Genomic DNA, 72,089 nt, shown 5'->3' with positions numbered 1-72,089 from the left:
TCTTTTCCCTCTGCCAATTATTTTCTTTGATGTTTAGAAGCTTTTTACATTGATGTAATCTGATTTGTCAAATTTTAATTTTGTTTCCTGCATGTGAGGAGTCAAATTTTTAAAAAAATCATTACTCAGACCAGTGTCTTATAGTTTCTCCTCTTCTATTTTCTTCCAGCCGTCTTACAGATTCAGATCCTGTGTTTAAGCATTTAATCAGTTTTTAGTTTATTTTTATAAATATTGTGAGATAGGGCCCAATTTCATTACTCTGTTGAGGGGTACCTAGTTTTTCCAGTACCATTTGTTAAAGAAACTGTCCTTTGCCCAATGTGTGTACTCAGCATCTTTATGGAAAATCAATGATTCTCTTTATTTTTTTGGTCAGTTTAGCTCAAGGTTGGTCCATTTTGTTTATGTTTTCAGCAAACAATTCTTACTTTCTTTGATATTTTGTGTTATTTATAGTCTCTATTTCATTCATTACTATCCTGATTTCTGTTATTTTGTTTCTTCTGCTGTTATTGGGCTTAGAGGTTTATTGCTCTAAAATTTCCTCTTGGAATTGTTTTTGTGGCATCCCACAAGTTTTAGTATGTTGTGTTTCTACTTTTTTTGTTGTTGAAAGATATATTTTTACTTCCTTTCTCTTTTAATTTATTCATTAATCCATTAGATGTTCAGAGGCATGCTTAATTTCCACATACTTTTGAATTTTCCAAACTTTCTCTTGTCATTGATTTTTAGATTCATACCACTGAGGTCAGAAAAAAAAAAAAAAAACTTGATATAATGTCAGTCTTCTTGAATTTTATAAGCTGTGTTTTATAGCCTAACATTGATCTATTGTGGAGAATTTTCTAGATGTGCTTGAGAAGAATTTGTATTCATTTGCCATTGAATGAAATAGTTTGTTTTTGATCTAAGGTGTTTTTCAAATCAAATATTTCTTTTTTTTTTTTTTTTTTGAGATGGAGTCTCGCTCTGTCGCCCAGGCTGGAGTGCAGTGGCACGATCTCGGCTCACTGCAAGCTCTGCCTCCTGGGTTCACGCCATTCTCCTGCCTCAGCCTCCAGAGTAGCTGGGACTACAGGCGCCCACCACCATGCCTGGCTAATTTTTTGTATTTTTTAGTAGAGACGGGGTTTCACCGTGTTAGCCAGGATTGTCTCGATCTCCTGACCTCGTGATCCGCCCACCTCAGCCTCAATATTTCATTATTAATTTTCGGTCTAGATAATCTGTCCATTGCTAAAAGTGAGGCACTAAAGTTTCTGACTATTCTTGTGTTGCATCATTCTTTTCAGATTATTTAATATTTATTTTATATATTTAGGTGCTCCAATTGTGGATCCATATATATTTAGAATTATTATATTCACTTCATAAGTTTACCCTTTTATGATTATATAATGTCCTTCTTTGTCTCTTTTTACATTTTTATAGTTTTTGACCTAAAATCTGTTTAGTCTGATATACATATAGGTACCTTGGCTTTTTTCCATTTCTATTTGCATGAAGCATCTTTTTCTATCTCTTCATTTATATTTGCTTTTAAAGATGAGATGAGGCTGTTGTAGGCAGCATACCGTTGAGTATTTTTTTGTAATCCATGCATTCACTCTGTCTTTTTTATGGATAATTTAATCCATTTTCATTTACAGTAATTATTGATAGATTAGGACCTACTACTGTTATTTTGTTTATTGTTTTCTGGGTTTTGTTTGTTTGTTTTGCTTTAAAGGTGAGATGAGGCTCTTATAGGCAGCATACCATTGAGTATTTTTTGTAATCCATGCATTCACTTTGTCTTTTTTATGGATAATTTAATCCATTTTCATTTACAGTGTTATCTCTGACCATAATGGATTAAAGCTAGAAATCAATAACAGAAGTACAACAGCAAAAACTTCTAAACAAGTATAAATGAAACAAAACATTTTTCAGCCATTTATTGGTAAAAAAGGAAGCAATAAAAAAGAAATAAAGTGTACATGTAATGGAGTGATTTAAAAAATATTCAAATATTTTGATACAGGTAGAGTGATAACGAGAAAAATTAGTAGCAGTAAATGCTTACATTATAATTAACAATAGATCTCAAATGAGTAACTGAAGATCATACCTCAATGAACTAAAAAGTAAGAATAAAAAATACAAAGCAAGCAGAAGGAATCAAATAATAGTAATAGGAACATAAATCAATGAACTGAAAATAAAACAGAAAATTATTAAAGCTAAAAGCTGAAACTTTGAAAGAGTATCAATAAACTTAATAAAACTCTAGTAAGGCAGCAATAAACAAGAAAAGAGAGACAGACAAAATACCAATCACCGATATCAAGATTGAAATAAACGATAATGCTACAAATCTTGAAGCCACCAAAAAGAAACACATTAATGCTAGGAACAACTTTTTATTAATTTGGCAACTCAGAAGTTACCATTCTTAGAGAATATCTAATAGATTCTTAGAAAATTACAAACTACCAAAGAAAATCAAGATAAAATAGACAACTTGAATAGTCTTATATCAATAACAAAATTGAATTGACAACTTGAGAAAAAGATTTCCAGACCCAGAATAAGTTAGAGAATTCTACCAAATATTTAAAGAATAATTAATATCAATTTTATATAATCTTTTCTAGAAAAGTAGAAAAAGAGGAAACACTTCTTACTTCATTTTACAAAATCCATGTTACCCTGATACCAAAAGAATTAATACAGAACAGAAAAGAAAATGACAGTTCAATATCTCTCATAAATTTAGATGCAACATTTTCTGAAAATGAGTAAATCTAATAATACAATGTATAAAAAGAATTATACACTGTTACCAAAGTAAAATTTTTACAGGAATTTATTTTTTATCATACTTTAAGTTCTGGGATACATGTCCAGAATGTGCAGGTTTGTTACACAGGTATTCACGTGCCATGGTGTTTTGCTGCATCCATCAACCCATCATCTACATTAGGTATTTCTCCTAATGCTATCTCTCCCCTAGCCCCCCACCCCCTGACAGGTCCCGCTGTGTGATGTTCCCCTCCCTGTGTCCATGTGTTCTCATTGTTCAACTCCCACTTATGAGTGAGAACATGCAGTGTTTGGTTTTCTGTTCCTGTGTTAGTTTGCTGAGAAGAATGGTTTCCAGCTTCATCCATGTCCCTGCAAAGGATAAAAGGACATGAACTCATCCTTCTTTATGGGAGCATAGTATTCTGTGGTGTATATGTGTCACATTTTCTTTATCCAGTCTATCATTGATGGGCACTTTGGTTGGCTCCAAGTCTGCCATTCTGAATAGTGCTGCAATAAACGTATGTGTGCATGTGTCTTTATAAGAGAATGACTTATAATCCTTTGGGTACATACCATGTAATGGGATTGCTGGGTCAAATGATAATTCTAATTCTAGATACTTCAGGAATTGCCACACTGTCTTCCACAATGGTTGAACTAATTTACACTCCCAACAGTGTAAAAGTGTTCCTATTTCTCCACATCCTCTCTAGCATCTGTTGTTTCCTGACTTTTTAATGATTGCCATTCTAACTGGCGTGAGATGGTAGCTCATTGTGGTTTTGATTTGCATTTCTTTAATGACTACTGATTATTAGCTTTTTTCATATGTTTGTTGGCCACATAAATGTCTTCTTTTGAGAAGTGTCTGTTCATATCCTTTGCCCACTTTTTTTATTTTTTTCTTGTAAATTTGTTTAAGTTCCTTGTGGAATATGGATATTAGCCCTTTTTCAGATGGATAGATTGCAAAAATGTTCTCCCATTCTGTAGGTTGCTTGTTCACTCTGATGATAATTTATTTTGCTGTGCAGAAGCTCTTTAGTTTAATTAGGTCTCATTTGTCAATTTTCGCTCTTGTTGCCTTTGCTTTTGGTGTTTTAGTCATGAATTTAAATCTAATTCACCATTCGAAAACTAAAGAATGCCATGAACTATATCAACAGGCTAGAGAAGACAAATTATATGAGCGTATCAAATGATGCAGAAAACACAGTTGACAAAAATTTAACATCAACTCATGATTCAGAAAATAATGAGACCTCAAAAAGGAACTATCAAAGCTTAATAATGGGTTCTAACTATGGAGTCCTTCTCAGGCCTTCTAGTTTGCTTTACCAATTCCCCCTTTTTGGTCATTTTCTCAATTTTTGAGAGAGATTTACCAAAACTTTAGTCATTGATGTCACTATCAACATAGTAAATGTGCTTATTTGGTCGTGAAACCCACTGGGAGTCAGTAGAACAATGAGTTTTGTAAAGGTAGGAACAAACACTGAGTAGAGGGAACTTCCCCTTATGCTAGAATGCCCTGTTTACAGGAGAAAAACAAAACCTGGTCTGTTCTGGTCTAAGATCTTTGTGTTTCCTTAAAGTTTTAGTTTGATTATGTCACTTTTAGCATGAGTGACTCCAGTTTTGTTTGGTTTGGTCTGTTGAGGTGTAGTGCATGAGCTGAATTCAAAACAATGGTCTCCTATAATTTTGTTTAAAAAAGTTCCCTCTGTTCGGTCAGGTGCTCACTTAGGTGAGAGTGTGACCAAAACTTAGGGCCTTAGTGCCATTCTCTGTTACCATCATTTTGTGTCTGCTCTGAGCATGTCATTTATAGGTTACAGTGTCCTCATGGTCCCACATTTCTTTTAGCTCTTGTCATTCCAGTTGAAGAGAGACCAATTTGATGTTCTAGAGATGGCTGCATGCAAACATTTAAAACCTTTGAGAGAATACAACACACCAGGGAGACTATTATTTTGACTATTGGAGGATAATACCGAGAGTTTGGAATATGCTCCTTACCCAGGATCCCCATAAACCAAACCATGTAAACTCAAATAGATCAAAGAATGAGCTAGATAAGGAGTTTATTCTCTTGACTAAGTGGTCTTTTTGTTAATCCCCTTCAACTGAATCTCTATAGTACCCTAAGTTTTTTCCATAGGACATAGGTGCCAGCAGCTGCACAGATACTTCTCTGTCTAGTGACTTTTACTATTTAGCATAACATTTAAAAGAGAATTTAAAGTCTGTTGTGTAACCATAGCCTTTACAGTAGAATCTTCTATATAGCCATTATGAGGGATACATTTCTAACCATTGCCTCTTTTACTCCCAACCATGGAAAAAGAACCTAACAAATGATGCCCTTCCAGAAGAGTGAAGGACTCTGGCAATGTTCTGTTTAGTCCGTAATGTGGGTTGAGAGGAGTGTATCAATGTTCTGTTTCTGACTGATTAGGAGGCAACATATGTACCATTAAAGTTTCTCATTTACATTGGGACTTCATCTTTTATATATCAAAGTATGATGATCCATGTATAAGTATGGCTGCAAAATCCTTCACAAACAAGTATATTCTATAAGCGCATACAACAGACCCCTTTTCCACTTCTATTTTTTATAGAACCATAAGCAAGATAAAAATACTCAAAGATAAGAGTCTCATAATAGTAGAGAAATCTTGATCCATGATTTTGGGAAAAGCTGTTCACATCAAGAATGCCATTTTCTTCTGGGGAGAAACTTTCCTAGTTATCTTTACTTTAAGGGTTCCAACGGGTATACTGTTTCAAGAGTGTGAAGGGACCCTTATCAGCTGTGAGATTATAAACCCAAAATTTAAGGTTCCATAGTTTTGTTGCAGTGTGTATGGCAAGGGCAGTTTCTCTCTGATGTTTTTAGAAGATCCAGTCTTCACGTTTTAGATTGTGAAGGGGATGATTGTCCTTAGTGAGCCATAAAAACTTTTCTTAACCAGATGAATATACACTGTGGCACAACAACTTAGTGATATAACATCAGCCCTCTGGCATGGGAAAGCTTTTATACAACCAAAAAACCATGCATTGAAAATGATAATTGAATGAAATCCCTTTATAAATGTTTAAATTACCTAACAGGTAGCCAAATGTACCTGAAGCTTTGATTGTATTCCCAGTAATGTAGCACCAAACACTGGTTATAAGCTATTTTCACGATTTTTAAGTCACACCACATCAATATATTTAATCAGAATCATTTTATCTTTTCTATGATGAGTCATGGAATGCACAAGTTTTAATAATAAAAGCTTTGAGGATTCAGGAAGGACAAGGTGGCTGTCCTGGTTCTCCATGAGTCTATGCTTAACATTGGATTTATGTCCTCTTAAATACCAGTTGTTTCTCCAAATTAGGTGCATAGCACAGTTAACTGATGTGTCATCATAGGTAATTTGACTTAGACTATGGATTTCATTCAAATTGCATATCTAAACAGTTTCAGCATTGGCTGATTTAGCATGAAAATATGGCAAAGTGTTTCCTTGGTATTCAATTAATTTTTGTTCTACTGGGGTTAGCAGTTTTATAACCCAGTAAGTCTTTTCATTAAAGTTCCAGAAATTTTTACCCAATTCAAGAGATATGATTCTAAAGTTATTAGAAACCTGTATTCAAGAGTGCTTTTCAGGGTCCTTTCCATCCTTTCATGAACCTCCTAAAAGATACTACCATGCTTTTAAAGTTTTCAGAAACTGCAATTAACTGTGGAAATGACTTTAAATAGTTATAGTTAAAAACACAATTAACCAGGAAATTTGGTTATTGCTATGGCCTACAATAACATAATAGCCATAATTATGATTGATAGCATATACTCGGACCCCTTATTAGAATTTTAGAAATCCCATACAATTTAGGAACATGTATTAATATAATTTACTAAAATATAACTTGAAAATTAAACATTATTTTTATTTTAACAATGCTTCCCTTATACTTTAACATGTCACATAATCCTGTTTACCCCTCTTTTGGATGTTTCAGGGGCCCTCTGTAGCATCCCAAAGTTAGAGGTCAGAAAAGACAATTTTGAAGTTGAAATTTGATTTTGAGAATCCTATAAAATATGTTAAAGGTTTAAAACACTTAATATTATTAAATAGAATTCTAGGTTACCATAAGTCATTCATCTGGCCAACATGATGACTCAAAAATGTTAAAAAAAAAAAAAAAAGGCAAAATACTTTACTCATCAGTAGAGGGAAGACTTAGCTTTCCAAACAATGTATCTCTTGTTTTTCCCATCTTTTTCAGTAGTTCATTCAAAAGGCAAACAAAAACTTTCATTATCTTTTAATATTACATAAAAATATTTTTCAAGAGAGAAAGCCAAATTCATCCTTGCATTAGTCTACTATTTATATCAACCCCAATTTTTAATAAACCTTATAGACAAATCTATTCAATCTTAATCAGTTAGACAATAAGGTGAAATTCTCATAAACCTTTTATCAGTCTTTACAATTTTTGTAAAAGAGCAGATTAGTGCTTTAAGAAAACCCTGTTGTGTTTTTATCCAATGTTTAATTTATGGAAAAACTGAATAATTCCTCTTTAAATTTAGCCAATGTGTTCACACACTGAATTTCTTTTACAATATTAAATTTTTATAACCACTCCACAACTAGTTTAAACCCTTAGCTTTATCTTATCTAATTTAAAACATCCTTTAACCCTTTAAACTAGACAAAATTTACATTTCTGTGCTCTCTTATAATCTTTTACCAGAAACACATTTCACTGTCTTCACATACCTTGCGCATAAACCTACTTTATTCAGTAGTCTCAATTACATGTTATAGTGGTAATTCTTGCAACTTTCACTTTTGGTGCATACATTTCCTTTCATAACTTACATAGATCATCTACAACATGCTTGGATTTCCTGACTTGTCCTAAACATCCCTCTTTTTAAACAGCAAGTCATTTTACTTTAGGATAAGAATTTACCATATAATATCCTTTCTTATAAAAAATCTTTTTTCTTTATAATGTTCTTTGCATAGCTAGTGGCCATAGCTAATTCCACGTCCCCAGGCCTTAAAAGTCAACTCAGTTTATGACTTTAAAGCATTTAGCAAACGAAGTATCTGACCTGCATCATTTAGACCAAATGTCTTTATTTTTGCCAATAATCTTTAAAATGTTTTATTTCCCAAAGATTACTAAAATCATATGAACCAAAAGGCATTATAGTTATTGTTTTTCTTTTAAAATATTTTATTTAAATGCTTATTTTTCTTTAAGCCAATTAATTAGAGCTCTTTTATATAAACATTACACACACAACACATATATAACTGCACAGACAGGTAGAAAGAAGACTATTACAGTAGTTGTAAGTGTTCATTTACCAGTTTCTAAGTTTCTTAATTAAATGACTGGCTTTAGGGTGGAGTCCTTGGAAGAACAGGGCCAAGAAAGGGTCTCTGGTGCCTCCTCTTTTCCAAAGGAGTCCCAGGCTGTTAGAGCTTGAATATCTACTTTTAATTAAGCTGACTTTTAACCATAGCACTCTTTAATAAAAGTTCTTTTAGATTGCTTATTACATAACTTTAGCCAGGCCAAACAGCTGTTATTATTGTACTTATAAAAGGAAAATTGAAGATGGTTCATGGAGGGGAAGGGAATTTAAAAATGGCAAAGGTAACACAAATATCAATCAGAAAGTACTCATTCCCTATACTGGCAATTGAACCATGAACCCAGCAGCCATTGTGATGCTGGAGACTGAGAAATACTGCCATGTGGGTTACAAGGTCAAGCTCCCAAGGACGTACAGTACAAGATGGAGACCTCAACAATTTTTTTATTGACCAGCTTGCTGGGCCATCTTGAACAGTGAGCTCATGTGGTTTTAGGCATGCATTTTATCCTAACCCCTATTTATAACAGAACAGTACAGAAAGACACACAAAGCCAACCAGATTTATTGTAGCTTAAGACCAGCTTCAGAATTTTTTTTCATATTAATTAAAACTTTACAGAGGAGATAAACAGTGATTTTTACCATTCATTTAACAAGTTTGCATAGAGAAAAAGAGGCCAGAAATCTGACTGGTAAGAAATTCTTATCCTTTTGCCAGCATGTCAGATTTCTGGGTTCCCTTTCATTGAGCAGCCCTAGCAACCTGGCTGGCTGCACCACATCCCTGGGACCAAGCCACAACACAAAGAAAAATTATCTGTTTCCATTCTGGCCAGAGCAAAATATGTTGACAAAACATAGACATTAGCCCTCAGCTTAGCACCCAATATCAAACTGGCGAGGCCCAAATGTGCCCCCAGATAGGTCTCGTTCTCGTCATCTCTAATTTTTTAAAGAAGCTTCTGCATATTAATAGGCATCCCTAGATTAGACTAATTTGGGAACCCTCATTTTTAGATGCATTTCTGCATGTTGTTGTTCATTTGGAATGTACCACTGTAAGTTATCTTTAGTAAGATTTTTCCTTTTCTGTGAGACTTCATTGCCTCCTGGGCCTAACATATAAGCCAGAAGGAACTCGGTTTTCCAGAAATTAAGGATCCCATTTTTACCTAAAATATTGGCTTTACTCTCAGGTGCCTTTGATTAACTTAGCCAATGATTTTTTTTTTCTACCTAAGTGTGCAAGAAAATTAAACAAAGGGGTGGAACTCAAAAATCCCTGTGAATTTTCAAAAGCCATATTTTATAACCCCTGCAATATTACCATTTGCTACCAGTTTCTTTCTGACCCAGTCAGATGTAAGAGGCCTCTAACTGGATCCAAACCAGTTAATTCCCAGATCAAATCCATTCCTGGACCCATTCCATTTTCTATCACGACTTTGAAACCCAGTTTGGATCAGAAACTTGCTCAAAGAAACTCAGATAGCTCAAAACAAAAATCTGTGGAGCTCTGAAATCCAAGAGAGAAGTTATCATGATCCCCAGCTGCTCTGAGAGAGATCAAGGGACACAAGTGGGTCCTGCAGGTACCTTGCTTGTTCACTCAGTGCTCCTGGGGGTCATTAGAAGCTCTACTTTGAATCCTGCTTCTGACACCATTTGATAAAAGAAAAATTTCAGCTGAATTAAACTTAAAAGAGTTTAAACACTGTCGTATGTGAGTTTTTAAAGATTTTTTATCTTAATTGGGTCATATTATGAATGTGTGTGTGTGTCTGTGTATGTCTGTAATTTGGTAAATTCTTTTGTACATGTCAAAGCATCTTCAGATGCCAATAGGTACCAATCAACGCTATTGTTTTAAGGGCTGCATAGCATTCCAATGTATAGAAAAACAAAGTTTTTTGATTGAAATACAAATTGATGTTAAATTACTGTTATAAATAATACAGCAAGAAACATTCTTGTACATGCATTTTCACCACCTATTTCAATATTTCCTAGTGAAAAATATGAAGAAATAGAATTATTGGGCCAAGTAAATTTTTTTGTCTATTAATACATATTGCCTATTTGACCCCAAAAAAGACAGCAGTTCTTAACCCAATCAGAAGTACATGAGAACTCTCACTTCTTTCTTTTCATCCTAATGCTGGATACTATCAATATTTGAACTGTGCCAATTAGATGAGGAAAATGTTTTTTAATATTAAACGCTACATTGAGATTATTTAACACATACAGGCACATATTCATGCAGACATTTTCTCCAAAAACTTTTAAGTAAACCTGTACTTCTGGTTAGTATGTTTTGTTTAACTTTTTAATAGTTTCCTTTAATATAAATTTATTTTTCCGTATGTCTTGATGTAAAACTGAATTTAGTTTGTTCAGGTTGTTAATTATGGGCTCTAGTGTTATTTATTCAAAAATTATTTTCTCTCAACTAATGTGAAATGGTATTATTCTCATAACTCTCCCATAAGAGATTAGCCTACCCTTCTTAAATCTATACTCAGTTACAGTGACTTCTCTATTTCTGTATAAGTTAAGAAATGTAAAAATTTCAATAACCCAGGGAATTAATTGGTTTAACTTTTCTCACATTTTACTTTATATACAAATGTCCTTTATGCAAATTAAATGTATATTGCATTTATTCACATAAAAAAGTAGGGCTTTAAAATAATGTAATCTTTCAAAGTGGATATAATTTCTAATTTTATAATATCTGAGAAAATAACTTTAGCCCAGATAACTTATTCAATTTAATTTTTAAAATATAAATTCCTAGACTAGAAGGCACTTAAGTATTGGTACTAGCAATGATAGCAGAAGTGATAATTGGAAATAGTAAATAAAAATTAATGAAATTAAATTAGGCAAGATTATTTAAAAACTATTATAATATCTATAAGTATACAAATTACATAATAATTGTGAGCTAAGATAGTTTCCTAAAAAGAACAGAATTAATACACTATAAGAAAAGTCTCATTTAAATTTTGACAATGCCTGGGATATAGAGAAAAATAATATGATGTGGGTTATGAGTCCTTAGAAGCACAGTATTTCTCTCTTGACTGATACTATTATGACTGTAGTCAATGTAGTGATTAAACAAAGTCTGACATCAGGGCAAGAGAGCCTTTTCTGGGTACAGAAAACTTTGATGTGACATTGACTAGCATTACAGAGAAGAGCCTCTCACTAGATCCAACCTATAAAGACCTGATGGGATCTGCAGGAGGTGGGAAGTTTTTTTCCTGTCAGCTTTTTATGTTCAGGAAATAGAAGAACATAAAATATATACAAGTTGTGAATACACAGAGCCCACTAAGAAACGTACCCTGGAGTGTGCGTGAAAAGTATAACACACAGATTAACATGCCTCTGCCATCTTATAAATGAATGGACAAATATCTCCCCATGACTTAAATTTTCACCAGGCCTTTATGTTGACTTGTCATTACTCAATAAGTAATACATTTCTTAAAGTTCTAAGAAATGGAATACTATTTCTGCATATTTGTTTCTGAAAGATGATTAAATCTAGTGGCATGCTAGACAGCTGACATGGACTAATGAGAATAGACTATTAAATATTCAAGAATTCTGCAAATCAGTGGTTAAACCATTGGTTGTTGAAAATCAGCCATTGTAGAAGTATTTATACCAGAAATATCAGCAGATACTACAAACAAGCACCCCACTTCCACTAGTTAATTTACTAGAACACAACTAACAATTATGTTCTATTGGCCTACGATATGCTTTCTTTTAAAGTTATCTTATTTTTAGGCTTTAATTCAACACATAAGAGAGAAGACTAATTTGCCTGTGTAGAGAATACATTGTGTGGAATTGATGCTATGTTCTAGCTCAGTGTCTTCCAAATGTGTATATGCTGGTCTGAGTCTGTCTGTGAATAAGACAATGAGATAATGAAGAAATAAGAAAACTGAATACGGAGGAAGTTGGACATTCTCCAGGCAAGTTATGGCTAACAGACCTCCACGTGTTTAAAATATAACCTCTTGTCTATTCCGAACAGTAGCCAACTATGTTAGGAGTACAATTCTGGTCTTGTAGTAAATTTTCTTAAAGTCTCTTTGAAGCTATGTACTAAACTTTTATTACATGTCATGAGAATAAGTAAATATGAATTCGCATCAAAGTTCTAGAAAGTATTGGAGAGATTACAGATTCGGAAGTAAAAATGCTGTTAAAAGTGGAGGAAGAAGGCTGGGTGTGGTGGCTCAAGCCTGTAAACCCAGCACTTTGGGAGGCCGAGGCAGGCGGATCACGAGGTCAGAAGATTGAGATCATCCTGGCCAAAATGGTGAAACCCCGTCTCTACCAAAAATAGAAAAATTACCTGGGCGTGGTGGCGCGTGCCTGTAATCTCAGCTACTCAGGAGGCTGAGGCAGGAGAATCGCTTGAACCGGGGAGTCGGAAGCTGTAGTGAGCCGACATCGCGCCACTGCATTCCAGCTTGGCGACAGAAGTCTCAAAAAAAAAAAAAAAAGGGAAGAAGAACAAGGACATCCTTAGTGATTTGCCTAATTCTTAATGCAACTGTTCTTTAGCATGCATGAAAATCACCAGGGTGCCTTGTTAAGAAAAAGTTTCTGATTCAATAGTCAGGAATGGAGCCTGGGTTATTTGCATTTCTAACAACTTTATACATTATGCTGGTGCTGCTCGTTAAGATACAATACTTTGAGAACCACTGCCCTAAGGAGAGAAGCTGTTTCTTTCTAATCTTGTATTCTTATCTATCCTAATTAATTAACAAATGTTTGTTGAATTGGGTTTCTCATCTAAGCCAGGGAATAGAGAAGCTAATGTACTGTACTGAATAAGAAAAAAAAACAGGAACAAAAAATAGAATATGCTTAGTTTTTATTGTACAAACGATCAATTACATGTTAGCATATAAATTATCCCAGAACACATTAATATCGGTATTTTCATATCCCATAAATATATGACATAAATATCTTCATATGAAATATAGAATATGTGGTTTTTGCATTTAAGGCTATCAACTGATGAAATATTTAGAATCCAAAGAATGATTCTAATGTATAAGCTGAAAAAGAGACAGATATTTCTACTCAGGAGGCTGAGGCAGGAGAATCACTTGAACTCGGAAGATGGAAGTTGCAGCAGTGAGACGAGATCACGCTACTGCACTCCAGTCTAGGTGACAGAGCAAGACTCCATCTCAAAAAAAAAAAAAAATCTTATTTACAGAATGATAAATTAAATATTTAATAAAATAAATACTTGTAAAGTTGTATAATAAATGAGGGTAATGTTAACATGAAAATTCTTTAAAAGGAATGATATAAGAATGCTCAGAGAAAATACTACTAAGGCATCAACATCAAAAATAAGAAAAGATGAAAGGGAAAAGAGGCCAAGAAAAGTGAGATTAATATTTTACAGTAAATTATACCTATATCTGTTGCAATTTTTATTTTTTAAATTTTTAAAGTAATTTTGGGTTTACAGAAGAGTTGTAAGAATAATTCATTGTTATATGTTTCACTAGCTTCCCTTAATGTTAATATTTTACATAATCATAATACAGTTATCGAAACTAAGCAATTACTATAGATACAACACTATTAACTAAGCAGCAAATTTACTCAAATATCATCAGTTTTTTTGTTAATGACCTTTTTTGTTGTTGTTCCAAAATCCAATCCAGGTTTTCAACACTGTCATACCTCATTAGTTTTCCTCAGTCTGTGACAATTTCTCTGTGTTTTCTGTTTCATTACCTTGATACCTTAGAAGCATACTAGTAACTAATTTTTAGAATGCCCCTCATTATGGACTTGTTTGATACTTTCTCACATTATACTGAGGTTATATATCTTAGGGAAGAATAACTTAGAAGAGATGGTGTGTTTCTTAGCACATTATTTTGGGGATTCATAATCTCAGTATGTGTTATTACTGGTGATTGTAACATTGATCAATTGATTAAAGTGATGACTGCCAAGTTTCTTCACTAGAAAGCTTTTATTCTTCCCTTAGTATTTTTTAAATTATTGCAGGAGTTATTTTTAGACCATGTAATATCCAATTTTTCTTAAACTTTTGACCATTAATTTTAAAACTATCTATCTGTGGATCTTGCCTTTAGCAAATATTACTGTGGTCTTCTAATGATGATTTCCTATTTCTCTCACTTCTGTCATACTTATGAATTTGAAATCTTTCTGTTGGAAAGAATTACGCCCTCATTTACTTATTCAGTCATTAACTTATATAAGTATGGGCTCAGGCGTATTGTTTTATTTGGGGGGTGGTTTATAATTTAACACTGTAATTATGTATTTTGTTGTTCAAGTTGTTCCAGTTTTGGCCCTTAGGAGTTCTTCTGAGTGAGCACTGATATTCTTTCTTCATGCACCTATTTTTTGTTTGTTTGTTTTGTTTTTAATTGACAACTTCTTCAATGAGGCATGTTTTGTTTTGTCCTTGATCCAGCTCTGGATCAACCACTTCTCTAAGGGTTTCTGGATCCTTTTATTAAAAAACTAAGGTCTTTAGAAGCTGACATCTGGGTCCTAGATATGCTCATTGCTTCTGGCATGACACAACTGACAGAGTTAGGAAACATACACATATATGTATCCTCATACATGTATGAAGAGATAATCTATATTGATTTTTGCATCTCTCTGTATGTATATATAAATAAGTTCATACTGAAACCTGCAACATCAAAAGTCCAAGGTTCATTCTAGACTCATCCTTTTGCTCACTTGTAATTTCTTCCTCCAGAAACTTAGCTCTCATTATCTATTACGTATTGTCGTGTTCTTCAACCCTAACATATATACATATATCAACTAGTTATAGAACTGCTATCCCATATTGCTGTGGAAAAATTTACTCATTGCTAAATAACAAATGGGATAAAGAAACATAAAAAATGTTTTTTAAAATTGAAGTGAATAAAGTGTAACATACAACATAAAATTTGTGGGATGTGCTAAAGGGATGCTTAACATTTTAGCACTAACTGTTTATGTTAGAAAAGAACAAAGGTATAAAATCAATAATCTGGCCAGGTGTGGTGGCTCACACCTGTAAGCCCAGCACTTTGAGAGGCCGAGGCAGGCGGATCACCTGAGATCAGGAGTTTGAGACCAGCCTGACCAACATGGAGAAACCCTATCTCTAATAAAAATACAAAATTAGCTGAGCATGGTGACATATGCCTGTAATCCCACCTACTCAGGAGGCTTAGGCAGGAAAATCACTTGAACCTGGGAGACAGAGGTTGTGGTGAGCCAAAATCACACCATTGCACTCCAACCTGGGCAACAAGAGCAAACATTTCAGGAAAAAAAAAAATCAGTAATTTAAGCTTAAGAAACTAGTAAAAGGGAAGAAAATGAAAAGCAAAGCAAATAGTAAAAATAAATAAAACCAATTCAATTTCAGTGATTTTTATATAACCATCTTCAAGATCACCAATATTTTCCTTGTATGCATCTTATCTATTGATAATCTGTCTGTATCACAGTTCTCTAAAAACAAAACAAAACAAAAACCCAGAATCAATAGGATATGCATATTGCTATATAGACAGATATTTCTTATAAGGGATTGGCTGAAGTGATTATGGATGCTGAGAAGTCCCACAGTCTTCAGTCTGCAAGCTGGAGGTCCAGGAAAATTGTTGGAGTAGTTTTAGTCCAAATCTAAGGACCAGAGGAGCCAATTATGTAAGTCCTTGTCAAAGTCCAGAAGCCGGAGAACCAAAAGCAGCAAGGTCCACAGTCAAGCACACGGCAAATTTCTCCTTCCTCTTTCTCTTTTTTTTTTCAGTTCAGATGATCAATGGTTTGAATGACGCCTACTCACATTAGTAAGGTTAATCTTCTTTACTCAGTCTACCAATTCAAATACTAATCTCTTGGATGTAGCTTTAGAGACACACCCAGAAATAATGTTTTACCCGCTATCTGGGTATCCTTTAGTTCAATCAAGTTCAATTTAGTTCAATCACAAATTATATGTGTCAGGTTGACACATATAATTGACCATAATGCTGTCCAAGACATTCTTCATTTCTACAACTATGTTTTTTCTTTGTAGCATTTCCACTAGGTTATTTTTTATAGATGAAAACTATAACTTTGCTCAAATTACTCATCTGGTCTTGCATGCTGTCTGCCTTTTCTACTTGAGCATTTTAAATATTTGGTATGCTTTAAAAACAAAGCAAAAACCTGTCATATATTTCTGTCATGCCTAAGCCTATTTCTCACAATTGTTTTTTCTTGAGGGGCTGATTTATCTTTCCTTTTCATATACTTTATAATGTTTTGGTTGAAAACCAGATGTGTGCAAGGCTGAAGAGACTGAGATAAATAGCTTGCACATGAATACATTATTTTTTCTAATGTTAGTTCTTTAGTGAGAGGTTCTGAGTTATTACAATTAGGAGTTGGGTTGGTCTTGGGGTTTTGTTTGTCTGTATGTTATTGTTACCCTTAGCACATCACATGCTTCAAATTCTATTAGCAAAATATTGTATTTATAATGGAAGCTGGTTTGCCAGAGTTGTTTTGTTTGTTTTTAAATACTTCAGTGTTTGACACCCTGTCACTTTTAGTGCTCTTTTTGCACTATGTCACAGAGATGCTTTGTCTCTTGCAATTAACTGTCTACACAATTCTTATTAACCTTGGTTTTTAACTGGCTGGTAGTTGGTCTGTTGATACGAATGGGAGTAGGAGATATTGTCTTTTATTTTATTAAGCCTCACTATCTGGCAGGCAGAGTGTCTCTGGATCTAAGAAATGTGGCCTTTTCAACGTTCTAGCCCTTCCCAGGGTGGTAGCCTGAGTCCAGGATAAATTCTCTCTCTCTCTCTCTCTTTTTTTTTATTATTATACTTTAAGTTCTGGGATACATGTGCAAAATGTTCAGGTTTGTTACATAGCTATACACGTGTCATGATGGTTTGCTGCATCCATCAACCCATCATCTACAATTAGGTATTTCTCCTAATGCTATCCCTACCCTAGCCCCATAACCCCCATCAGGCCCCAGTGTGTGATGTTTCCCTCCCTGTGTCAATGTGTTCTCATTGTTCAACTTCCATTTATCAGTGAGAAAATGTGGTGTTTGGCTTTCTGTTCTTATGTTAGTTTGCTGAGAATGATGGTTTCCAACTTCATCCATGTCCCTGCAAAGGACAAGAACTCATCCTTCTTTATGGCTGCATAGTATTCCATGGTGTATATGTGCCACATTTCCTTTATCCAGTCTATGATTGATGGGCATTTGGGTTGGTTCCAAGTTTTTGCTATTGTGAACAGTGCTGCAGTAAACATATGTGTGCATGTGTCTTTATAGTAGAATGATTTATAATCCTTTGGGTACATACCCAGTAATGGGATTGCTGGGTCAAATAGTATTTCTGGTTCTAGATCCTTGAGGAATCACCACACTGTTTTCCACAATGGTTGAACTAATTTACACTCCCACCAACAGTGTAAAAGCATTCCTGTTTCTCCACATCCTTTCCAGCATCTGTGGCTTCCTGACTTTTGAATGATTGCCATTCTAATTGGCATGAGATTGTCTCTCATTGTGGTTTTGATTTGCATTTCTCTAATAACCAGTGATGATGAGCTTTTTTTTCATATGTTTGTTGGCTGCATAAAAGTCTTATTTTTAGAAGTGTAGGTTCATATCTTTTGCCCAATTATTGATAGGGTAGTTTGTTTTTTTCTTGTTAATTTCTTTAAGTTCTTTGTAAATTCTGGGTATTAGCCCTTTGTCAGTTGGATAGATTGCACAAGTTTTCTTCCATTCTGTAGGTTGCCTGTTCACTCTGATTATAGTTCCTTTTGCTGTGCAGAAAGAAGCCCATTAGTTTAATTAGATCCCATTTGTCAATTTTGGCTTCTGTTGCCACTGCTTTTGGTATTTTAGTTATGAAGTATTTGCCCATGCCTATGTCCTGAATGATATTGCCTAGGTTTGCTTCCAGGGTTTTTATGGTTTTAGGTCTTATGCATTCTTATTTCTCCCTCAAAATCAGACTTTTCTGTTTGTTTATATGATCCCTTACTCTAGCTAAAATAGATACTTATTAGTGCACTAAGTATGACAGTGTTTATTGCCTTTCTTTCCACAGATTAGAGCTTTTCTTTATTAAGAAAACAATCAGTTTGTCAATATCTAAATAAGAGCTTATGAGATAGTAACTGGAATTCCTTTGAATCTATAGATCAACTGAGAAAGAACTGACATGTAAAAAATCTTGAATCTTCCAATTCATGAATGCTAAATATCTATTCATTTATTTACATGTTTGATTTATTTCATCAGAGTTTTGTGTTTTTCTGCATATAGATTCTAAATACATTTTGATAGACTTTTACTTAAGTTTTTTTCGGTACTAATGTAAACCCTATTTTTTAAATTTAAAATTTCAATTGTTCATTACTGGTATATAGGAATGCATTTGACATTTGGATATCACATTAACACTTTATCCTGGGATGTTGCTATACTCATTTATTAGTTCCCAACATTTTTTTGGAAATTCTTTAGGATTTTCTACATAGATAATAATGTCATCTGTAAAGAAGAACATTTATTTCTTACTCTCTAATTTGTATACTTTTTTATTAGTCTTTCTTGTCTTATTGCACTAGATATGACTTCTAGTGTGGTGATTAATAGAAAATAGTGACAGAAAACATTTTTTCCTTGCTTTCTAAAGGGAGAAGTTACCAATTTTCTCCCTATTAAACGTAATGTTAGATGAAGAGTTTTTTCTAGATGTTCTTTTTCTATTTTAAATGTTTATACTTAATTTCCATGAAATTTTTGTTATAAATGAGTGTTGGATTTTGTCAAATGCCTTTGACATCATTTAACATGATCATAATTTTTTTTTTCCTTAGCCTACTGATTTGATGGATTACATTGCTTTATTTTTAAATGTTGAACTAGACTTGTTTATCTGAAATTAATCCTACTTGGCCATCATGTTTACTTCATTTTAGACACTGTCAGATTTTATTTACTAACATTTTGTTGCAGAATTTTGCATCTGTGTTGATGAGCAATATTCATCTCTGGTTTCCTTTCTTGCAATATCCTTATGGATTTTGGTATTAGGGGAATTCTGGTTTCACAAATGGAATTAGACATTCTTTACTCTGCTGCTATTTTCTGAAAAATATTGTGGAGAAGATATTTTCATTCCTTAAATGTTTGGTAAAACTCATGAGTCAATGCATTCAGGCCATGTGCTTCCTTTTTTTCTTGAAAGTTATTAATAATTGATTTAATATCTTTAATAGGTGTAAGCCTATTGAATCTATCTATTTCTCCTCATGTATATTTTGCCAGCTTGTGTCTTTCAAGAAATAGATCCATTTTATCTAAGTTTTCAAATGAGTGGGAAGATATTTTTTGTAGTATACTTTATGATACTTATATTATCAGTAATAGTAGTAGCTATCATCTCTGTATCACAAAAGATTTTGTTTTCTTCTCCTTTATTTTTTTTTTTGTTGCTCAGCCTGGCTAGATATTAATCAATTGTGATGATCTTTTAAAGAACCGACTTTTAGTTTTGCTGAATTTTAAATTTTTTATTTTCATTTTTCTTGACTTTTGCTAAAATTTTTCATACTCTTCTTTTTACTTTATGCTTGTATCACTCTTCTTTCCCTAGTTTCCTAAGGTGAAATCTTAAGATTGTTGTTTTAGATCTTTCTGGTTATTCATAATTGTTTTTAATGCTCTACGTTTTCCTCTGAGCACTGTTTTTACTATCAACTCTCAAATTTTGATATTTTATTTTGATGTTTATTTAGTTCAAAATATTTTAAAATTTATCTTGAGAGTTTATCTTTGTGTGTTATTTGGGGATATGTTGTTTAATCATCTTCAAATATTTGAGTATTTTCTATTTTTCTCTTATTGATTTAAAGTTTAGTTCCATTGTGTTTTGAAAATATACTGTCTAATTTCTATTATTTTGAATTTAAGATCTGTTTTGTTTTGTCTAAACTATTATCTCTATTGGTAAATGTTCTAAGTGAGCTTGAGAAAAATGTGTATTATGCCATTTTTGCATGAAGTATCCAATAAATGTCAATTAAATCATGTTGATTCATAATGTTGCTTAGATCAACTTTATCCTTACTGATTTTCTGCCTCCTTAATCTATCAATTGCTGAAAGAAGGATGCTAAAGTCTCCAACTATAATGGTTTATGTCTATTTTTCTTGATGTTCTATTAGAGTTTTTGTTTATATATTTTGTCTATTTTGTTTTTTTTGAATATTTTGATGATCCATTTTAGCAGTATAACCAGTAATTGATAGTCTGAAGATTGACCTCTTAATCACTATATAATGCTTCCCTTTGTCCTTCATAACTTTACTTTTCTTACATCTGCTTTGTATGAATTTAATATAGCCACTACGTGTTTATTTTGATTAGTGTAGCATAGTATATCTTTCTCTCTTCCTTTATTATTAAAACAGCTTTATTGAGATATAACTCAATATCACTTTACTTTTAACCTATCTTGGCCTTAAAAAAAAAAAAAAACTTTTATTTTAGATTCAGTGGTAAACATGCAGGTTTTTTATATAGGTAAATTCGTGTCACAGGGATTTGTTGTACAGGTTATTTCATCACCCAGGTACTAAACCTAGTACCCAATAGTTATTATTTTTTTTTCTGCTCCATTCTGTCCTCCTACCTTCTACTTTTAGGTAGGCCCCAGTGTCAGTTGCTCCCCTCACTGTGTCCATTTATTCATCATTTAGCTCCCAATTATAAGTGAGAACATGTGGCTTTTGTTTTTTTGTCCTTGTGTTAGTTTGCTAAGGATAATAACCTCCAGCTCCATCCATGTTTTGCAAAGGACATGATCTCATTCTGTTTTATGGCCACATAGTATTCCATGGTATATATGTACCACATTTTATGTTTTCACTCTATATCTCAGTCTTTATATTTAAAATGAGTTTCTTATAGACAATATATTATTTGTCTTTCTAAAAATGCTTTATGACAATCTGTATTCTTAAATTGGTCTATTTCAAAATTCTTGTTTAAAGTAAGTATTGATAAAGTTGGGTTAGTATTACCATATTTGTAACTGTTTTCTTCTTCCCTTTTTTTTTTTTTTTTTGAGACAGAGGAGTCTTGCTCTGTCACCAGGCTGGAGTGCAGTGGCGCGATCTCGACTCACTGCAACCTCCGCCTCCCAGCTTCAAGTGATTATCCTGCCTCCACCTCCCGAGCAGCTGGGACTACAGACACATGCCACCATACCCAGCTAATTTTTGTATTTTTAGTAGAGATGGGGTTTCACCATGTTGGCCAGAATGGTCTCGATCTCTTGACCTCGTGATCCCAATGCCTTGGCCTCCCATGATGGGATTACAGGCTTGAGCCACCACGCCCAGCCTTCTTCTTTTTTTTTCACATCACTTGTTTTTACTTTTTCTACTGTCTTTGAATTGGGCATTTTCTTCTATTCCATTTTCTTCTATTCTCTTTTATCACATAAATTGTATTTGCATTTTTCATTTTGAAGAATTCCCTAGAGATCATAATGTGCTTTTTTACCTAATCCATACAAACCTTCAATTAATACTATGATACTTCATGTGTAGTAAAGATGGCTGATATTGGTGCATTGTCAATTTTTTTTCCATTTCTTTTGTCATTGCTTTCATTTATTTTATCTATGCAACTTTACAATCACCTAATATATTACTAGTATTATTACTTTAAATACAGTTATTTTTAGATCAATTAAAAATTAAAAATTTTTTTCGTTTCAATTTGAGTTATTTATTCTCAATGATCTTCCTTGAAAGGTGGATATGTTGTCAACACACTCCTATTTTTTTTTGTCTCAGAAATTATTTATTTCCCTGCACTTGATAAAGATAATTTCACTGGATATAAAATTCTAGGTTGGCAATTTTTCTTTCAATACTTTAAATAAATATTTCCTTCTATTCTCTCATGATGATATGCTTTTTAATGAAAAGAAGTTCAGTGTAATTCTTAACTTTATTATTTCCTTGTAAGTAAGGTGTTGTACTTTCCTCTGGGTTCTTTAAGATCTTTATCTTTGGTTTATTGACATTTGAATATGATATGCCTAGGTTTAGATTTTTTTTTTTTTTTTGCATTCATCCTGCTTAGTATTATCTGAGCTTCTTGGACTGTGGTTTGGTATTTGTGATTACATTTGGAAAGTTCTCAGCTATTATTGCTCAAATGGTTCTTCTGCTTGATTCCTTCCTTATGCTCCTTTCAATATTCCAATAAAGCAAATGTTATGCTTTTTGAAATTATCCCACAGTTCTGGATATTTTGTTTGGTTTTGTTGCTGCAGTTTTTGTTTCCATTATTATTCTTTCTTCACTTTGCCTTTTAGTTTGAGAAGTTTGTACTGAAATATCATCAAGCTCAATAATTCTTTTCAAATCCATTTGCTATCTATATCTATTTAAGGCATTCTTCATTTCTGTTACAGTGTTTCTGATTTCCTACATTTATTTTGATTGCCTCTTGGAGTTTTTATCTTTTTACTTCATTTCCCATATGTTCTTGAATCTATTTTTTCATTAGACCCCTTAATATATCAATTATAGTTATTATAAATCCCTCTCTGATATTTTCAAAACCTGTGCCATAAGTCATGTTCTGATAGTTAGTTGTTTTGACCACTCATAATATTTATTTTCTTGGTTTTCTTTCTCCTTCTAATTTTTTATTGAAAAAGGTAATGTAACTAGTAATAGAAATTGAGATCAATATGCCTTTGCTGTGAGGTTTTATGTTAATATGTATGGTAAGGAGTCTGACTCACTCAAATGTTGATGTTTGACTACTGGCAGCTTTTGTGCCTCATTCTTCCCTGTACCCTGGTGCCATCCATCTGGTCAATCTGATAAGAAATCTTGGATTCTGCTTCTTTTGACACTGGTGAGGAACCCATGATTGTGCCCAGGAAGCCTCACCCAGTGTCCACCCACTAGCTGTAATAAAAACCCTGAACCAGTCTCATTTTCTTGCTCTCTTAAGTCATTTCAGACCTCTTTCAGAGTGAAGCATACCAAAATATTTCAAGCCCCAAAATGGCTCCCTGTTATAGTAGGTATTTTGAATTAAAGGCCCTTAAACATCAGTAGACACTGGAAAAAATATTTCCTTCATTTACATAGAGACTAGACGGACACCCCAGGGAGAACAATTGTTTTTCCTTCTCGTCTCTGTTATCATCTGATTATCTATTGCAGAGCAGAAGACTGAAGAATGCAACAAGACCCGAATTGACCCTTTCACAAGACAGTGTCTGTCTCTCAGGCTCATTCATTTTCTAAGGAGAACCATTTACAAGTTAATCTCTGTTCCCTGCTTTATTAATTTTTCCTAATAATCATTTATTGCCCCTCAACAGAATTATAAATATTCCCCACCTCCCTTCTCCCTCTAAAACAAGAAATATACAAACTTCTATACCCCACTGGGGATTTGGGGATAATAACTTTGTGGTTCTCCCCCAAACACATGAATAAATTGTATGCCATTTCACCTGTAAATCTGCCTTTTGTCCATTGATTTTTTTTTAGCAAATCTTCAGAAGGTAAAGGGAAAGTTTTCCCTTGACCCTTAAAAGACGTCTACTCTGTTGTCTCCAGAAAACCTCCACCATAAAAGTAATAAATATTTCATATCCTCTTAATGTTTTTATGCTGTCACCCGTTGCGATGTCTGAAGCAAATTTGGGTCAGGTACCATTATACCTATGCAGAGTATCTAAAATAATCATCCTAGGAATTAAACAGCATTTAATGTTTTCTGTATTTGTAGGTCATGGAGGCTTAAAATTTCCCCAGTGTCTTGTTTTGTCTCCTCTGTTGTTTTTAAGCTTCAATAACAACTTTTACAAGAAAACATATATTAAAAATAAAATATATATCTTGTAGATCTTATATCTGTAATCCACTGTTATTATCCTGGAGTACTATTGATATGGAGAATTGTGGAGGATGGAATGTAATTGTCCAATGGGTTCTTCTTGTCCTCTGCACAGATACAGCTGATTTACTAACACAGTCGTATTGTAATAGAGAAAGAGTTTAATAAACACAGAGTCAGTCAAACAACAGACAGGAGTCCATTACACAATTCAAATTTGGAGGCTAATTTTTTTAAGAATAATAGGACAGGCAGGGGCCTAGAGGATAGGGAATATTCACTGGGTTGGTGATGAAATTATAGGGGATCAAAGTTGTCCTCTTGCAACGAGTCAGTTTCTGGGTGGGATTACAAGACAAGTTGAACCAGTTTAACAGTCTAGTTGGCACCAGCTGGTATATCAGAATACACGTTCTTGTTTTTTTTTTTTTTTTTTTTTTTGAGATGGAGTCTTGCTCTGTCACCCAGACTAGAGTGCAGTGGCACGATCTCGGCTCACTGCAAGCTCCGCCTCCCAGGTTCACGCCATTCTCCTGCCTCAGCCTCCCGAGTAGCTGGGACTACAGGCGCCTACCACCATGCCTGGTTAATTTTTTTTTTTTTTTTTTTTTTGTATTTTTAGTAGAGACGGGGTTTACATGTTAGCCAGGATGGTCTTGATCTCCTGACCCTGTGATTCCTCCTGCCTCAGCCTCCCAAAGTGCTGGGATTACAGGCGTGAGCCACCATGCCTAGCCCACATTTCAAGCATGGTGTGGGTGCCCTATTGAGGGAAGGCCATTCTCTCTTTCCTATGAGCCCCTTGTTCTTCACCAAGCAGGGCCCTGGCTAGGGCCTGCAGCACAACTGCCCCACTCCAGGCTGAACCTCCCCATAGGCAGCAGTTTTGTGTCACTCTGGAGTGGAGTTGAGTTTCCAGAGGCAACTGACAGTCTGTATGCCATTGCCACTGCACCAGTACTTGCCCTTGCTGCTACGGGCCTGAGGAAGGAACAAATAGCCTTAGTTCTTTACTTGCATCTCCAGCATGCCACAGTCACCCTATGGGGAAGAGGCCACATTGCCTGACATCCTCTGCTCTGCACCAGGCAGGGTCCCCCGGCATGTAGCAGCAATGCATCCACCCTACCCCCAGCTGATCGTTCTGATTGGCAGTGGCTGCATTTCTCTGAGGTGGAACTCCAAGGGACAAATGAAAGACCCACTGCCATTGCCACTGCCAAGTCCCTTCTCCTGTTGCACCCAAGCTGCAGAGGGAACAAAAAACAAACAAACAAAAAAGCTTTCCCCGGGGTGGGGCTGTGTTGTGCAGCCCAGGAGTGCCAAGCTGGGATCTGCGGCCAGCACCCAAGTGGGAGAGGACACATTCTCAGAGCACTGAGAGAGAGACCATGGCTGTAAACACAAGGAAATACAGAGGAGCCACCCAGCTGAATAAGAACCTACCTACCAGCCATTACACTTAAGTGCCATCTACTGTATCACAACCAAACTTCAACACCAAATACTTTGCTAGTATACTGTCCTATGGAACCAAAGACAATAATTCAGCCATAAATAAGAACCCTGCTCATAGCCTTGGTCCTCTGAAAAATTTAGAAATAAAGCCAACTGACTGTACTCAAATTACATCACAGTTAAAAGAAGAACAACCTGCCCATATGAGGAAAAAAAGAAAAAGGAAAAACAGCACAAGAACTCTGGCAACTCTAAAAGCCAGAATGTATTCTTACATTCCAATGACTGAACCAGATCCCCAGCAATAGTTCCTAACTGGAATGAAATGGCTGAAATGACAGGCATAGAATTAAGAATTTGGATGGCAACAAAGATCATTGAGATTCAAGAGAAAGTTAAAACCCAATTCAAAGAACCTAAGGAATTCAGTAAAAAGTATCAAGAGATGAAAGACAAAATAGCCATTTTAAGAAAGAACAAAACTGATTTGATCGAGTTGAAAAACTTACTACAAGAATTTTGTAATACAATTATAAGTATTAACAGTAGAATAGATCAAGTTGAGGAAAGAATTTCCGAGCTTGAAGAGCAGTTATTTGAATCAACTGAGTCAAGCAAAAATAAAGAAAAAAGAATTTTAACAAATAAAACCTTCCTGAAATATGGGATTATGTAGAGTAACCAAAGTTATGACCCTTTGGCATCCCTGAAAGAGAGGGAGAAAGAGGAAGCAAATTAGAAAACATATTTAAGGATACTGTCTACAAAAGCTTTCTCAACCTTGCAAGAAAGGCCAACATTCAAATTCAGGAAATTCAGAGAACCCCTGCAAGATATGATACAAGACAACTATCCCCAAGACACACATTCGTCAGATTCTTCAAGGTTAAAACAACAGAAAAATTATTAAAGGCAGCTAGAGAGAAGGGACAGGTCACCTACAAAGGGAACCCCATCAGGCTAACATTGGACCATTCAGCAGAAAGCCTACAATCCAGATGAGATTAGAGGCCTATATTCAGCCTCCAAAAAGAAAAAAATAATGCTAACCAAACTATGCTTTATAGGTGAAGGAGAAAAAAGATCCTTTTTAGCTGGGCGCGGTGGCTCACGCTTGTAATCCCAGCACTTTGGGAGGCCGAGGTGGGCAGATAACGAGGTCAGGAGATCGAGACCACGGTGAAACCCCGTCTCTACTAAAAATACAAAAAAATTAGCTGGGCGTGGTGGTGGGCGCCTGTAGTCCCAGCTACTCAGGCTGAGGCAGGAGAATGGCGTGAACCCGGAAGGCGGAGCTTGCAGTGAGCAGAGATTGTGCCACTGCACTCCAGCCTGGGCGACAGAGCGAGACTCGTCTCAAAAAAAAAAAAAAAGGATCCTTTTTAGACAAGCAAATGGTAACAGAATCCATTACCACCAGAACTTCCTTACAAGAGATCCTGAAGGGAGTGCTAAACATGAAAACAAAAGACCATTACCTTCTACCACAAAAATGAAATTAAGTATATAGGCCACAGGTACTAAAAAACAACTATACAATGAATTCTACTAACAAACAGCTAGTAACACGGTGACAGAATCAAATCTGTATGTATCAATATTAATCTTGAATGTAAACAGGCTAAATGACCAACTTAAAAGGCACAGAGTGGCAGCTGTAGAAAGAAGCAAAACTCCACTGTATACTGTTTTTAAAAGCCCCATTTAACATGCAAGGACACTCATATGTTCAAAATAAAGGAATGGAGAAAGACTTATCAAGCAAAAGAAAAACAAAAAAAAAAAAAACAGGGTTTGACAGAATTCCAACCAGTAATGATCAAAAAGGACAAAGAAGGGCATTACATAATGATAAATGATTCAATTCAACAAGAAGATTTAATTATCCTAAATATATATGCATCCAACACTAGAACATCCAGATTCATGAAACAAGTTCTTAGAGACTTATGAAGAGACTTAGATAAACACACAATAATAGTGGGAGACTGTAACACCCCACTGAGAATATTAGACAGACCATCGAGATGGAATATGAACAAAGATATTCAGGACTTGAACTCAACATGTGATCAAATGGACTAACAGACATCCACAGAATACCTCATAAGAGAATGTACATTCTTTTCATCTGCACATATCACACACTTTAAAACTGACCACATGCTTGACCATAAAGAAATTATCAACAAATTAAAAAAAAACTGCACACTTGGATCACAGCACAATAAAAATAGAAATGAGTATCACGGAGATCTCTTAAAACCATACAATTGAGACTCTGTCTCAAAAAAAAAAAAAAAAAAAAAAAACAACCATACAATTATATGGAAATTAAGCAACCCGCTCCTGAATGACTTTTGGGTAAAGAATAAAATTAAGGCTGAAATGAAAAAATTCCTTGAAACTAATGAAAACAAATGTTCAACATACTAGAATCTCTGGAACACCACTAACACAGTGTAAAGAGGAGGGCTTATATTACTAAACACCTACATCAAAAAAGTTAGGAAGATCTCATATTAACAACCTTATGTCACAACTAGAGGAAAAAGAAAAACAAGAGCAAACCAACCCCAAAGCTAGCAGAAGAAAATAAATAATCAAAATGAGTTGAACTGAGCAAAATGTAGATGAGAAAAGCCATACAAAGGGGAAATGAACCAAAAGTTGTTCTGTGAAAGAAAAAATAAGTCTGGTATAACACAAGCTAGACTACTAAAGAAAAAAGAAAAAAAGAAAAATAAACAAAATCAGAAATTATAAAGGGGACATTACCACCGATCTCACAGAAATACAAACAAACAAAAATCCTCATAGACTAATGTGAACACCTTTATGCATACAAGCTAAAAAAAACTAGAGGAAATGGATAAATTCTTGGAAACATACAGTCACTCAAGATCGAACCAGTAAGAAACTGAAACCTTCAACAGGCTAATAACAAGTTCTGAAATGGAAACAGTAATAAAATAATCTGCTCACCAGAACAGATTTTTAGCCAAATTCTACCAGATGTGTAATGAAATGCTGGTACCAATTCTATTGAAACTATTCCACAAATCAAGGAGATGAGACTCCTCCTTAACTCATGCTATGAGGCCAACATCATTCTGATACCAAAACCTGGCAGAGACACAATAAAAAAAAAGAAAACCTCAGGCCAATATTCCTTAAGAAAATAGATGCAAAAATCCTCAACAAAATAATAGCAAACCAAATCCAGCAGTCCATCAAAAAGCTAATCCACTACAACGAAGTAGGCTACATTCCTGGGATGTGAGTCTGGTTCAACATTCACAAATAAATAAATGTAATTCATCACATATAGAGCTAAAAGCAGAAACCATATGATCTTCTCAATAAATGCAGAAAGGACGTTCAATAAAATTCAACATCCCTTTATTCTAAAAACTCTCAACAAACTAGGAATGGAAGAAACATATCTCAAAATAGTAAGGGCCATGTATGACAGACCCACAGCAAACATCATACTGAATGGGCAAAAGCTGAAAGCATTCCTCTTGAAAATCTGAACAAGACAAGGATGCCCACTCTCACCACTCTTATTCAACATAGTATTAAAAGACCTAGCCAGAGCAATCCGGCAAGAGAAAGAAATAAAAGGCATCCAAGGGCCAGGCACGGTAGCTCACACCTGTAATCCCAACACTTTAGGAGGCTGAAGTAGGTGTATCACCTGAGGTCAGGAGTTCGAGATCAGCCTGGCCAACATGGTGAAACTCCATTTTTATTAAAAATATAAAAATTAGCTAGGTGTGGTGGCAGATGCCTGTAATCCCAGATACTTGGGAGCCTGAGGCAGAAGAATCGTTTGAACTCGGGAGGTGGAGGTTGCAGTCAGTGAGCCAAGATCGCACCATTGCACTCACTCCAGCCTGAGCAATAAGAGCAAAACTCCATCATCAAAAAAAAAAAAAAAAAAAAAAAAAACTCATCCAAATAGAAAGAAGTCAAACTATCTCTTTTTGCAGATGATGTGATTATATACCCAGAAAAAGAAATGTGTATGTAAGACGCCTAGTTAAGACAAAATGGTCAAAAGTGGGGCTTGTTTAGACCAATGTTCTCTATTATTATATGAATTTCTAGTGGTTTTCCTTTATAGGTGTAAATTTTTTAAAGAGTTTCAAAAGAGCCAGATAAATGCCAGGAAAGGGTATTTTGAAAACTGATTTGGTTCAATATTTTCAATTTAGCTTGTGTCTTAACTGCATTACTGACTTTAAGATGCAGCTCATTAACTAATGGGGCAAAAGAAGCATTTTAAATACTGAAACTCAGTGTGGATATTTCTAAAAAAGAAGACACAAACTTGCTTTACCTGAGGGCCAGACTTTTATGCATACTTCATGTAGCTTTCCTTTCACCTTTGGGGTAGAATAGTAACTAAGTGAAAAGGTTAGTGGATTCCATTTTTCTAATCAGTTGCTTAAGCTTTTCATCTGTTTCTTGTAAACAGTCTTTTAAAAAGAGAAAATAACAGTTTTTTGAAAAATTTTTAGAAGTTTCTGCACATGAATAGGCATCCCTGGTTGGGCCTGATCTGGGAGCCCTCATTTTTAGAGGCATTTTTTAAAGTGTTGAGTTGTTTATCTGGAATTTCCACATAACGGCCATCTTAATTTTAAATTGTCTTTGGTGATATTTCATCATTTTTGTAATTTTTTTCTGCTTCCCAAACCTAATACTTACACATGTAAAAGGCAAGCATAGCTGGAAAATAGATTACTTAATTCTATAGAAATCAAGGATTTTATTTTTACATTGAATCTTCAGTGCCTTCCAGCCAAGATAAAACCCCAAGAGGGAAACACCACAGGGTTGGGTCATGTAATGCTTTTACAGTAAACCTCACTGCAGGAACATTTTCTTCAGGCTGTTGGGTGTTATCAAGCTCTGTGTCTAGTTTATACTCCCACAGCAGTCTAATTTTTGGTATTATGTGCTCTAATAGCTTATAAGTGCCTGAATCTTGCCCACCAGTCAAGTTATGGCTTGTGCCTGAGATCTGCTTGACTAACTTGGCCAATAATTTCCCCCTAGCTTAACATGCAAAAAAAAAAAAAAAAAAGGAACAAAAAAGATATAATTCAAATTGCTGTGAATTTCAAAAGTCATAGTTCACAGACCCTGCAAGTTAGCACAGCCACAGCAAATTACCTTTAAAACTAAAGCTCTTGCCAGTGACTCATCAGCCACTAGAAACCCCAAAAGGTCTTATGTTCTCTCACAAAACAAACTAACCCTCAGTATACAACCCAAGGTCATGCAATCTCACAACACAAGCTAACCCTCAGGACACACCCCAAGGTCATGTGCTCTCTCACAGTAAAATCTAACACTCAGTATGGTATATACACCAAGATCATGCATTCTCTCACAGCACAAACTAACCCTGGATTTGAAAATAAAAATTACTGGGGGGCTTACTCCTGAAAGAGAAGAGTTTGACTTCGCGAAAATTTTGAAATAAAAATAAAATCCTAAAGCCCACAACAGACTGAATGGACCTTCTTTTGGCCAAGAAGTCCAGAGAGAACCCTTAAAAACTGAGTTCCCAGACATGCCTCCGTATGCCCCTTCCTTATTAATTTTGAATCAGAATTATTATTTTCTAAGGAGTAAGCAAAAGCTATTTCTAGAAAACAAGAAACTGATGTCTCATTCCTTTATCTCCTTTAGCAAGTCATCTGAGGCTGTGAGTGGTCGCCCCCTCCCTCTTTGCAGTTATGATGTGACATTTCACTTGTTTCACAATCCATCTCTTTGTAAAAACTGACTACCATCTCTGGACTGGTTTTGGCTGACTGGTAGAGCATGCCCAGTGAGGGTTTCTTGTCCTCTGTTCACCTTTTGATATCAGAGGGCTGAAAACTCCACCCTTGGATCATGCTAATGACATCATTTTTTGAACATGTGACCCACTATGAGGCATGAAGCTCAATTGCACATAAACATTCCTCGTTTTGTAAATATTCATGGCTCCTCCTATAGCTTATTGAATATGCATACTTAGCCAAAGCATGTAGCATAAATTCCTGTCTTATCTTTCCCTCTCTCAAAGTGCTTGCACTCAGCTTCTGACAGGAGGCTACCCTTCCCAGGCTTCCAGGGAGCAGGCTGCAGGATGTCCAACCTGCAGGCTGCAACGCTTTATAAGAAATAAAGCTGTTCTTTCCAAATTTAGACACCTCATGATGCTTCAGTTGACACAACCCTCACGGCTTCATGAGGAAGACAGGGGATCTCAGAAAGGGGTCAAAGGCGCCTCTCCTCCATTCCTCAAAGAGTCTTTGGGGTTGTCAGAAGTGTCCTTTAGGTTTCTTTGTCAATCTCCAAAACTGCCAAAAGACAAAATTACAACAAATTTAGTTTAAAGAACTTAATTGAGTTCTATTTGCAATTCTAGAATTGGGCAATACCTTATTCTATAAAACAGAATGCCCTAATAAGCGATGCAAAGAAATTTGGCTTTATAGACAGAAAGGGATAGGGAAAGCAGAAACATATAACAAAAAACAAATTGGTTGTTTCAAAATTGCTTTGCTTATAAAAGTTAAGGTACAATGGACTCTCTTATATGCCAGTAAAAACCAGCCTTTCTGGGGATTTGGCTATTTTTCCCTCCTGATTTCTTAGGTCAGATAAACAGTTTTGGCTTTGTGGTGTGGAATGTCAGAATGAGCAACTCCATTTTGGTTTGCTCTGCTGGACCTAGTGCAGAAAGCTCAGTCCAAATCATTGGTCTCCTATAAATTATATTTAACAGAATGCAAAAGTATCTCTTAAATTAGCATTGGTTCATTGGGGCAATCCCTTTGGTGTTAGTAACGTTGCTATATTATTGAGTGTTTTGTCCATTAGTAGCCACTTTATATTTTAATTGCATTATATGAAATGGTAATAAGAAGGGATTCAGAAGAAATTGTGACCTTTTGAGAAATTCTTGGCTGTTTAAAACATTAGCTGTGGTTCTCAGAGCAAATGTGTACAAAAGATTATTCATCAGCTATGACACACAAATGAAGGAAGTGATGAATTGTGATTTTAAATGACGCTCTAGGATTACTAAATGTGTATTTACCAGAAGTGGAGATAATCACTTATCTTTAATTCTGCAATATTTAAATTCATATTTCCCATATTCTTCCATATTTTTCTTATTTTATTGGCTGCCTTTATATAGATGCTAGCAATTGTTTTCTTATTCATCCATCCACTCATTCCTTCACTCATTTTAGTTCATAAAGATGTGCCCTAAACACCAGAAAAAGAGAGCAGTTTAATAGAGAAAAGCCACCCATTTTGTCGCTTCTCGGCCTTTTGGCTAAGATCAAGTGTGAGAAAAGCCACCCATTTTATAGAAAATGGTAGATGACTGTAACTACTAATAGTATTCATCAGCATTTTAGCTCAGCTAACCGAGTGATGACTGTTTGAAAAGGGCCTTTTTTTTATCCTCTCTACACACCTCCCTCTACTATTTCTATATCATATAGAAAAACAGAATGAAAAAGGACATGTTCTATATGAAACACATGAACATGTTCTTCCTCATTCTTTTTCAGTTTTTCTACTAAAAGAATATAGAAACAGAATGCCTTTCTTTCTTAATGAAGCATCATTTCCATCATGAAGTTTTAATGGGGGGGACAGAATAAGTTTTTAACACACAGACATACAGACACACACACATACACACACACACACAGACACACAGACACAATCTAAGGAGTATTCTCTACATCCTGGGGACTATCAACTATGTACTCTCCTTGACTCTCCTGGACATCAGTTTTAATGAAGTTGCCACTCTTAGAATGCTGCAGAGATCACTGTAGGGGTATGACCTTTATCTAAGTAAAGGTTTTAGTCTGTGGCCTTTTTGTGATCTGCCGTCATTCTTGGTCATCCTGACATTTTCCCAAAGGCCAAGGATCTCAGTTGCTGATTTTTACACCTGAGGATCATTTGTCTTTTGCTGTCATTTTCTAGCTACTGATGTCAATGTTAACACTGCTACAAATAGACATTGCCTCAAGAAAACACACAAATCATTTCTGGTTAAAAGGAGACTATATGTTTGCTAAAACTGCCTCTGCATCACTTGTCTATGGGAATTGCTGACAGGATTATTTTTTCTTTGTACCCTTGGGAAAATAACTCTTCTACATCCTGAATGTCCTTTGAAGTCAGTAGTAAACATAAATAGAGTGCTAAAAGAAATAACATTCTAATCTTTTATAATGCACTTAATAGTATATTATGATACAGCTCTGTAAAAATAATTTATAGAACAGTGAATGGCATAAGAAGCATGCTGAAACACTGAATGAGAAGTAGATTAAGCATCTCTCAGGCTTCCCTCTTTTAAAAACATATAAAGTAACATTTTTGTAGTAGGTTGCACCATAATTAATAATTTTTTTAAAATATGATTTTCATTGGATTTATGTCTCCTTATAAATGAGTCAATGAGATTTTTTAATTCAGTTTTCTTTAACAGAGTATTTCCATCTCTAAACATAACTTCTTTTTTAAACTAAAAATGCTTTAAAGGTTGTACCTCCTCCTTCTTATTCCATTATTTCTTATCCCAATATATTGGAAAGGAGCTTATTGTAAAGGAAAGCAGTTCTGTTTCACTATGTCTAGGATTGGTGGGTATATTTGTAGATCTAGGAAAAAATAATAGAAAAAGAGAAATTTAAAATAAAGTTAAAAGAAAAATAAGCGATGAAGGAAGACTCACATCAAATTGGGAGAACACTCATAGCCAGAAAGGTCAGTCTTACTTAGTAGAAACACTTGATATTGGGTGACAATGTAAAATAAAAGGAGCAAGAGAGAATGGAAGAGACCATACTCAAGGAAAGAAAAAAACGTAGCCAAGAAAGTAAATATGATTTTTCTTTAATTTTTCAATAAATTAGAAATGAAATCTACTGCAGTTGAGGTAGTCTATGGATTTAAGGTTGTGGATTTGAGATTATTAATTTTTATGAAACTGTGTAATGAAGTTTGTGTGAACAAAGTTATAACTGAAAAAGGGATACCTTACAATTTATTCAATTGTTAAGTTTTACTAGAGACAGAAAGCAAGGCTGTATACTTTGCACCAGAGCTCATGCAACTTTGCAAATAGGAATGAAGAAATAAGACATTGATAGTTACCCAGAGTAAGGACCAATGAGGGAGACGGAAGAGACTTCGATGATAACGCGAAACAATTATTAATTAGTATATTATAAATATCATATGTTTTTACTAATTTAAATACCCAAGATATTTCCAAGAGAAGTCCTCATAAAGTTTAATACATTTATATGCCTGGTCTATTTTCTAGAATCACATTAAATGATGGTATGTGAGCATGATTATTGTATTTATAATCGAGTAATAAATGATTCCTTTAATGATGTTTTGTATTTTTATCTCAAATTTGGTTACTGCCTCTACAAAATTTTATATATGCCAATACTTATGATGTTATTAAATATCATTTTCCTCAAATTATATATACTTCAATGATGGAAATATCTGTATATGAATTTAAAAGTCTCATTTTACCTGCTTGAAGGGACTTTTTTTAAATAATTGCATTCTGGATATAATCAATTTTAATGCATTGCTGGACTCAAAAAGAGTAAAAAATATATATCCACCACATGTACACTGGCCCCTCAAAAGAAAAAGTGAATGAAAAGGAGAAGAGGAAGCAGTAAGCAGAATGCAGACACTAGAGGTATCTTATGATGCATAGTGACACCAGTGTTGCTATTAATGAGACAGTTAAAGCCAGGGCCATTTGCAAATTGTAGGAAATGAATAAGAGACTCCGTTATTAAGCAAAGGATTTTCAAGGTGGCATAAGCAGTCCTAGGTAGTTCGTGTATTCTGGGCACCAGAAAAAAAACATATATAGCATCAATTCAGAAAATAAATTGAAACTCAAGAATACATTTCTAAATATCTCAAAGATAACAGGATAAATTGTAATGCAAATTTAAAAGACACAGAAAAGTGAAATGTAATTTTAACACTACTGCATTTTGTTAAATATGGTAAATTTGGATAGATAAAAGTAAATTTACAACTTCAAATGCTTAAATTAGAAAATAATTACCTAAGAAAATAAAAGAGCTTAAAATTAATGAGTGTCTAACTCAGAAGTTAAAAACAAGAAAACAACAGATGTAAACTTAGAAGATAATTTTAAAATAAATGAACAAACACAATGGCAAATAAACCCAACACAAAATTGAGAATCAACAAGTCCACACTTGAAATGTATAATAAAATATCATACTTTCAGTGAGATTAAAGAGAGAGAGAGAACCTGGAGAGAGAGATGGACACAGAAAGACCGAGACGCAGAGAGAGAACACAGATAAACTGAATTGAGAGTAAAAACATATGGTACAGCAGAGATTGTAGAGAAATTACCATGATTGATTTTTATACTAGTGCATGTTAAACTATATGTGTGGAAAATTACTAGGAAATATTACTTTCAGAATCTATCCCTAAAAGAAAGAGAAAGCTGCACTGTTAAACTATCAAAGAAATGTAAACAATAGTTTAGTGGGAGTACCAGCTAATCTCTTTTTAAGAACAGATCATTTCAGACATAAAAAAGACATCTTTTGGTGAATAGATAATTGAAAAAAATGCATACCCCCACTTTTTCTATGAGGACAGTCTAACTTTTACATCAGAATTCAAAAGGACAGTGTTATCAGGGCAATACTACTAGAAAATATATATGAAGCTATGACAATTCATATGGGAATAAGATAAACAAAGATAAAACTCCTGGGCCTAAGTATATTTATCCTAAAAAGTAAGATGTGTCTATTATTAGAAAATGTGTAACTGCTATACACCACAGTAAGAAATTGTGTGTGTCTTTGTGCGTGTGTGTGTGTATTTCATTTGATGGTTAAAAAAAAGTGACAAAGTTCAAAGCATAATTTTGGGAAAAATGTTATTCTAGGAATAGATTGAAAGGAATTTGGTAATAGGTTCTACAATAAATCTACAATGAAATATGGTAATAGGTTGGTAAACTAAACTTGGTAATAGTTTCTATGAGAAATCTACAGTGAAACATGTCATCAATGAAGAAAAATTAGTAACATTCCCTTTAAAATTATAAGCATGTTAAATATCACCACTTTCATTTCATCATCTTGACCCATGTATAATGAAGAAATAAAGGAGGAAAAAGGCAAGTAAAGGCAAAAATATTGAAAGAAAAAATGTGTCTTTATTTTAAAATGACTTAAATTCCCATGTAGAAAATTCTCAGAAAGTCCTCATATACATTGTTAGAAACACACAAAATTTAGGAACTTGTCTGTATTCAAGTTCAATAGGCAAAAATCTATTTTCTCTCTGTATAACATCAAAAGCAGAAAATATAAGTTAAAAATAAGTCAATTTTGTATAGCCATAATGACCATTAGGTACTAGAAAGAAACGTGAGAAAATATAGTGAGGATGGTTACAAAAAACTATGAATTTTCTTGAAAAATTAGCAGCAAGATATGTCAGCTATATTTGTACAAAATACAATATTACAAGATATAAATTCTGCCAAATAAATAATGCATACATCTAATACAATTTAAATTAAAATAAAAAAGCATTTTATCTAGTATTTGATAAGGTGACATTAACATTTATATTGAAAAGTAATTAAACCACCAAGAGTAGGAAAATCCATTTGAAAAAGAAGAGTAACTTCTTCTATGATACAATTAATACTTAATCACAAGTGTGCCAAGGTTGGTGTGGGGAATGGTTTTCCTTGGTTGCAGGCAATAAAGTATGCATTATCTGTAAAGGATTTAAATTAACAGTTAAACCAAGTAAATGTACTTTTGTTCTTAAATTACCAACATGATTGGCAATTCTAAACTGTAACAGAGATAAAATTCTCCTCCATGTTGAGGTCAATCCCTCCCAAAACCTCTTCCTTAGTATTTTACTGCTTAATCATAAAGTCAGCATATGTAAGTCAGTACAGTATTGGGGCAGACAAACAAATTAAATTGATTGGTAAAACAGAGCTCTCAGATATAGATAGAGCCATTCTTACATTGATACATGAAAGTGGTAGCATTACAGGGCAGTGCATGGATCCACTTGTGTTGGAAGAAAATAAATGAAACCATCAACATTTTAATTGAGAAGAGTTTAACGAAAGGAATATTTCCAGAGTTGCCAGCAGGGCCAAGGAGACAAAAAATTGATTATCAAGCTTGTAAAGACCATCATTAGACCTGAAAGACAAGAAGAGGGAGAATGTTACCTGAACCTCTTGTAGCCACAGTGAAAGATAGGCTTTTAGAAGCTGTAGCCTTTGAGAGAGAGAGAAAAAAAAACAACAAAAAACCTCAACCCAAATGACAGAGAAAAAGGCAAGGGAGAGAGACCAACGCCTCTACATCTCTCTCTTCTCACTTTGATGCCCAGCCTGCAGTTACCATTCTTCAAATTAAACCAGAAGCCAGGGGGCAAATTTGCTTAGGTAGTGCACTTCCTAGAGGTGAGCATTCCAGGACACAGAGCAGAGAAGCGCTGAGGAATGATTTGATAAAAGGAGAACCAGCACACAAATCTTTTTATCACTCAAGCTTCAGTGTTATGATTTGCTTGGATTAGTTGTCAGCAGATATTTTCTATAAAACAGTCAGTATTTTTGATGGGCATAAAAGTCTGTGTTATAACTACACAATTCTGTTGTTAAACAAAAGCAGCCATTCATTCATATTCACACCTAAAGCCTCAGTTGCAACATTATCTAACACTACTGCTCACTGTAAAAGGTAGCAGGGATAAGGAGTAAACAAACAGGGAAAAAAGTAATTATTAAAAATAATAGTCATGAAGCCTAATTAGTAATTATAGTTTTATGCCACTCTATGGCAGCATTTCTTATTATTGTCTTCAGCCTAAGGACAAAAAACATGACAAAGATTTTTAATACATTTCAACTATGCTGTCCTTCTTCTCATTAGCGTATTGCATAATGCTTTAATACAGGGGTGTTCAGGAACACTTCTGCATGGTATTATTTAGAAGATACCTGACAGATATAGAGGACCTACACCAACATTTGTGATTCTTGATTATTGGGATTCCTTCCTCTACAAGATGATCAGGAAGTTCACTGATACAAGGACATTGCTTCTCAAATTTTAATATACAGACAACTATCTTGGATATTCATTACTAGCTAGGAAAGCAGTAAAAGTTTATTTAATATTAATTATCTAAAAACAAGACAAACATGAGTTGGAAGACAGACTAATTCAGTAGCTGTAGGGTGAAACCTTAAATTCTGTGTTGCTAAAGCTCCCAAATAATGCTCCTAGTTGATCCTCTGACCACTCTTGGAGTCAAAAAGCTGTAGACCACTATTAAGTTCAGGCTCAAATTACCCAGTCTGGCAGACTCTTAACACCACTCCCAATACATTGCATCCCTAATCTCTAGGGCAGTGAACTCACATCATTACATTTGTCTGATCCAAACTTATAAGTATTCACTTATTCAGTGTTTAATTCTTTTCTGTTCTGCCACTTAAGGGCATTTCTTTAACGTTCTACAAAACCTTCTTGATTCTTTCCTTGAGCCTGTATTTGGAAATGCAAAGCTTGTTTATTGTATTTCTCCAGGTATGTACTTAAAGGCAGCCAGAAGCAGACAGCAAGTCTGCCCCAAAGTCTTCGTAGTCATCAATTGTGACCAATCATCTTCAAAGTTACTAAGTGCCATAACCATTTAATCTTTCAACGCTTTTCTACCTGTATACCACCCATATGACAAACCATAATAATGTGAATTTGATTTCACTGTATACTACATTTCACCAACATCACATATGTTGCCAAAAAGGAAGTTAGCCTAGAACTCATCAAATATCCAAACTACTAACTCTCAAAATTTCATGTTCTACTCGGGAAAATTTCCCTTAATACTATGCTTCATGGCTACCTCAAAGTTGGACTGTAGTGTAACCTCAGTTCACATGTATTGAGCCAAACCATTTGAATTCACTGTTAACCCAGGTGTTATAAAATTAACCACCATATTATACTGGTCATCTGATGAATATCAAAAACCTACAATTACTCTAATTTGGGTAATCTCTCCTAAATTCAGAAAAGATATACAAGATAGAAAAATTACTTGTCATAAAAATGTCAAAGATTTATGTCAAGCAAAAATAGATAAACATGATGTTTAAAACTATATAATAAATTATCATTTTAATCCTACCAGATTAATGTTAAAGTGATGGATAAGAATTTACATATTATTACATGTGAACTACAAGAATGAATAAACATTTGCATATATTAATATGCAAATAATGTACATAAAATTAACTTTGGATTTTGGAAATATGGATGTAATTTTATTTCCTTTCCTATTGTTCATTATTAGTCTGAAGAGAAAATAATTTACAAGTCGCTTTGAGTATCCCAGTTAAATTTAATTGGTTCTCTTTTGATAAACCTTTGCCTAAAATTTCTTCTTTCCTCAGAGTTTCTAAGGTTATGGAATTGCCAATGAGTTCTTTTTAATCTTGCAAAAGTCTTAAATCAGGAAATACTGTTTCCTAAATCTATACAAGTTCCAATTCATCTTAATAATCCATGAAGCTGCAAATGCAGTAGATAATTATGTTTCTCTCAAGATAACAAAGCCCATAGGTCATTCTGTTTAGGTAGAAATTGAAACAACTGTACTGCAGTATTGGAAGCCAAAACAATTAGTGGAATAATTCTGCACCATCTGCATTATTTCTTGTCTTCCAACTCATGTTTGTCTTGTTTTTGGATAATTAATATTAAAATAAATATACTTTTACTGCTTTCCTAGCCAGTAATGAATTTTTACCATGATAGGCTAAGCAGGGCATTTTGGAGAAATTCAAGCATTGTTGCATTTACAATTATCTGCCTTGATAGAATCAAATAGTGCAAAGCTTGATGAATAGTTAATACAATTATCTTGTTGCTAAAGCTGACGCCTCCAAATAGCAATAAAGTCATCTGACGTTGGAGACATACTTTAGCTTTTGTTCCAAGGACAAATATCAGTGCAGGCAATGAGGGTAAAAAGAAGAACTTTATTCCATGAAAATACAAAAACAATGAATGCTGAATCTATCAGAAGTGAGAAATTAGGGAAAAATATAACTGATGTCTTTTGATGAATGTCAATTTACTTTTGCTATGCTTTGTTATTGGCACCATATTGTTGAAAACAAAATAATTTTACTTCTAAAGATGTATTAATATCTTCCAACAAGAAAAAAAAGGTTTAGAGTGAAATATTAACTCAAGCATATTTCTTAGCATTTTATTAGAATAGATTTTTTCCTTGAATCTATATTAATGAAGAAAAACATTAATTAATGTGAGCATAAAAACTAAAGTTTTAAAATTCTTAATAAGCTAGATACCCAAGGTTACCTTACAGCAAATAATGAGCTTCAAAACCATGAGCTTTCTTCCTCTCTCCACCCCGACCCTCAGCTTCCCATCCGAAGAGGCTAGTAGCTTGAGCTTCTGAGGCGAGAGAAAAATTATCCCTTTTCTCCCTGCTTTTACTAGATCTAAGCCAGTAGTCATATGTATTTTGAGCTTATCAGTAATAAATTATATCCAAACTCTTGCTTAAATTCATTTAATATTGTGGAAACTGACTACCAGTTTAGAATGAATTGTTCTAATTCTATCTAATTCTAAACTACCAGTTTACCTCATTCTAAACTACCAGTCTACCTCATTCTAAACTACCAGTTTAGAATGAATTGTTCTAATTCACTGCTCTGACTACCAGTTTAGAATGAATTGTTCTTTATCTATGTTTTCATAGACTAAAGTGCTGAAGCAGCAACCTTAGATTGTAATTAAATGGAATCTTTGCTGTCAAGAATGTGCCTATTTGGAAATCTGAAACATCTAATACTGCAAAGGCTGGAGTTGAATAAATAGTACTAAATCCACAAGTAGATCACTGGGAATGACAAGTGGAGCAACTCCAGCTTCCAGACTTTGAATTCTGGACTCATATATTCTGTTCTGTTTGGGACACAGCATTATATAAATGTCTTTGCTTTAGTTTGTATACTGAAACCTGTAGAACATCAATCCATCTTTGCAGAATATTGTTTCAGTTCTTAGTGTTTCAGTTGTATGTGGAGAAGGCAATCTCAGTACTCTATCAAGCCAGCTATTTCTGTTCAATGCAAAACATAATATGAGCAATGTATCCTATGGTTATATGATATGGCCAATGGATCCTATAATTATGGGCCCACTCCCTCACTTCCTTCACAGTCCAGTAGATCCTTGTTTGGATTCTACGGTGTGTGGAACTTCATGCATGAAAATCAGGCATTCAGTAAACCTTCAGATAATATTTTTGGTTGAGGCTTTGTGGGCAAGAAAGACAAACTCACATCTGGGATAAATGTTCATTCCTGTGCAAAAACTGTCTACACTTTAAGGACCTAGTGAGCACAGTCAGTGATACAGTCAGTCAACTTGCCATGAAATGCCCAGTTGCTTTCCATAAGTAATAATGTCATACAGATATCTTAGAATTGGTGCCTGTTGCAGACTAGTTTACACTTAGGTGTGTCACTAGATAGATTGCTCTTAATAACTATTTCATCAAGCTATTAAGTCTGATTATAACTTCCATCTCTGCCATCATGAAAATGTAATGTGTGTGTCCATAATGTCATTAGTGTTCCCACTGAACAAAGGTCAAGGATTTTTTTTTCTATTATCTAGTGGTTATTTTATGGTGGTTGCTTTCCGGTGAGTGTTAACATGATGAAAATAATGTCACACTTTGTGCCCACTGCCATGTGTTCAGTCACGTGCTTTCTTCCCCAAATTGTCTAGTTTAAGCTTGACCAGATGTATAGCTTCTAATTTACCATGGAATGGTGCCAGGCACAATCTGATTTATGTCTTGATGAATCCAATAAGACGTCATTAATAGTGGACAGTTACAAAGTCATGTTCACTTGATGCTTCATGGTCAGATGTTCAATTGGAACAGAGCCCAGTAGCATACCAAGAGTTTTTCTTAATGAGTGTGTAAGGACTAAATAGTAAGGAATGATTCCTGAAATCCAGGGGCCTATACTATGATTCTCCTATTAAGACTTGCTGTGAACTCCACTTGGCATCAGTTTCTACCCTCGACACCTCTGTCAAAATAGACATTCTGGTTCTTATGGCCCATGTAGCAAGGCTTGGGATATTAAGCCTGGTACAGCATCCTTTTCTTCTTCAGACTTCACTCAGTAGGGGAAGATTTTGTGTTACCCAATATATTTACAAGAGCAGTATTTATAGTAGGTAGTATTATGCATTGCCTCTAGTATCCAAAGAGACCCAAAGGCTGCTGTGCTTTCTTACTTGTAGTAGAGGATGCAAAAGTATGCAAGTTATCTTTTACTTTGAAGGGGATGTCCTGGGTTTCCCTACCATTAGAACATTAAAACGTTTAATGAAATGGATAATCCTTGAATCTTTGTAGAGTTTGTTTCCAACTCTCTGGAATATATTCATGATACCAAGGGTTCCAACATATAAGACATCTCTTATCATACTTATTGAGCATGCTGTTATTGATGCAATAAATCAATATGATATATTTTGGAAGTTCAGATGGCCCAGAAGTCTTTGAACTATGTCAACAAAGAGTTTGCTAACTTAACAGCCCTGAGGTCAAATTGCAAATGTGTATTTTTGTCCATTTTATATAAACGTAAACCTTTTCAGATCCATTTTTCTGGTTGTGATAGAAAAGTATATATTAACTAAAACAATCATTGTATACACTATATTCTAGAATATACATTAATCTTCTCTAGCAACAATCATAACTCGTATGAAAGATACTCTCAGGGCAACTGTTTGGTTGAGATTGTGATAGTCTACAACTGTTCTCTCATTTATCCCTTTTCTACAGGTATATTATGGTATATTCAAAAGAGATATGACAGGGACCACCACCATTGCATCCTTTGGATCTTTAAAGGTGGCACTAACCTCTCCCATCCACCCAAGATGTGATATTCATTTTTTTATCCTGTCTTTGTGGGGCAGCAGTCATAGAGACTCCCACTTGCTCTTCTCCACTATGACAGCTTTAATCTTACATATAGATGGAGATCCAAAATCAAGTCTTCTCCAAATGCTAAGTATATCAGGCTGAATTATACATTCAAGGGCTGAGGAAATTACACCAGTGTAATATTAGGTAGCTGGACTTTGACCAAGATTCTACTTTTTCCTTGGCCTCCATTCTAACAGGGAAACCATAATGATGGTTTTGTTCTCGATGTATTAATATGAACTCAGACTCTATTTCCAATAGTATTCAAAATATCTGAGTATTTCTTTTTTACCAATATATAGTTAGCTATAGGAAAAGAAAGGGGGCTTGTTGCTGTATATTTTTGTTATGACATCTTAGGCTTCCTCTTCCTGTGGACTCAGTTATCTTTTCAGTCAATGGACAGAACAATGGCTCAGATCTGGGAAAAGTACAAGTGATTATGACTTTTTACTGAGAAAATGGCTTCAGTTTTATGCTCATCCACTTTATTGTTTTCTGCATATTTATTTTGCTGTTGAAGATGCAAGGCTTTATTAATCATCTTCACAACTCTCTATAGGTTAAACCTCATTGTTTTGCTCTCCAACCTTACTGGCCATTTTGATAACTGTGATCCTTTAGCTTTTGAAATTTAAGCATTGCCACTGATGTCAATTGATTCAAAGCCCACCATTTCTGTTGGTATCACCCAGCAAAGCTCTAAAACTGCCTCTTCTCCTAGCGTCCCTGGTTTGCAGCAGAAAGCTACTGCTGAACATCTTCGTGATGACAGTGTCCCTCTTATTCACACATTTCTAATAGCTTGGTGACTGGTGAGTACTCTGGGCCTTCCTATGAAACAAATATTCCAGTGTGGTGAGGCACTTATCATGTAATACATCCACGTCAACATCATTGCTTCCCTGATTATTTTAATTGCTACCTGCACCTGAAATTTCAGGAATTTCAACTTTGCTCAGCAAGGGTCATTGCTTTCTCTAAGCCTCTAGAAGCCAACATAGGACTAACTTTTTATCATCTCCTAGTGTCTTTGCCAGGGTGCCATATCCTGTAAAACGAGGGAATGCCTAAAATTTAATAAACTCTTCCTTAGTATTATAGTCTTACCCCTTGATCAGGTACTGTCAAAATTCGGTAGCAAGAATATTCTCTTGGCTACTGCTGGTACAGGCTGGATAATTCTCATAGCTCCTTTGCTATCTGATCCTTTTATTCCCTTATCAGGCTTACAATGTACCATGCTGGGATTTTCTATAAACAAACCCTAGTTATTGACATGAAATCCAGAAAAAGAGGTGGGGCAGATCTTGAAGAGAACCCCTTTTGCCTTATCAGAAAGAGATGTCTGCATTCTTTCAGTGGGGAGGGAATATACTCATTATATAAACAGTAAGGTATGTATTTAAGTAAATTTTATATACTTTCTTGTGAAGTAACTTCTGCATTAGTAGCAACAAAACTTTTTCAGAGTATTTACATTTAGGTAATTCCATATTTACACACTGTCAATAACTTTACAGTAATTATTCTGTTTTTGGCTAAAACCAAATCATTGTATTTTCTTTTCTTGTGTTATTTTTAATGTGTATCTATGTAATACTATTTTAGTAAGCTTATATAGGCAATGTTTTTGTTTAGTTTGCTGCTCATTTTAACACTCAAATGAATGCCATAAATAGTTACCTAATAATCATAACTAAATTCCCAGAAGTGTGAACATCACAATACTAAAGATTTCTATTTAATAACACAGATTTAATCCTCTTCTGGGTGGCCCATCGTTAACAATCTTTTTTTATAGTGCTGCTTTCTTTATTTTATTTTTTCCAGCTTTAATAAGATATAATTGACAAATAAAACTTGAACATATTTACCCAGTATAATGTAATGTTTTGATATAGGTACATGTTGTGAAATGATTACCACACAGCAGCTAATTAACCTATCAATCACTTCACATAATTATCTTTTTACTGTGGTGAGAATATTCAAGACACACCTCCTAGGCAAATTTCAAGTACAGCAGGTGCTCAAATAACATTGATTTGTTCAACATTGTTTCATTATAATGTCAATGAGAAAAAAAAAAAAAATTACTCCGGCCAGGGCTCCTGCCTGTGTGAAGTTTGCACTTTCTCCCTATGTCTATGTAGGTTTTCTCCAGGTACTCTGATTTCCTTCCATATTCCCAAAATGATCTCATTAGGTTCATCGGTGTGTCTAATTGCCCCTATCTGAGTGTGTGTGTGTGCATGTGCACACATGTGTGTGAATGTGCTTTGTAATGGAATGGCCTCCTGTCCAGGGCTAGTTGCTGCCTTGCATCCGGAGCTGCTGCAATAAGCTCCAGCCACCTGTGACCCTGAACTGGAATAACTGGCTAAATAATTATCTTACGTGTTTTTATCGATCTTTCTATGTGAAATAAATGATATCTCATATTTATTTCAATTCTTAATATTTACATGTTGTGATCTTTATTTAGAAGTTTGGAGGTGTTTTTGTGACCGGAAATATGCCCTAGAAACTTTACTTGTTTAAATCAATTACCCTAGGGTAAAACTGGCTTTGTTATACGTTCTTTCACTTAAAGTTAGTGTTTCCAAGAAAATGTGGACAATATTAAGTGAGGTCTTACTATATACAATGCAGTATTGTTAACTATAGTCACTGTGCTATATATTATATCCCCCCAAAGTTACTCATCTTTTTTTTTAATACTTTAAGTTCTAGGGTACATGTGCACAATGTGCAGGTTTGTATATGTACACTATGTATACATGTGCAATGGTGGTGTGCTGCACTCATTAACTCGTCATTTACATTAGGTATATCTCCTAATGCTATCCCTCCCCCCTTGCCCCACCCCAGAGAGGCCCCAGTATGTGATGTTCCCCTTCCTGTGTCCAAATGTTCTCATTGTTCAATTCCCACCTATGAGTGAGAACATGTAGTGTCTGGTTTTCTGTCCTTGATATAATTTGCTCAGAGTGATAGTTTCCAGCTTCATCCATGTGCCTACAAAGGACATCAACTCATCCTTTTTTATGGCTGCATAGTATTCCACGGTGTATATGTGCCACATTTTCTTAATCCAATCTATCATTGATGGAAATTTGGGTTGGTTCTAAGTCTTTCCTACTGTGAATAGTGCAGCAGTAAACATACATGTGCATGGGTCTTTATAGCAGCATGATTTATAATCCTTTTGGTATATACCCAGTAATGAGATGGTTGGGTCAAATGGGATTTCTAGTTCTAGATCCTTGAGGAATCGCCACACTGTCTTCCACAATGGTTGAACTAGTTTACAGTTCCGCCAACAGTGTAAAAGTGTTCCCATTTCTCCACAACCTCTCTAGCACCTGTTGTTTCCTGACTTTTTAATGATTGCCATTCTAACTGATGTGAGATGGTATCTCATTGTGGTTTTGATTTGCATTTCTCCGATGGCCAGTGATGATGAGCATTTTTTCATGTGTCTTTTGGTTGCATAAATGTCTTCTTTTGAGAAGTGTCTGTTCATGTCCTTCACCCACTTGTTGATGGGGTTGTTTGTTTTTTTCTTGTAAATTAGTTTGAGTTCTTTGTAGATTCTGGATATTAACCCTTCGTCAGATGAGTAGATTGCAAAAATTGTCTCCTATTCTGTAGGTTGCCTGTTCACTCTTATGGTAGTTTCTTTTGCTCTGCAGAAGCTCTTTAGTTCAATTAGATCCCATTTGTCAATTTTGGCTTTTGTTGGCATTGCTTTTGGTGTTTTGGACATGAAGTCCTTGCCCATGCCTATGTCCTGAATGGTATTGCCTAGGTTTTCTTCTACGGTTTTTATGGTTTTAGGTCTAACATTTAAGTCTTTAATCCATCTTGAATTAATTTTCATATAAGGTGTAAGGAAGGGATCCATTTTCAGCTTTCTACATATGGCTAGCCAGTTTTCCCAGCAATATTTATTAAATAGGGAATCCTTTCCCCATTTCTTGTTTTTGTCAGGTTTGTCAAAGATCAGATGGTTGTAGATGTGTGGTATTATTTCTGAGGGCTCTGTTCTGTTCCACTGATCTATACCTCTGTTTTGGTACCAGTACCATGCTGTTTTGGTTACTGTAGCCTTGTAGTATAGTTTGAAGTCAGGTAGTGTGATGCTTCCAGCTTTGTTCTTTTGGCTTAGGATTGTCTTGGCAATGCAGGCCCTTTTTTGCTTCCATATGAATTTTAAAGTAGTTTTTTCCAATTCTGTGAAGAAAGTCATTGGTAGCTTGATGGGGATGGCATTGAATCTCTAAATTACCTTGGGCAGTATGGCCATTTTCACAATATTGATTCTTCCTATCCATGAGCATGGAATGTTCTTCCATTTGTTTGTGTCCTCTTTTATTTTGTTGAGCAGTGGTCTGTAGTTCTCCTTGAAGAAGTCCTTCATATCCCTTATAAGTTGGATTCCTAGGTATTTTATTCTCTTTGAAGCAATTGTGAATGGGAATTCACTCATGATTTGGCTTTCTGTTTGTCTGTTATTGGTGTATAAGAATGTGATTTTTTTGCACATTGATTTTGTACCCTGAGGCTTTGCTGAAGTTGCTTATCAGCTTAAGGAGATTTTTGGCTGAGATGATGGGGTTTTCTAAATATACAATCACGTCATCTGCAAACAGGGACAATTTGACTTCTTCTTTTCGCAAGTGAATACTCTTTCTTTATTTCTTTCTCCTGCCTGATTGCCCTGGCCAGAACTTCCAACACTCTCTTGTACCAGTTTTCAAAGGAAATGCTTCCAGTTTTTGCCTATTCAGTATGATATTGGCTGTGGGTTTGTCATAAATAGCTCTTATTATTTTGAGATACATCCCATCAATACCAAATTTATTGAGAGTTTTTAGCATGAAGAGCTGTTGAATTTTGTCAAAGGCCTTTCTGCATCTATAGAGATAACCATGTGGTTTTTGTCTTTGGTTCTGTTTATATGCTGGGTTACATATATTGATTTGTGTATGTTGAACCAGCCTTGCATCCCAGGGATGAAGCCCACTTGATCATAGTGGATAAGCTTTTTGATGTGCTGCTGGATTCGGTTTGCCAGTATTTTATTGAGGATTTTTGCATTGATGTTCATCAGGGATATTGGTCTAAAATTCTCTTTTTTTATTGTGTCTCTGTCAGGCTTTTGTATCAGGATGATGTTGGCCTCATAAAATGAGTTAGGGAGGATTCTCTCTTTTTCTATTGATTGGAATAGTTTCAGAAGGAATGGTAGCAGCTACTGCTTGTACCTCTGGTACAATTCGGCTGTGAATCCGTCTGGTCTTGGACTTTTTTTGGTTGGTAGGCTATTAATTACTGCCTCAATTTCAGAGCCTATTATTGGTCTATTCAGGAATTCAACTTTTTCCTGGTTTAGTCTTGGGAGGGTGTATGTGTCCATGAATTTATCTATTTCTTCTTGATTTTCTAGTTTATTTGCGTAGAGGTGTTTATAGTATTCTCTGATGGTAGTTTGTATTTCTGTAGGATCAGTGGTGATATCCCCTTTATCATTTTATATTGTGTCTATTTGATTCTTCTCTCTTTTCTTCTTTATTAGTCTTGCTAGCAGTCCATCAATTTTGTTGATCTTTTCAAAAAGCCAGCTCCTGGATTCATTGATTTTTTGAAGGCTTTTTTTGTGTCTCTATCTCCTTCAGTTCTGCTCTGATCTTAGTCATTTCTTGCCTTCTGCTAGCTTTTGAATGTGTTTGCTGTTGCTTCTCTAGTTCTTTTAATTGTGATGTTAGGGTGTCAATTTTAGATCTTTCCTGCTTTCTCTTGTGGGCGTTTAGTGCTATAATTTTCCCTCTACACACTGCTTTAAATGTGTCCCAGAGATTCTGGTATGTTGTGTCTTTGTTCTCATTGGTTTCAAAGAACATCTTTATTTCTGCCTTCATTTCGTTATGTACCCAGTAGTCATTCGGGAGCAGGTTGTTCAGTTTCCATGTAGTTGAGTGGTTTCAAGTGAGTTTCTTAATCCTGATTTCTAGTTTGATTGCACTGTGGTCTGAGAGACAGTTTGTTATAATTTCTGTTCTTTTACATTTGCTGAGGAGTGCTTTACTTCCAACTATGTGGTCAGTTTTGTAATAATTGCAATGCAATGCTGAGAAGAATGTATATTCCGTTGATTTGGGGTGGAGAGTTCTGTAGATGTCTATTAGGTCTGCTTGGTGCAGAGCTGAGTTCAATTCCTGGATATCCTTGTTAACTTTCTGTCTCATTGATCTGTCTAATGTTGACAGCGAGGTGTTAAAGTCTCCCATTATTATTGTGTGGGAGTCGAAGTCTCTTCGTAAGTCTCTAAGGACTTGCTTTATGAATCTGGGTGCTCCTGTATTGGGTGCATATATATTTAGGATATATATATATGCACTTCTTGTTAGCTCTTCTCATTGAATTGATCCCTTTACCATTATGTAATGGCCTTCTTTGTCTCTTTTGATCTTTGTTGGTTTAAAGTCTGTTTTATCAGAGACTAGCATTGCAACCCTTGCCTTTTTTTGTTTTCCATTTGCTTGGTAGATCTTCCTCCATCCCTTTATTTTCAGCCTATGTGTGTCTCTGCACGTGAGATGGGTTTCCTGAATACAGCACACTGATGGGTCTTGACTCCTTATCCAGTTTGCCAGTCTGTGTCTTTTAATTGGAGCATTTAGCCCATTTATATTTAAAGTTAATATTGTTATGTGTGAATTTGATCCTGTCATTATGATGTTAGCTGGTTATTTTGCTCTTTAGTTGATGCGGTTTCTTCCTAGCCTCGATGGTCTTTACAATTTGGCATGTTTTTGCAGTGGCTGGTACCGGTTGTTCCTTTCCATGTTTAGTGCTTCCTTCAGGAGCTCTTTTAGGGCAGGCCTGGTGGTGACAAAATCTCTCAGCATTTGCTTGTCTGTAAAGTATTTTATTTCTCCTTCACTTATGAAGCTTAGTTTGGCTGGATATGAAATTCTGAGTTGAAAATTCTTTGCTTTAAGAATGTTGAATATTGGTCCCCACTCTCTTCTGGCTTGTATAGTTTCTGCCGAGTGATCAGCTGTTAGTCTGATGGGCTTCCCTTTATGGGTAACCCAACCTTTCTCTCTGGCTGCCCTTAACATTTTTTCCTTTATTTCAACTTTGGTGAATCTGACAATTATGTGTCTTGGAGTTGCTCTTCTCGAGGAGTATCTTTGTGGCATTCTCTGTATTTCCTGAATTTGAATGTTGGCCTTACTTGCTAGATTGGGGAAGTTCTCTTGGATAATATCCTGCAGAATGTTTTCCAACTTGGTTCCATTCTCCCCGTTACTTTCCGGTACACCAATCAGATATAGATTTGGTCTTTTCACATAGTTTCATATTTCTTGGAGGCTTTGTTCATTCCTTTTTACTCTTTTTTCTCTAAACTTCTCTTCTCACTTCATTTCATTCATTTGATCTTCAATCACTGATACTCTCTTCTATTTGATCGAATCGGCTACTGAAGCTTGTGCATTTGTCACGTAGTTCTCGTGCCATGGTTTTTAGCTCCATCAGGTCATTTAAGGACTTCTCTACACTGGTTATTATAGTTAGCCATTTGTCTAATCTTTTTTCAAGATTTTTAGCTTCTTTGCAATGGGTTCGAACTGCCTCCTTTAACTCAGAGAAGTTTGATCGTCTGAAGCCTTCTCTCAACTCGTCAAAGTCATTCTCCATCCAGCTTTGTTCCATTGCTGGCAAGGAGCTGCCTTCCTTTGGAGGGGGAGAGGCACTCTGATTTTTAGAATTTTCAGCTTTTCTTCTCTGTTTTTTTTCCCCATCTTTATGGTTTTATCTACCTTTGGTCTTTGTCAGAACTCTCAGCTGCAGGTCTATTGGAGTTCCTGGAGGTCCACTCCAGACCCTGTTTGCCTGGGTATCAGCAGTGGATGCTGCAGAGCAGCGAATATTGCTGAACAGCAAATGTTGCTACCTGATTGTTCCTCTGGAAACTTCATCTCAGAGGGGTACCTGGCCGTGTGAGGTGTCAGTCTACCCCTACTGGGGGGTGCCTCTCAGATAGGCTACTCGGGGGTCAGGGACCCACTTGAGGAGGCAGTCTTTCCGTTCTCAGATCTCAAACTCCATGATGGGAGAACCACTACTCTCTTCAAAGCTGCAAACAGGGACATTTAAATCTGCAGAGGTTTCTGCTGCCTTTTGTTCGGCTATGCCCTGCCCGTAGAGGTGGGATCTACAGAGGCAAGAAGGCCTCCTTGAGCTGAGGTGGGCTCCACTCAGTTCAAGCTTCCTGACCACTTTGTTTACCTACTCAAGCCTCAGCAATGGCGGGCGCCCCTTCCCCAGCCTTGCTGACCCCTTGCAGTTAGATCTCAGACTGCTGTGCTAGCAAGGAGCATGGCTCCTTGGGTGTGGGACCCTCTGGGCCAGGTGTGGGATATAATCTCCTGGTGTGCCGTTTGCTAAGACCCTTGGAAAAGTGCAGTATTAGGGTGGTAGTGACCCAATTTTCCAGACGCTGTCTGTCACAGCTTCCCTTGGCTAGGAAAGGGAATTCCCTGACCCCTTGTGCTTCCTGGGTTAGGCGATGCCTCTCCCTGCTTTGGCTCACCCTCAGTGGGCTGCACCCACTGTCCGACAAGCCCCAGTGAAATGAACCTGGTACCTCAGTTGGAAATGCAGAAATCACCCATCTTCTGTGTCGCTCATGCTGGGAGCTGTAGACTGGAGCTGTTCCTATCCAGCCATCTTGGAACCGCCCAAACTTACTCATCTTATAACTGAAAATTATTCCCTACAACCAACATGTCCCTATTTCGCCCTCCACTCAGCCGTTGGCAGCCATCGTTCTAATTCTACTGTTTCTATGAGTTCAACTTTTTTAGATTCCACACATAAGTGATACCATACCTTATTTGTCTTTCTCTGAATTATTTATGGCACTTGACAAAATGCCCTCAAGATTCATCCATGTTGTTGCAAATGTCAGAACTTTTATATGGCTGCAAAACATTCCATTGTACAGATACACATCACAATTAATTACAATTAATTATTAATTACTTGTAATTATTAATGTACTATTAATTGTATTATTAATGTACAATTAATCATTTATAGTGAATAACCTCATAACACAAATAATTGAGCTAATGTCTGTCCAAATAAGATTCATTAATACAATGTTCAGGCAAATGCATCTTATTCTACATATATTTCCCTTTCAACTCCACTCAACACTACCCAACTCAAGTATTTTCAAAATGAACTTGATAAAAACCCAGTGTAAAACACATGATATACTCACATAAATGAAATTCAACAGCAAAAATATGAGTTTTAAAAAAGGCAGAAAGTTAAATTTACAGAAAAATCTGTCTTTTTGTCCTAGCATGATTCAGAGTTCTCAGGTACATTTATTCACAAGAATGAGAATTGGATACTTGGCTGTAGCCTATAGAAATTTGTTGTGAAGTGGCCAGGCACAGTGGCTCACACCTGTAATCCCAGCAATTTGGGAGGCTGAGGAGGGTGGATCACCTGAGGTCAGGAGTTCGAGAGCAGCCTGACTAATATGATGAAACCCTGTCTCTACTAAAAATACAAAAATTAGCTGGGCATGGTGGCATGCACCTGTAATCCCAGCTACTTGGGAGGTTGAGACAGGAGAATTACTTGAACCCAGAAGGCAAAGGTTGCAGTGAGCTGAGGTTGTGTCATTGCACTCCAGCCTGGGCAACAAGAGTAAAACTCCATCATCACAAAAAAAAAAAAAAAAAAAGAAAGAGAAAAGAAAGAAATTTGGTGTGAAGTTAGAATTCCATGTGTTGTCTATTTATGTCCATGTTTGGGACACTAAATTATAGCCTCCTTGCTAGTTTGGCTGCTTCAGAGAGAGCAAAGTGATTTAGCCCAGTTCAATTTCAGCAAGTTGATAAGTTTGCCCTTGTACATCAGTTATCTTGAATCACAACTGACTCTGTTAGTGCCATGTCATTCTACATTTCACTCTGTTTGTTGAAAACCCGGATTTGGTATAATGTCGTCTGGCTTTCTGTGTAAGCTGGACGATGTTACACAGAAATAATGAACATTTAGCAGGATCTAGGTCTAATTTATAGTGAAATGTTGGTGCACACAGTCCCTGACAGCTTCTCCTGAATTTTGTTACTCTGGAAATCAAAATCAACCAAATGAGTCACATAAGATCAAGAGAAACTCAGAGAAAACTGAACTGGTATTAGTGCTATGCAATTTCCTTTAATTATGTTTATTTCTTATAATACAGAACCAAATGTCATAAGACTTTCATGATTGATCTAACTACAGAATATTAAAATTGCCACCTAGGTTTTTGTGTTTGAAAAACCTAAATTTGTAGGTAGACAGAATCAAATGTGAACATTTTAATAGAAAAAATAGTCTGAAATCATGGTGTGCCTACTCTGTATTCAGATCTGTATTCAGAGGTAAGTTTCTATGACATTTAGTTTACACCTCATGAAAAATATTCTTAAATGCAATGGCATACATTAGTTTTGTTCAGGACTGTAAGATTTTTATGCATTATGTTTTTGTTCATAACAAAAAAGGAAAGAAGAAATTCATGTTTTATTAGTAAATGTTCTAATGGTTGTTTACAAACTCCAATACTAAAGTTAACCACATTTGATAAGAGAAAATATTTAAAAATTCAAAGTATCTATTTTTTTGGAATATTATAAGTTAATATCTCTTAGGTTTGGAATATTCTCCAATTTTTTTTCTGAAGAGCAGAAAATATCCATCCTTGATCTCCCTATAGTCAATTTTACCAGATGAATAGAGACTGATTTTATCTGCAAACAACTGATTTCCTGTTGTTTTGTTCCTCTTTGCCACTCCTGATGAGGAAAAGCCGGAGAATATGTTACTCCTGCCCATGTTAATATCTTAGGCTGATATAAAAAATTACCAGAGATGTGGTGCCTTAAACAACATATATTTATTCCTCACAGTTCCAGAGGCTGGAAAATCCAACTTTAAGGTACTGATGGATATGTGTTGGGTAAACGTCTTGTCCCTTGTTGGCAGAATGTACCTTTCACATGGTGGAGAACAGAAGGGGCAAGCTTTCATGTGTCTTCTTATAAAAGCACTAATCTCAAGGATAAGGGCTCTACCCTTGTGACCTAATTATCTCCAAAGACCTTACCTCCAAATACCATCACACTGGGGGTTAGGATTCCAGCATATGATTTTTTTTTTTTTTTTTGGTGGACGAGCACAAACATTCAGTTTATAACAAGTGGTATTTTCAACTGTTCTCTAGAATAGCAGCTCCCTCCCCTTTTTACTTGATACCACATTGAACCTGTGATTACATGTATGCATGCATAAACAATGTATTTCTTTTATTTTAGAAAATACTTTTGAATTCTATGAGATTTTTCAGTTTTCTGTCTTCTTGTATTTAGCATCTTTTGTGTAAGACTTAACAAGTGATTCTGCAAGATAACATGGGCTACTGGTTATGCACAATTCTTAGCAGTTGGCCAATGGTATCATTTTCACTTTTAGTGATCTTAAGTGTATCAGTATCTTAAGACACTCTAGCTATGAATCACTATCTTAAAGTTTTTCTTCTGTACATACGACTTGTCTACAGAAAAATGCTTATGATTAATTGTGACTGAACAGACAAAACAAAGCGTGTCCACTACACAGAGAGCCCTGTCAGTCTTTCTTTTTCCTAGACAAAAGGGTGATGGGTAACTTGCCCAGCAGGGATAAAGAGGCTTGTCAAGAAAATATTTGTTCAGAGACAGGGAGACAGAGAGACAAGGATACAGGGAGATGAGAAACAGAGAAAAGTACCCAGAGAACGTGATTGACACAGAGAAGAAAATATGAAGAAGGAAGTAGAGAGTAAAATAATTTTCAAAGGAAGAAGGAAGTGGGTCAAATGCCATGCTTTTGTATAATTGGAATAAAATATTATAATACAGTTTTTACATGATTCACAGAGACAGAAATCTTGGCAATGGCAAAAATATATAGGCAGAACAATTTTCAGAGTTCATACAGGCTGGAAATTAGTTGCTTTCTTACCAGATGAAGAGATTTCACCATATGTAGGGCATTAGGTATAGTCTTCAAGAAGATCATGTCTTAGATCAGAAATTATGCAGGCCAAAAGGCAATGAAAATAAAAATTTTAAGTGCTACTCAAAGAAATCAAACTATATATGCTTAGTGAAAATATTTTTTCAAAAATAAAATAAAGATATTTTCAAATATATAAAAAACAGAAAATTTATGGTCAGGAGAATTGTTTCAAAAAAAGTCTAAAGAATTTAGACAGGCAAAATAAAAATTGTGATAGATGGGAAACTGGGTAGAGATAATCTAATGTCTATATATAGTTCTTATGAGGGGCAATATACTTTAGACTCACTCATATTCCCCGAGTTCGCACCCATCCTTATTCTTTACTTGGTTGTCCCTAGACTAATTGTTTATGACTTGAGGTCGTGGAAGCTTTAAAAAGTGCTGCCTAATATTTCATCATCGTAGCTGCCTCTTCTGGAATGAAACACATTCTTAGAGGTAAGGCAGCCACAAAAGCTGTTCTCACTTCTCTAGTGTTTTTTTTTTCGTACTTATTGGCACTATAATTTTTCATTATCTAATATCTTCAATTGGATTGTTTAAAATAATTTTTTTAGGGAGAGCACAGAGGTTTTGTTAGAGCGGTGAAACTATTATGAATATTATCACAGGGATACATGTCATTATATATGTGTTGAAACTCATAGAATGTACAATACCAGGAGTGAATTCTAATGTAAATTATGGACTTTGGGTGATAATAATGTCAATGTCAGTTCATCAGTTGTAACAAATATGCCTTTCTGGTCTGAAATGTTATTAATGGATAATGTGCACGTGGGGGCACAGGGTCTATATCGGAAAGTGCACGTACTTTCTGGTTAACTTTACTGTGAAATTAAAACTACTCTAAAAATATAAAGTCTGTTAAAAGTTACAGATTTTCAGTTATACTCCAATTAACAGAGTGGTTCAAACTACTTATTTTTTTATCAATGGAAATTATTATTTATATATTTCATATTGATCAGTAAATGCCCCAGTAACAATAAGGCTTACAATTAAGAACACATATACAGCAATCTGCTCCCCTCCTTCTTTTTACCTCTTGATCTCTATCTCTATTACTGCCTTTCCAATTTCTTACCTTCTAGTAGTGCATAATTGTAGCATTTTTAAAATTAAAATGAAATATTTTTCAATAGGGAAACAAGTGCATTTCCTTTAGTTTGTTACTTTTCTTTTTTTTCTAGATGTAATAATTGTTATCTACCCAACCTCCACCCTCCCTTTTTCCCCTACCCCTAACTCCACCCTTAAGCTCTCTCTTTGTCCCCAAACTCCAAGCTGGCCTAGTAATTTTCCTTGCTTATTACAGAGTTGTTATCCTGAGAATTTGCTTTATCACTTTTATTAGAGTCTCTACATCCTGGATCCCATGGCTTGTTTTATTGACTTCAATTTTTTTATTTTTTTATTTTTTGAGACAGAGTCTCACTCTGTCACCCAGGCTGGAGTACAGTGGCACAATTTCAGCTCACTGCAACCTTTGTCTCCCAGATTCAAGCAATTCTCCTGCCTCAGCCTCCTGAGTAGCTGGGATTACAGGTGAGCGCCACCATGCCCGGCTAATTTTTGTATTTTTAGTAGAAATGGGGTTTCGCCATATTGGCCAGGCTGGTCTCGAACTCCTGAACCCAAGTAATCCACCTGCCTTGGCCTCCCAAAGTGCTGGGATTACAGGCGTTGAGCCACCATGCCTGGCCGATTTTAATTTTTATTTTGAGCAACACACAGCCTCTGGTGGGTTAAGAGAAAAAATGTACAGGTAGTTATGTTTTTGAAATAAAGGATATCTCAAAATGCCTTAAAAGAATCTCACATTGCTTTAAAACAAAAGGAAACAAATACACAAATGAACAAAATATCCTTTATACCTAATAGAGATATTAACTAAGAAAGTTTGCACCTGATTTCTTTCCAGACTTCTAGAGGCAGTATATTTACTGCCTTCTCTCATCTATCTTTGCTGCTGAGAATGCTATTCCAATTCCTGTTCACTGCTGCTTTTTCTATCTCCTTCTCTCCTTGGAAATTTCTCTACTGCTGTGAAATTTCGTAATAATGTAATTTTATTTATTTTTATTAATTGTTAAGATACTCAGTGTACTATTTCAACATGGATACCTATGCTTATATTTCTGGGAATATTTTACATTATTTATTTGATTTATTTTCAGTTTTTCTATTTTCAGTTCCAAGAATTTTTATTAGTTGAATATAGGATCACTGTAGGGTCTGTAACTTTTAAAGATTTTTTATACTTCTATATTTTTCTGTTATACTGTCATCTGTAAATCTCTTAAAATTTAGCCCTCAACATCCTTAATCTTTGTCCTATATTTGATATCTGAAGGATACTTTTTAAATCATTTTATTCATTATAAATCCCATTGAGGTTTTATGATGAATGTCGACTTATCTATCTGATTATGCCATTTCTAATTTTAAAATATTTATTATACTTTATTTCTTGTTTTTCCTTCGTCTGTGTTTCTTTCTCTCCCTCTCTCCCAAGTGTTTACCTTTCATTTTAAATTCTTTGCTCAAATGGCAGGTAATTGTTAACCAACCAATCATATTTAAAACTGAGACACCAAGTCATTGACTGGAATTTCTTTGTACGGGATTTACTAAGTGGTGGGTTTTCTCATGGAGTGAGCTGATGGGAGTTCCACTATTTCATTGGAATATGGACAGATTTTAGAATGTATAGATGTTGTCTTTGCCTGCTTAGATTCTTCAAAGAAGAAGCCACAGTTTCCTCTAGGATAAATGTGTTTGTGTGTGTGTCTGCACACTTGCACGTGAGTGTGTGTGTGTGTCTGTGTGTTGGCAGGGGGAGGAAGAGGGTGATGTGAGACTCTGAAGAATACCCAGTGCTCTTGGAGATTTGCAACAAGAGAAGGCTGCCTGGCCACCATTCATTTAAAAACTTGGCTTTTAATTAATGTATCTGTTCTCTCTAAAACGTACTTCCCTGTCCTCTGTTATTCATGATTTGCCTGACTCTGAATGATTTATAGTTTAATAAAATATCTGTCTCTCAGTAGAAAGGGGGTGCAGAGAATTGGCTCACAGTGTTAGATGTAGGAAAAGATTTGAGGTTTTAATTGCTCTTTGACTTTCAACCAATTTCTTACAATTCCCCCATTCCTCTCTTTCAAAGACACTTGATCCTTTTAATTCCTGCACATTATCAGCATGTTTCCTGTTATAAGAACTTGCTTTTTTCTCTTGCAAGCATTTGGAATTAAACTTTCTCAACTCCAGGGCTTCTTTGGATGTTTTCAATCTTCTCTAAACTTGTTGATGTCTTTTATAGGACTTTCCCTCTCAGTTTATATTGAATATTGGGTTAATAACAGTTTACTGCTTTAGTCTAATTTATTGCTAATACAAGATAGAAAGAGAAAAAATATATTTCTAATTCAATGTATTTCACCAGAAGTCAAATATAATACATTTTATCTTTTATACAAGCTAAATCATTAAAACAATTTTTCTCTCTTTACTGTTCTTTATTGAATTTAACTTATTGTTTTGGTACACATTTAATAATTATTTGCAAACATATTGTCAGAATACCTTACAGCTACATGACTTTAGTTGGTGTGTTCTATTATTAAAAAGAGCACTACATTTTGAGGAATTTATTGCCAACCAGATTAATTTAGTGAGAAGGCACAAAAATAGTTCAGTTATTGAAGAGACAAATTAAAATGGGTAAATGAAATATGCTCAATCCATGCTTTAAGAAGATCAGTAGGATGTTATTATATAAATATAAATATTTAAATAAAGGCAATGTATTTATATAATAAAACAATGTATTTATATAATAAATATGAATGATGAAAAGAGAGTACAAGGATAAGAACATAATATAGAATAAAATAACACTTTATCAGTATTATACATTAGATAGTGAAATAGGTTTTTCCTAGAAATAATATTCTAGTAATCCACATCATTCATCATAGAGAAGGCCATGAGAGTAATCCACATCATTCATCATAGAGAAGGCCATGAGTTGAGCTCAATGTATTCGTTATCAATAATGTTATACTTTAGAGTTTTGCAAAAACTTTGTTAGTTTAAACTTTTATATTATGCAGGGTGAAATAGTTTAGTTTTATACAACTATGAGCTGATAAAATTTGCAATATGATGGATCGTTTCTTTTTGTCCCAACCAGGAACTGAAGCTCTCTTTTATAATTAAACTTATATTGAGTAAAAATTCAATTTTAATAATTTCAATATGCCATTCTTCCTAAAGCAAACTTCATTTATTATAGTCAAAAACTACTGTAAATGTGTGATATTGGGAGTACAGCACCTTTGTGAATGATTCATTGTTTAGTACCTTAACTTGTGAAAAAGGGAATTAGACCCATAATTCTTCTATATCTAACTCAAAACTTATTTTTGTATAAGGAGAATGTAAACGATATTGTTGTATTTCATAAATCATAAATAACAGAATGATTAATGGTCAAATCAAATTGTTAAATAGTTCATTTCATATCAAAGGACCATTCTATAATTTTATATGTCAATAGAAATTTTGCAATTTTTGACTTACAAATAAGTAATTTCAATCTCAGAATGTTAAGATACATTTGCATTAGGAAAATTAAAACTAAATTGATTTTTATGCATTTATTAAAATCTAGCACTTGAATGTTTTATGATTAGTTTCAAAATGATACAGAATCTGTAGTGCAGAGTGCATTGAATTTTCCTTCGTCAATCCTCTTCTTGTAGGAGATCCAATCAACCACTGACTTTTGTTGATTCTTTCTCAGAAGAGTCTAGACTTCATTGTTTACATTTCAAATGATCCCTTCCAGTGGTGTTCTGAAGTATCACCCCATTTTACAAAAACATAAATTTAAAGTATTTGGAATAGTTTCAAAATCTTCTATGGGTAGTTCCTATCTATTTTTTTTAAGTTCATATCCCATTAATTCTTCACAGAATCCTTCAATCCAGTTTTTACAATGTAGTTCTGTAAACAAAACACGATATTCTCACTTGTACATATTGTTACAGAGCACTGGTGATGCACCCATTACATGTATGATGGATGAATGAAAGGCTGAGTGAAATTTGACTCTATTATTACCTCTTTTGTAAAATGTTTGCTGATGTGTTACTCACTTAACTGTCCTCTATTCCAATGACATTTTGAATTTACATCAGTATGCTGCTTATAACATTCTTAGAGCTAATTGCACATGAATTTATCACTAATCATCTCTTGGCAGTGTACTTATAAATGCATGCCATCTCTTATTTGCCATTGAATTGCTTACTTTATTGGCGCCGTTAGATTCAGGTATTTATAACTTAAGAGCAACTACCCCCAAAATTTAGTGACTTAAATCATTCCAAAACTAAGTGGCTTAATACAACAGCCATTTTATTTTATCTTATGGATCAGGAATTTGAAGAAGCTTAATTAGGATGGGTTTTCTCTCCTCCCTATTGAGGGTGGAGTATCATTATTACTTCATATATCTGACCCGATAGCTAGGATGGCTGGAGTGCTGAAACCTCTCTTTCCTCATAGGCCCTTATCCTTCAGAGCTTTTCTCTCCTTGTAGTTTTGCATCCTACCAACCTTCAGGGTATTTATTTCCATCGAGCCTCACCAGCATGACAGTCCAGATTGCTTTATATGGTAGCTGAGCCTTCCTAAGGGAGTGAAAAAGGAAGTTACAAGGACTCTGAAAACTTACTCTCAGAAGTAATTTCTGCCTCATTCTATTGGTAAAAGCAAATCAAACGGCCAACCAAGATTCAATAGAGGAAAAATAGATTCCACCTGTTATTCGAAGAAACGACAAATTCCATTGCAAAAGGGCAAGTAGGATGGGAATAATTCTTACAGCTGTCTTTGAAAGCAGTCATCAACAGATGCTTAGTGCTTAATAATTAATCTGCTACTTAGTTAATATTTCTCATCTGAAAGAGAGAGATTTGGAATAATCGATTTCTAAGATACATTTCTGCTCTAAAATATTGAATAAATTATTTGGACCTAATGAACATGTATAATAAACAGAAAGTATGAATTTTTACTTGTCTTTTCTGGTACAGCTCTTTTTAAAGAGTGATACAGCTGCTTTTTAAAGATGCTTAATAAATAACCAAGACAATAATAAAAAGAGCATCACTCCCGCTTCATTTTAAATATAAATAAAAAATGAATATCCTGAAGCTGCAAAAATTGCTTTATACTATGTTTTATTTCTCTCAACATAACTTAGTAGGATTATCTTCTCTACTATGAAGTTAACAGGTTGTATATACATTATCCCTGAGAATCACGTTGTCAATTCAACTCACACTTGACAAATTAACAAGCAAGAAGTCAGGTAATTTGTCACACTAAAGTCTTTTAATATTGATACATACTTTTTATCAGTGTTAATATAGGTGTTTTATAAAAGGAACTTCTATTTAATTCAGAAGATATGCTTACTTGTAATTGTGGAATCACAATATGTTGGGATGTGATAGGGATTCTTTTTGTCAACTGCGTATAAGCACTCTTTCAATAAAAAACGTATCTTTTTTCTAATTATCTTTTCATTTTCCCTATGTTATGTTTATTCTGATTATATTCATTGGGAAATAGGTGGGAAGTTTTTGAATTTACTGGTAACATTTTGGCTTGTATTTTGTATATCTTTTAAAATTTTATTCTTTTAGCAATTCACTTTAATGCACTAAAAAAATCGGTTTTTGACTAATAGGGAAATTTTTGCCCCTACAATAGTTATATAAGTAGCTCTATGTCAGGATACGTCAAGCTGGGACAGTGAGGAGTTGACACATGCATTACAGTTGCTAAACTATTTTTGAGTGTTTACCTCCTCCTCAGAATTTATTATTACTCATTTTATGAACAATGACTTAGAAGAGGAGAAAAAAATGATAAGCTTCTGGTCCCACACATCTTAGTAATGGCTATATGACTGTCTTACTCAGTTGAGAAATGCATTGATTCATGCACCCCGCTTGAATATTTAAAAAGTTGGATTCGATTTAGAAGACATTTCTCCATGAACACATGCCACCTAAACAAGAATTTATTTTTCATCTTGTGTTCTCATTAACATGACATTTTAGGCTGTGTTTTAAATCATTATCTTTTACATTTTATAGAGCTGAATTTGTTACTTTATACTTTATACAGTCCTGCTTCCATTGACTTTAACATCTTTATTTGCGTTCTTTGGAGGAGGTAGAATTCAAGAAGCTCAGATAGTAAGTAAGTTACTTGACAGAATTTAAAGCTCAAGATTTTAGGATTGATATAAACCTTAGATAATGGAACTATTTACTAGTAAATTAAATAACTGGAAGAGATTGGAAGTTTGTCCCATTAATCTGAAGAAATCTTTACCTGCAAACTATTCTGTTACTATCAATACAAAAAAAATCCAACAACACTGCTTGAAGTTTCAACAAAAAGTCAGTTGCAGAACTATATTTTTCTTTATATATTTTATATTTTACTTATTATTTAGCTAAATTTTGTTTGAGCTTTGTTTTTTAAATCAATGATATTTTATTTATATATGAAGTAGATTATAATCCTAAAATTTCCTTTGTACTTCATAGTTTCCATTATAAATTTAGTAGTTATAATAAAATAACTTACTAGGCTAATATGCAAATCTGAAGGCAAATATTTATGGTATATATATGTTAGGAGTTGATGAGATGAATAAGAAAAAATATGAACTCAATAAAAATGATATTAAAATGTACACTTCTATTTTTTATTATAGATATTAATTGATGAAAGGTCAATATTTTAATAAATATAACCAGAATATTTTTAAAGAACATAGTTATAAAATAATTTTTTATAAATCAATTTTAAAAGGATTTCATCATTTTGAAGTACAATCTAAATTTGTAATTATAAGATTTTAGCTTTAAAATCATCACCAATGGATACTATAATTACTTTTCTGTGGATATGAGACCAATTTATTTTGATATCAATAGAGAAGTTTTATTTAGTAGTCATGCACTAAATGAGAATATATATTTATTGATTTTTTTTGTTCCAAACAACTCAGTGAAATATATCCACTATCAAATATTTACTATAAAAGTGATTTGGGGGTTAGAATTATGATTATTTCATTCCAAAGAAAGAATTATATCAAAAAGATATTTTAGTGCATTTTCATTTGACAAAGATTTAAGAGACATAAATGGGTTCTCGAAAATGTATACACACACATACATATTAATAAATGAAGCACGTCAGTGCTATATAAGAAACACTTATAGAATATATGTCAGTTTGAGTGAGAGCAATTAAGAATTAATCATTTTTACTTCTGCAGCATTGTCTGAAGAACACAAAATAAGTGTTGAGGGTTAAAGAATATAACTAAGGTCTGCCATATAGCATGTATTGTAAAAGCATGCAATGGACATATTTAAGATATACAGAGAGAAATTTCTGTAGAAACAGAAAAAAATTGAATTCTAAAGGCATGTATATAGGATAATATAATATATATATTATGTGAAAAATACAACCCCATGATGATTGCTAATAATCATTTCTGAAATTGGAAATGCTAACTATTAAATTAATTTATACTAGCACTAAAGTGATTCATTTACAAAAATATGGCTTTTGTTTTAACAAGACTTATTAGGGGAAATTAGACATCTCTCTCTTTTACACTCTCTCTCTCTATATATATATACACACATATATGTATAAATATATATATATACATACATACATATAGTAGATAGATAAATAGTTAGAAGTGAGAACATAGTGGTGCATTCTTAACATACTGGTAAATAGTCCCATAGCTGATTACAGAAAATATGACATTTAGTTTGTGAAAGTTTTAATGAAGAGATGTATTTCATGTCAATAAATGGGTAAGATTTTAACACAGAGAGCTGGCATGCAAATAAAAGAGCTTAACTAAAATTGTGAGCAAGTGGAGATGAAAGTGAAACTTATTCACTATTCCCCTAATATTCCCTCCATGTGAAGGTATGTTCTTTAGTATGACACTCTACTTTCTTATGATTAATCAGAGTGTTGAGTTAAGAATAAAGAGTTCTACCTCCTTCTCAATTGCTTGTCTAAATTGTTAGCTTAAACATAAAGCCCCTGCTCTGACTGGGTTAGAAGTAGAAGTGGGCTAAGGTGGTATAGTAATATTTGTTACTGCATTGGGAAGTCTGTCTAATTCTAGGACTTTGGGCTAGGATCAATTTGCCCATTCATATAAGCCCCACTTTCCAATGTCTGCTTTATTGGGTGAAAAGGTAAATCTGATTTGTGAAGATGGCCAACTAGAGGCAACTAGTGTACACAGCTCTCATGGAGAGGAATAGAAGGGGAGAGTGAATACACACCTTCAACTGAAACACCCTTGGGACTAATCATGCCTTGGGACTGATCAAGAAAACAACTTGACCCATGGAGAACAGAGAAAAGCAAGGCTGGACGATGGCTCACCCAGGAGTAACATGGAGCCAAGGGAACCTCCGCCACCCAGGGAAGCAGTGAGTGAATGTGCAACCCCAGGAATCCACACTTCTCCCATGGATCTTTGCAATCCTTCGGTCGGGAGATACGCTTGTGAACTCACTCCACCAGAGCCTTCAGTCTGACACACACAACTACATGGAGTCTCAGCAAATCAGCCACCAAGACACACAGAGAGCAGGGAGCCTTAGATACCCAGGCTTTCTGGGCTTCCCAGAAAAAGTAGCTGCAACCCTGGCAAAGCAGGAAGTTAGACCCCTGTGCATACCCCTAAGAAAGAACTGAATCCAGGAAGCTCAGCAGCAACAGTCTACAGGCCCTGCTTCCACAGCACCTCACTGGATAAGACCCATTGGTTTGAAATTCCAGCCAGTCACTGGTAGCAGCGTTGCACCTCCCAGAGACAAGAGTTCTCAGCGGGAGGAGTGGCCACCATCTTTGCAGTTTGGGTGATTTAATTGTTCCTGCCTTCTGGATTTGGAGAGTCCAAGCCTACTGAGGGCTGAAGTGATCCCCAGCACAGCACAACTGCTCTACAGAAATGTGGTCAGACTGCTTTTTTAAGCAGGTCCTTGGTCCTATTCCTCTTCTCTAGGTGGAACCTCTCAACTGGAGTCTCCAGCCACTCACACTGGTGTTTTCTGGCCAACAGAGATTTGAAACCTCTCTGGGACAAAACTCCCAGAGAGAGGCAGGCCACCATCTTTGCCGTTTGGGTGATTTAGCCATTTCATTCTTCAGGCTTTGGAGAGTCCAAGCCAACTGAGGGGAGAAATGATATCCTAGCACAGCACACCTGCTCTATGAAAACATAGTCAGACTACTATTACTTTTTGAAGAAGGCCCTCAATCCCGTTCCTCCTCACTGGAAAGGACCTCCCAACTGAGGTTTACAGCCACCTCCTATGGGTGCATTCGAGCCAACAATAAGTTCATACTTCCCTTGGATAGAGATCCCAAAGGGAGAGACAGACTACCATATTTGCTGTTTTGAAGCCTTCACCGTTGATACCTCCAGGTATTGGAAAATCTGAGGTGACTAAAGACTGCAGTGGGCCCCCAGAATACTTCAGAAGCCCTACAAAAAAGTGGTCAGACTGTTACATGGGTGATTGTTCCCATATCTCCTTATTGGGCAGGTCCTCCAGGCTGCCAGCTTCCCCCTGCCAGAGCTATGAGCTAGTAGCAGCTCTGCAAGTTACTGGACAGAACCCAGGAACAACTGAAAGCCTCTCTGCTACTGCCTCTGTAGTGGAACTGCCCTTGCCACCCTTGAACTAACGAAGGAGGAAATACCCTAAATGCCTTATCCACACCTACAAACAGCTGCAGTAGACACAAGGAAAGAAGGCCAGTTCATCTCCCATGGGTCCCACTTACCCCCACCTGCTTATCACCAAACAGGGAGCCCCCAGCTTGGGCCTACAGCACAGATTCTCCATCTTGGACTGATTGCACTGAGCAATTGCTGACCTGCGACTCCCTGGCTTAGAACCCTTGGGAGACAAGCAAAAGATCTTTGGTCACAGCCACTACTAAGGTTCCTTACTCTCGCCTCCAAGTTGGGGAAGAAACATAAACACTGAAACCACCTCAGAGCTACAGTGGGCAGCCCAGGGTTGCCAGGTCACGAGCTATAGCCAGCACTGGAGAAGAACCCACATTTTTAGAGCACTGAGAGTGAACATGGCTACAACTGAGAAAATATAGGGGAGTCACAACTGAGCACGAGTCTAATAACTGAACAAATGCCTAAGTGTCATGTACTGGATCACACTCCAAAGATTCAATACCAAAAATACCTCACTAACATATCCCCCTCTGAATCCAGAGACAAGAAGTCAGCTTCAAATAAAGACCCTGCACAAAACATCAGCCCTGTGAAAATGTCCAGAAAAGAAGGCTAGTAACTATACTCATTCTACGCTGCAGTAAAAAGAACATCCACATGCAGAGATGAGAAACAACCAGTGAAAACTCTGGTAACTCAAATAGCCAGAGTGTTGTATGTCCTCCAAACAACCACATCAGTTCTCCACCAAGAGTTCTTAACCAGGCTGGGCTGGCTGAAATGACAGGAATAAAATTCAGAATATGGATAGAAATGAATATCACTGAGACTCAGGAGAATGGCAAAACTCAATCCAAGGAAACTGAAAGTCACAATAAAACAATACAGGAGCTGAAGGATGAAATAGCCAGTATGAAAAGGAACCCAGTGGATCTAACAGAGCTGAATAACACAATACGAGAGTTTCACATGAATCACAAATATTAACAGCAGAATAAACCAAGTTGAAGGAAGAATCCCAGAACTTGAAAAATGGTTCTCTGAAATAACACAGTAAGACAAAAATAAAGAAAAAAAAATAAAAGGAATAAACAAAACCTCCAAAAAGTATGGGATTATGTGAATAGGTCAAATCTATGAATCACTGGCATCCCTGGAAGGGAGGGACAAAAAGTAAACAACTTGGAAAACATATTTCACGGCATCATTCATGGAACATACTTTAAAATTGACCACATTATGGGACATAAAACAATCCTCAGCAAATACAAAAGAATAGAAATCATACCTAATAGTCTTAGACCACAGCACATAAAAATAGAAGTCAAGAATAAGAAAATCACTCAAAATCATGCAATTGCAAGGAAATTAAACAACATGCTCCTGAATAATTTTGGGGTAAATAATGAAATTAAGGCAGAAATCAAGATGTTCTTTGAAACTAATGAGACCAAAGATACAACTTACCAGAATCTCTGGGACACAGCTAATGCAGTGTTAAGAGGGAAATTCATAGCACTAAATGCCCACATAAAAAAATGAGAAAGATCTAAAATTAACAACTTAATATCAAAACTGAAAGAATTAGAGAAACAAGAACAAATCAAACCCAAAGCTAGCAGAAAACAAGAAATAACAAAAATCAGAGCTGAATTGAAGGAAATGGAGACACAAAAAAAACCATTGAAAAGATCTACAAATTTAGGAGTTAGCTTTTTGAAAAACTTAATAAAGTGGATAAGCCACTAGCTAGACTAATAAATAAGAGAGAGGATCCAAATAAACACAATTACCACTGACCCCATAGAAATAAAAATAACCGTCAGAAACTACTACAAACACCTCTAAACACACAAACTAGAAAACCTAGAAAAGATGGATAAATTCCTGGACACATACACACTCCCAAGACTGAACTAGGAACAAACTGATTTCCTGAATAGACCAATAATGAATTTTGATATTGAATTAATAAAAAATAGCCTACCAACCAAAAAAAAGTCCAGGGCCTGATGGCTTCACAGTCAAATTCTGCCAGATGTACAAAGACTAGCTGGTACTATTTTGACTGAAACTATTCCAAAAAGTTGAGGAAGAGGGACTCCTCCCAAACTCATTCTATGATGCCAGCATCTTCCTGATACCAAAACCTGTCAGAGATACACACACACAAATAAAAATTCATGCCGATATACTTGATGAACTTTGATGCAAAATAATTATCAAACAAATTCCTTGCAAACTGAATCCAGCAGCACATCAAAAAGCTAGTCCATCATGATCAAAATGGCTTTACCCCTGGGATGCAAGTTTGGTTCAACATATACAAATCAATAAGTGTGATTCATCACATAAACAGAACTAAAGACAAAAAGCAAATGATTATCGCAAAAGATGCAGAAAAACTTTTTAATAACATTCAACACTCCTTCATGTTAAAAACTCTCAATAAATTCGGTATTGAAGGAATGTACCTCAAAAGAATAAGAGCCATGTATGGCAAACCCATAGCCACCATCATACTAAATGGGCAAAAGCTGGAAGCATTGCTCTTGAAAGAAAGCACAAGACAAGGACGCCCCATCTCACCACTCCTATTCGACATTGTATTGGAAGTCCTAGCCAGAACAATCAGGCAAGAGAAATAAACAAAGGGAATCCAAATAGAAAGAGAGGAAGTCACACTATCCTTGTTTGTAGATGACATGATTCTATATCTAGAAAATCTCATAGTCTCAGCCACAGAGCTCCTTCAATTCATAAACACCTTGAGCAAAAATTCCAGATACAAAATCAATGTACAAAAATCACTAGCATTCCTATACATCAGCAACAGCCAAGCCGAAAGCCAAATCAGGAAGGCTATCCCATTCACAATTGCCACAAAAAGAATAAAATACCTATGAATATAGCTAACTAGGGAGGTAAAAGACCTCTACACTGAGAATTACAAAACACTACTCTAAGGAAACAGAGGAGACACAAACAAATGGAAAAATATTCCATGCTAATGGATAGGAAGAATCAATATTATTAAAATGGCTATATTGAACAAAGCAATGTATAGATTCAATGTTATTCCCATCAAAATACCAATGACATTCTTCACAGAATTAGAAAAAAACTATTTAAAAATTTATAGGGAACCAAAAAAGAACTGAAATAGCCAAGGCAATACTAAGAAAAAAGAACAAAGCTAGAGGCATCAATTTACCCAATTTCAAACTACACTACAGGGCCTCAGTAACCAAAACAGCATGATACCAGCGCAAACACAGGCGCATAGACCAACAGAACAGAATAGAGAGCCTAGAAATAAGGCCACACATCTATGATTATTTGATCTTAGATAAAGCTGACAAAAAAACAAGCAATGGGGAAAAGGCTTTCAGAATCTTAATGGTCTTGGGATAACTGGGTATCCATGTACAGAAGATTGAAGCTGAACCTTATCCTTACAGCATTTACAAAAATCAACTCAAGATTGATTAAGACTTAAATGTAAAACCCAACACTATAAAAACCCTGGAACACAATCTAGGCAATACTATCCTGGGTGTAGGAATGGGCATAGATTTCATGACAAAGACACCCAACACAACCACAACAAAGACAAAATTGACAAATAGAATCCAAATAAACTTAAGACCTTCTGCATAGCAAAAGAAACTATTGACAGAGTAAACAGACAATCTACAGAATGGAAGAAAATATTTACAAACTATATATGTGACAAACGTCTAATATCCAGCATCTCCAAAGAACTTAAACATATTTATAAGAGAAAAACAAACAACCTCATTAAGAAGTGGCCAAAGGACATGAACAAACACTTTCCATAATAAGACATACATGCATACAACAAGTATATATTTAAAAAAGCTCAATATCACTGATTATTAGAGAAATGCAAATCAAAATCCCAATGAGATACCATCTCACACCAGTCAGAATGGCTTATTAAAAAGTAAAAAAATAACAGATGCTGGCAAGGTTGTGGAGAAAAAGGAGAACTTATACCCTGTTGGTCAGACTGTAAATTAGTTCAACCATTGTGTAATGCAGTGTGAATTTCTCAAAGAGCTAAAAGCAGAACTACCATTTGACCCAGCAATACCATTACTCGGTATGTACCCAGAAGAATAGAAATTGTTCTACCATAAAGACATATGCACACAAATATTCATTGCAGCACTATTCACAATAGCAGAGACATGGAATCAACCTAAATGCCCATCAATGACAGATTTTATAAAGAAAATATGGTACATGTTACACCATAGAATACTACGGAGCCATAAAAATAAATGAGATCATGTCTTTTGCTGGAACATGGGTGAAGCTGGAGGCTATTGTCCTTAGCAAACTAATGCAGTAACAGAAAACCAAATATCACTTGTTCTCACTTATAAGTGAGAACAAAGTGATGAACAAAAGTCTTGAACACAAGGACGGGAACAACAGACACTGGGGTCTGCTTAAGAGTGGAGGGTGGAAGGAAGGAGAGGAGCAGAAAAGATAGCTATTGGGTACTGGGCTTAATACCTGACTGATGAAATAACCTGTACAACAAACACTCATGACATAAGTGTACCTATATTAGATACCTTCACATGTACCCTGATATGGTTTGGATTTGTATCCCTGCCTAAATCTTGTGTGGAATTATAATCCTCAATGTTGGAGAAGGTGCTGGTGGGAGGTGATTGGATCATGGGGCCAGATTTCTCTGTTGCTGTTCTTATGATAGTGAGTGAATTCTTATGAGATCTGGTTGTCTAAAAGTAGATAGTACCTCCCCTTCTTGCTCTTTTTCTTCTTCTATAGCCATGTAAGATATGCCTGCCACCATATTTGTAAGTTTCTCTAGGCCTCCTCAGCCATGCTTCCTGTACAGCCTGCAGAAATTTGAGTCAATTAAACCTATTTTCTTTATAAATTACTCTGTATCATGTAGTTCTTTATAACAATGTGAGAACAGACTAATACATCCCTAAACCTAAAATAACAGTTTAAAAATCTGATTTGCTCTACTCTTTTTATATATTTCTGAGTTTATTCGTATATCAAATGAGACAAAGGTTGCTATTAGTGCTTTTTTTGAACATCCAATATTCATCAACAATTTGGGTTGTTGATGACTTCACTCAAAATGAAGGATTGTTCACATTAATAATAATGCTTATTTGAATTTTCATTTCACCTCACTTAATCTAGGCCTAGCT

This window comes from Symphalangus syndactylus, chromosome 11, assembly GCF_028878055.3.
Source record: "Symphalangus syndactylus isolate Jambi chromosome 11, NHGRI_mSymSyn1-v2.1_pri, whole genome shotgun sequence".
In the NCBI taxonomy this organism is placed as follows: domain Eukaryota; kingdom Metazoa; phylum Chordata; class Mammalia; order Primates; family Hylobatidae; genus Symphalangus; species Symphalangus syndactylus.
Note: the sequence above shows the minus strand (reverse complement) of the source record.